Source organism: Mus musculus, chromosome 6 (genome assembly GCF_000001635.26).
Source record: "Mus musculus strain C57BL/6J chromosome 6, GRCm38.p6 C57BL/6J".
Lineage (NCBI taxonomy): Eukaryota > Metazoa > Chordata > Mammalia > Rodentia > Muridae > Mus > Mus musculus.
Window position 1 is genome coordinate 5,455,524 of NC_000072.6, and position 72,089 is coordinate 5,527,612.

At 40.9% G+C, this 72,089-nt stretch overlaps 1 protein-coding gene across 1 annotated transcript; it reads right to left on the reverse strand.

Moving 5' to 3' along the window:
* Positions 1-27,827: 27,827 nt before the first annotated feature.
* Pdk4 (pyruvate dehydrogenase kinase, isoenzyme 4) lies at positions 27,828-40,755 on the reverse strand. The gene is made up of 11 exons (NM_013743.2): positions 40,510-40,755; positions 39,367-39,508; positions 37,183-37,254; positions 36,307-36,491; positions 36,068-36,154; positions 35,547-35,624; positions 33,612-33,688; positions 31,856-31,954; positions 31,541-31,651; positions 31,155-31,268; positions 27,828-30,069 (listed from the first exon to the last, which is right to left on the reverse strand). The coding sequence occupies exons 1-11, from the start codon at positions 40,637-40,639 to the stop codon at positions 29,926-29,928; spliced, it is 1,239 nt and encodes a 412-aa protein (NP_038771.1). The 5' UTR covers positions 40,640-40,755; the 3' UTR covers positions 27,828-29,925.
* Positions 40,756-72,089: the final 31,334 nt, after the last annotated feature.

The window sequence follows — 72,089 nt, forward strand, 5'->3', positions numbered from 1 at the left end:
ACAAACAAAAACAAAGAAATGGAGTGAAGGGAACACATGGAGAGGCCCAGGACGAACATCCATTATGTGCTGGACATAAAGTGGGGGTCTAGAACACAAAGTACTCAACCCTGAAAGAACAACAACTACGCAGTTAGAAATGTGGGAAGAGGAGAGGAGTGGAAAGTCCCCCAGCAGAGACAGGCATGCTGTGGGTCAGACACAAACAGAGTGGCCGAGCCACTAAGCATCAAAAACTGCAATTAAAATCACAATGAGAGATCACACCATAAAACAGACAACAGTCGCCACAAGGATGTAGACAATTGTATAAATGCAGTAGGTCAAACTATAAATTAGGAAAACCATTATGAAAAACAACATAGAAGTTCTTTCAAAAAAATCGAACACAGAACTATCACATGATCTAGCAATTCCAAAGGAATTTGTCAAAGGAAATGAAGTTGGTGTGTTGAGGAGACATTTGTTCTTGCCCTTGCATTCCAAATTTAGCCACAGAGCCAAATTATGGAATTTACTGGCATATGATCAGTGGATAACTGGAAGAAAATACAATGTGGACATGCTACAGAACACTGTTCATCTGTTAAAATGATGGAACGTCTATATTTCTGCAACAATATGGACAAACAGCACACTATGCAAAGTGGGGAAAGCCAAGCACAAATTGCATAGCTAGCATACATTGCACAGCACGTGTGGAATCTGAAGCAGGTGAACTCAGGGTAACAGCCAGTAGAATGGTGAGGTCTCAGGGAGGGACAGGGCAGAGGAAGGGGAGATGTTGTGTAGACAACGAGGCTTTCTTTGGGCAGGGGAAGTTCTGGCATTCGTCTACGCGGCCCGGAAACTCTTTATAATCATGTGTTGCATGCCTGGTAAGAACTAAGAGGACAGTTTTTAAATGTTCTCTCCACCAGACAGAGTAAGTGTGTTAGATAACAGATGTGTTGATTTTGTTATTTCAAATTGTGTATATGTATATACATATATGCATGTATACATACATATATGCATGTATGTAAACCTCAATTATTTGTCAATTAAAGTAAAAACAGTAAAACCTAAATTTATAACCCAACATTCCCTAAAACTCAGTCTCTTCTTTATAGCACATGGTTGTGAATCACCTAAACTCAAATTGGACCACCACAGACTTAGCAAAAATGCTTTTGGAAAATGCAGTTCTATTTTCTAATAAGCTGCCTCTGTATTCCACCTAAAGTCAAACAATTATTTTTGGGGGTGTGGTGGAAGGATAACCCTTTGACATCATGGTTCAGAACTATGTGTGCAGTGATTTACCGTGATGATATACTCATTTGTGTATCACCTCTGTTAGGGACTAAAACTCCTTGGGAAGATAATCCAGAGAGAAGTCCCTGGCCTCCTGGGGAACGATTTCAAGTCATTCCACCATCTTCATGGAGGAACATGGGTTCCTCTAACCTCAAAGGTTTTGGTTTTTTTACTCTCACTCTTTTGCCTTCTGGGGAAACAATGGTCCTCAGTTTCTCCATGCTAAAAAGTAAGTCACAAAAATGGAAATGGGTTTTAAGCAATCAGCCGAAAATAGATGGCATTCAGTTTTTATATGGAAGTCCCAAAATACCATGTAGCTCAGATTAAAATGACTGAGGAGAGGGGGGGGGAGAGAGAGGAGTGAGACAGAGACAGACAGACAGACAGAGGCAGAGAAAGAGAGAGAAGGGGGGAGGCATACTCTGTTTTACTGATCACACCAGCATGCTTTTGCAGAGCTGTGCAACTGCCTGCTTCCTCTCCACACTCTCATGAACATAAATATATTTCTAATTTTTCTAAAATCCTCTTTGGGTCGTTCAGCTCCTCTGGCATTGGCACAGGACAAGGCATCGTATACAGAAATGCCTTTCCACCAGCCTGCTCTCTATCCTACAGACTTCTTCCGCAAACCTCTCCTTGCAAACTCTGTTGTGAGAAATCCTGGATCCCTGAATGTCCCCAGTTGCTGTCAGTGGTGGGGACTGAGCCGACCAGGCTTGCCAGCAGCCAACGCAGCCGTCCTGCGTGTGGACCAACAAGAGAAGACAAAGCAATCTTAATCTCTACTTTCCAACTCCCAAGCCTAACCCTTAGGAGGCTCATCCCCAGGCAGTGATGGGAATGACAGCATCAATCTCTAACTCCTGTTTCCACCAGCCGTCCTCCATGCGTGGCTGTCCATCATCCCGGACAACCTCCAAAGTGTCACCCTCCCTGACAAGGATCTTCTTTTTCCATCCTTTTTAAGTCCCTCTCTGTTTGGGGAAACTCAATGTACAAACGGAACATTTCTTTACTTGATAACATTAACAGAAATTGGGCTACCTTCAAATCTCTTCTGAAGGTGTCTCATATCTTTCATACAAACAAAAGCAAGCAAGCAAGCAAGCAAGCAACCAACCAACCAACCAACCAGCCAACCAACCAACCAACTAACCAACTAACCAAACAGTAACTGTGCAGCTTTATTCTAATCTCTCCTCATTTTGCTCTCAACTCTAAACCTTTCTGAGAAGAAGAAAGATTTGCTCTTCATCTGTCATTGCTTTGGAAAAACATGCGCACTGGCTCTGCACCTAAAAAAAAAACAAAAAACAAAAAACAAAAAATCTCCTCAAACAGTGCTGAATGAAACCCCTGATTTTTAAAGAAAAGCCTCCCAGATTCACAATTGAGTAGGAGTCAGTGCCTCTTTCTTTTCTCAGAGGGACCACAGCCAGTCGCCTTTAAGTTCTTTTAAAAGGTTCTTTTGGATGCAGGGGAACATTGGGACATACACTAGAAATGTAGTTAATCTTTTAAGAAAATGAATTGTTTTTGTCTAAACGTTTGTGCTTTCCCACCATTAGTAGATGATTTTCTGTTGTCTTACTTCCAAGCTAATAAGTGGTAGAGACACATTTAAGATGTTTTGTTATTCTAAAAGTAGTGAAACTTCATATATTCAGTTGACAACCTCCCTGTGAGTGATATGTTTAAAAAATTTTTCATTGGAGTACTTGTTATTGGCATAAGGAACCAAAAATAATTTGCCTAACCCCTCTTCATTATTGCATGGTATGATTTCTCTTTTAAGACCTGGGGAGTGTTTCATGTGTGTGTGTGTGTAAATCCTTTATCAGATATATACTATATAATTATTTCTAGTAGCTCTTATTGATACTCTTATTGTTTTAATGTTATTTTGAAGAGAAGAAGCTTATAATTTTTTTCTGGTCCTATGTGCATGAACAACAGGCCACAGTTTTGTGGTATGCTTAAGAAATCTTCCCTAATCTAAAGACAAAGTTTTCTTCCATGTTGTCTTCTAGAAGCTTTATCATCTGGGCTTAGGCTAGGCCCTTGATTTAATTTCTGTATTCCTGTGATTGAGGCTCACTCCTTTGTACGTGTAAGTCCAATTATACTGGCTCATTTTCCAAAGCCACTATTCTTCCTCTGTTTGATTTCTTTGGCACCTTTGTCAAAAATCAATTGTCCATATAGATGTGGGCTTATTTCTGAACTCTCCATTCTCACCAATTGATTTTTTGTCTTTTTGGTCTCTTCTGACTCCACATGTTCCTGATTACTGGAGCTTCATTATAAGTGTTGAAGACGCACAATCACCTTTTGCGTCTTCCCTTCTCAAGTTTATTTTGGTTCTTCCAGCTCAATCCCATTCCTGTAAGAGCTGTAGAATGAGTTGGCCAATTACTGGTGAAAAACCTACTGAGATTCTGATTAGGATTGAAATGAATCTAAACAACAACTTGAAGTTCACAGGAGTGACTTCTTAAAAATAATGAGTCTTTTGATCTGTAAGCATCCATTTTGTAGATAGATTTGTCTCTCCATGTAGTCACATCATCTCTATTTTCTCTGAGAGTTGTTCTTAGTTTTCACTACATGTGTCATGTTGACTTTCCATCAATTCGATATAGTTATGTGGCTGTCTTTTTATCTTCTTGCTTATATATATGTGTGTGTGTAAATGTGTGTGTATGTGTGCATGTAGAAGCCAGAGACACAGCTCAAGTGGCTTCCTCTGTCTCTTTTCACCTTAATACATTTTCCATTTTTTATTGAAAATACATTTTTCATACAACATATTGTGATTATAGTTACCCCTCCCCCAACAAAGGCAGTTTATGTTGGAAATGAAGAAGTCAAAGCACCTTTACTTGCAGATGATATGATAGCATACATAAGTGAACTTAAAAATTTCATCGGGGAACATCTCCAGTAAAAATAATAAGCACTTTCAGCAAAGAAGGTGGATACAAAAATTAATTCACAAAAATTAACAGCCCTCCTAATATACAAATGACAAATTAAGAAAGAAATCAGGGAACTAACACCTTTTACAACATCATCAAATAATATTAAATATGTTGGAGTAATTCTAACTAAGCAAGGAAAAAACTTCTGTGATAAAAACATGACAGTGAAGACATTGAAGAGACTATCGGAAGATGATAAGATCTTCCATGCTCATGAATTGGTATTAGTGTAGTAAAAATGGCTCTCCAACCAAAAGCAATTGAGTCTACAGACTCAAAGCAATTCCCATCAAAATTCCAGTACAGTTCCTCACAGATCTTTGAAAGAAAATTTCCAGCTTCACGTAAACACACACATACACCAAAAACAAAAACAAAAACAAAAAGAAGATAGCTAAAACAATCCTGAATAATAGAAAAATCTTCTGGAGATGCCAATATCCCTGATTTCTGGTTGTACTACAGAGCTAGTAATAAAAATAGCATGGTACTGGCACAAAACCAGGCACATTGATCAATAGACTAGAATTGAAGACTCAGACATAAATGCACATATCTATGGGCACTCAGTAAATAAACACTGAATAAACGACAGCATCGTCAACAAATGGTGTTGGTCAAACTAGCTGTCCATATGTAGAAGAATTCAAATAGATATATATTTATCACCCTGCACAAAACTCAACTCCAAATGGATCAAAGACATAAATATAAAACCAAATACACTTAATCTGATCAAAAAGAAAGTAGAGACTAGCTTTGAACTCACCAGTACAGGAAGAGAACTTCTGAAAAGCATATTGTTGCCCCAGGCACTAGAAACAACACTTGGTAAATGGGACCTCATGGAACAGAGAAGCTTCTGCTAGTGAAAGGACACCATCATTTGAAAAAGCAGAAGCCTAAGGAATGGGAAAAGATTATTATGTACTACACACATTACACACATTTGATAGAGGGCTAATATCCTATCCAATCTATATAAAGATACAAAATAAGATAAAACAAGCCAGAACAGAAAAAGCCAACCAAAAAAAACCCCAAAAAACAAAAAAAAAAACAAAAAGCAAACAAACAGAACTATCAAAGGAAAAAAAAAAACAACAACAAGAAATACATAAAGATGCAGAGATACCTATGTTTGCACGCACAGAAATCCCACAAAAGCACAAAACCAAAAAACCAATATTTACATTTGTGTGTGTGTGTGTGTGTGTGTGTGTGTGTGTGTGTGTGTGTGTGTGTGTATGCACAATGATTCTCTAAGGGAGAAAATGAAGAAAACCCTGTTAAAGCTTTATGAGACAAAAAGCCACAAGATATGTTATTGCTTCTGTCTTCTGTCTTCTGTTTGCCATCTGGGTCTGTCCTTTATTGCTTTTGTCCATGTCAGCTTTTGCAATAGATTTTCTAACTGCACCTGGAGCTAATATATTCATGTAGCCTGGCTAACCAACAAGCCCTGAGGATCCAAGGATCCTCCTCCTGTCTCCATTTCTCCAGTGCTGTGTGTTTTATGCATGTGTGGCCACATCTGGCTTCATGTGTTTGCTGGGGATCTGAACTCATCTTCATTGCTTCTCTGCGAGCACATTCCTCACTGAGCCATATTCTAAGCCCCTTGCCTTTTCATGACTTAGTACATGTCATAATTCTAATAAAGCCCTGCCTATCAACTCTGCTTTCTTGGGTCATACTTCTAGAATTAATGGCATGTTTTATATAATACTACCTGGCCATGGCATTGCTTTTTATTGTTTCAGTCTTAATTTATGTCATTGCTTCCTAGGTCCTGAAGGCTATGGAGGGATACATTTTGCATGTTTTGATTACTATTGCATCCCAGAGTCTAACTTTATATTCAGCACTTAGTAGATACTTAACCAACATTAACTGATCTACTGCTAAGTAGTGAGTGATTTTTGGCTTCACTATTCAGTGGATTCTGTGTCTCAATTACAGTATTCACAACAGTCTGAACATCTAGCTTAGCAGGAAGCTCTACATTCACAAATGTCTGAAACCATGATGGATTTCCTTGCTTGCACAAGATCACAGGTCAGCAAATGAGATCCTCATCAGGGGTAGGCAAGAGTAGTTTTTATATTTTTTTCAAAGGTTGTTAAAATAGCCAAGAAAAAGCAATAAAACATATACAGGTCTACAGGATCAGCAATCGATCTGACTTGCATCAGGTCACCTATTTTCAGCCTCACATCTATAGTCTGGTGACTTACTTTTGGGGTATCAGCTGATCCCATCCTTGGGGATATATAAGATATCAAAGAAATGTCAGCCCTGCATATGCCACTTTAGCATAAAGATTATTTTGACCTCAAAGATGTCTTATATGACAATGAAACCATCCTAGATCTTTCCTTGACTAAGAGTAGAAATCAGAAAACATAGCATCTCATATGCTATCTATCCAGAGGTTTTATGGCCATGGAAAAAATGAAAAGTCTGTGATGAAGTTGATTAGCACATCCAAGCTTTGGTCTGTTAGTTCTGGTGTGTTATTACCCTTGATATAGTTTGGTGTCCTAGGAAGGCCAAAATCTTCTGTCCCCTTCCTTCCTTCCTTCCTTCCTTCCTTCCTTCCTTCCTTCCTTCCTTCCTTCCTTCCTTCCCTCCTTCCTCCCTCCCTCCCCCCCTCTCTCCTTTCTTCCCTCCCTCCCTCCCTCCTTCCTCCCTCCCTCCCCCCCTCTCTCCTTTCTTCCCTCCCTCCCTCCCTCCCTTCCTTCCTTCCTTTCTTTTTTCTTTTCTCCCTCCCTCCCTCCCTTCTTTCCTCCCTCCCTCCTTTCCTTTCCTTCCTTCCTTCCTTCCTTCCTTCCTTCCCTTTTTCCTTCCATCTTTCCTTCCTTCTCTCCCTCATTTTCTTAACTACCTTCTCATCATTTCCTAATATTTTTTTCTCTAAAGATGATATTTAAGCTCAAGTCCTGAGCATCTATTTAATGATTTGTCACTGGGGATGTGTGTGCACATGTTAAGAAATTCCTTACACATTAGTTTGCCTTCGGTTAGTCTACCTGACTCTAGCCAGTGAGCCCATTACGATACAAGGAAAGTTTTTTTCCCCCTATTTTTGTCTACCCCTTCCATGTACATCCACATTGGTTGATTTTGAAAATGACATATGAACAAAATTGGGTTTGTTCCTGACTGCAAGAAAATGTGCAGTTTTTTTCTTCCATTAAGGAACTCACTGAGAAAACAAAAGGCTGGACGGAGGTGAAGAAGAAGGGCTATTTCACAGTATTTTAAGTATGATTCTACTATAACCCAGGCTAAAGGACAGATTGGTAACTTAAAAGAGAATGGAATGGATGCCATGAAACTGGACTCCCAAAAGGTATATATGTTTATATTTTAAGAATTGATAATCACCCTGGATGGAGAGACACTCCATCAGTTGTAAATTCAGAGGCCTTGGGCTTCTATCTAACCTGCAGTAATTTATTTAATTCCATTGTGAGAAATGTAGAATTCTTTTTTTCTCTCAAGAGACAGCTGTGTGCATTAGAGAGTATAAAATTCCTCTCCATAAAGAAGTAATTTGACAACACCATCTCTTCCTCATGAACTCTTAGATTCTCCTGGGCTTCTTTGCCTATAACCTCAGTCTAACAAGTGCTAGGTATTACTCATTGGCTGCCTCACTGTAGAAGGGGAAAGAGCAGGGGAGGGGAGTCAATGCAGCCATTGCTATAGGTAACCACAAGCAGATGGTCCTAAGCTTAGAAATCTTATGTCCAGTCTCAGGATAACAAAAATGAAGATAAAGCTCAAAGCATCAATATTTACAGCATTGATTTCTATGTTCAGAAGCAAGCCATAAGATCTCATGGCATGAGAGTCTGTGTTTTATCATGGTCTCCTCAGTCCCTGGCATAAACTGGGCAAAAGAAATCTTTGATAATTGCTTGGTGAATAATAAGCATATTGTCCCGCGCCCTGAAGAAGTGAGGGCTGGTCTGAGAATCCTGAAGTTGTGATGGCTCAGCACATAGGTGGTGCTTTCCTGAGATATCTGAAGTAATTTAGAGATTTGTAGCTGATGGAATCAGCTTAGTGATGATTAAGCATTGCCAGTATTCTCCGTAGGTCATTTTTAGGCTGACCTTGGACATTACTCTAATTTGGTGCTATCTCAGGTACTTTCCTTGGGGGACTATTTATACAGAGTGAAGGTTTTGTTCCCAGTGTTAGCTTCACCTTACCTAACAACTCTGTAGCTTTCCTATCTGTAATATGAAGAGGATAATACTACAGTTATTGTAAGGATAAAAGGAATCAATTTATAGAAGGGAGTTAATATAACAAGGGCTTGTGATGATAAATTAATTAATTAATATGAAGTGTTCAGTGTTACAAGTTCAATAAATTTGGGGGCCACTTATTGTTGATTGTTTTAGGTACTTGTTTAACCTAAAAAGAATGAAGAGATAAAATAAAATCTAGTAGGACTAATTTCTAGTCTAATGCATGAGATAGACATTTATGGCCATTGAAAAATATAGTTGTGACATCCAAATCAATTGTATAGTCTCAAATTAAAAAATTGTTTCTACAAATTCAATAGCTAATTTCATCCGTATAGTAAACACACTCAAACTAATTCATAGTAAAAGGATATTCTAACTGGAACTATTCATACTACTGAATACAGAGATTGCAAGATATGTACAGTCAATCACCATGAAATATTTTAAGAACATGAGTTAAAACAATGATCTCTGCTTTCAAACAGATCAAAGTACTGTTTCCCAAGGCTTTAAAAAAGCTTGTATTTGTTATCAATTGGAGGCATGCTTTCACAAGGTGAAATTATGATATTTAGGAAACTAGGTTGCCCAGGAAACAAATGAAGTGTAGCCTCCCCCAGCCTGAAGCAGGCTGGTGCAGACCTTGTCACCACTGAGGTGGGGCCACCTGTGGTGCAGCTTTCCAACTTGGCTGGCTTCTTTTGATGTGTCAACTGCCCTGCTCTTCTCTGAGATCCTGCTGCCTGCTGAGACACCTTTGAGCAGCATCTTCGGGCTGGCTCCAGGCACCAAGAATGGATTGGCGGGGGATGGGCCTTCCCCCTTTATAAGCACAGTCTCTTAGTAAACTTGAGGGCCTTGATCAGAGAAAATTTGACTTGGCTTCATACTTTTCTCGCCCTCTAGTCTCTCTTTCAGCCCCAGCCTGCCTTTCAGGAGTACCCAGTTCATGTAGGCCTCGATAGGCTTACAACTACAGATTGGCGCCTGAACCAGGGCCCTAAAAACGACGGGATACACTGAGGGACCACTGTCTTATGTGGAGCTCCATGAGAAGGGAAGAATAAAAAGTCATATCGGGCACAGTAAGCAACAGGTATTTATGCTGGTTTTAAACTTCATTTTTTAAAGTGTTGCTGGAGGTACGATAGGATACAGGCTAAGTTGGAACAGTGCTGACCCGGCGCTGGTTCCACTTAGGGTTTGGCAGCGAAATATGGGACTAGAAACTCCTAAACAGGCGGTTGTCCACAGCTTTCAAGAGCTGCTTCGGGCAAGAGGAGTAGGGTTTGAAGAACAATTGTTAGAAAATTTTTCAGATAAGACAGATTCTTGTTGCCCGTGTTTCAGGGAAGAAAAAACTTTAGATAACAGAACCTGGGAGAGAGTTGGAGAAGCTTTGAAAAACACCCAGGCAGATAATTTCACCCTTTGCTTCTGGGCGCTTGTAAAAGATGCTATTGAAAAGGAGATCTCGAAGGGGTCAGATAGTACCCAGGCAGATCTTGAAGAATTTCAGGAAGAGTGCCTGACAGAGAGGACTTTCTCAGAAAGGGGCCCTCTCAATCCTAAATTTGATAGATATAGAGACTCTGATGATGAGCTAACTTTAGACAAGGAAGGTCATTCAGAAAGAGGAGCCACCAAATATTTTGATGAGGATTGGCCTCCTCGCAAGTCTCCTGCTCCACCTATGGCCTCCAATATAGGAGATGCTACTCAAATGGACATGCAACTAAGTAAATTAGAGTTTGAAATTAAGTTGCAGAAATTGACTAATGAGCTTCCGGAGCTAAAAAGGGTGTTAGGTTATTAAGGATAGGTTATTAATAGCGGCTAGTAGGATTCTTGGAAATTCTGACAAGAGAAGTCCTTTCATTATGCAATTGGCTTATGAGAATGCTAATGCAATGTGTCGTGCTGTTATCCAACCGCACAAAGGACAGACGGATCTAGCGAGATATATCCATCTTTGTGCAGAGATTGGGCCGTCATCTAATCACGGTTTGGCTCTCACCACAGCTTTGCAAGGAACCACCGTACAAGCAATGCTTTCACAGAAACAAGGGAATAATGAATGTTTTAAGTGTGGAAGTTTGGGTCATTTTAAAAGTGATTGTCCTAAGAATAAAGGTGCCAGGAGTGGGCAAGCCGGCTGTGTTCCAGGAGTTTGTCCTAGATGCAGGAAGGGCAACCATTGGGCTAGGGTGTGTAAATCCAAGTCAGACATTCCGGGCTGTCCGTTGCTGGGAAATGAGAGGAAGGGCCAGCTCCAGGCCCTGAAATACCCACAGCAAGCAGCTTATGGGGCCATGAAGCTGTTGCCCAGCCAAAGAAATCTGTTTTTGAACTTGTCAGGGCAACCCCAGGAAGTGCAGGATTGGACCTCTGTTCCACCACCCACAAAGTATTAACTCCAGAAATGGGAGTTCGAATTCTGCCTACAGGAGTTTTTGGACCTCTACCTGCAGAAACTTGTGGATTTCTTTTAGGACGAAGCGGTTCTATTGTAAAAGGTCTGCAGATTTATCCAGGTGTTATAGATAATGACTATGAGGGAGAAATTAAATTCATGACTGCTTCCCCTCATGGTGTTATAACTGTACCAGCCCACCAGAGAATTGCTCAACTTGTCTTAGCTCCTTTACATCTGCTACCATCCAGATTTGTTGAAAATGAGAGAAGATAAGGTGGCTTTGACTCCTCTGGTGTGCATTGGGTTCAATCTATTACTAATCAGAGACCTAACCTTAATTGACATTTGATAGAAAAAGCTTTGAAGGATTAATAGATACTGGAGCTGATGTAACAATTATTAGAGGACAAGACTGGCCTTCAGCTTGGCCTTTGTCTGATATGCTTACTCACCTTAATGGAATTGGTTATGCCAATAACCCAAAACGAAGCTCCAAATTGCTAACCCGGAGAGATGAGGAATGCAAATTCAGCCATATGTTATGTCAAATTTGCCTGTTACCCTATGGGGAAGAGATCTCTTGTCACAGATGGGCATTATAATGTGCAGTCCTAATGAGGCGATGACCAAGCAGATGCTCAGACAAGGATTTTTGCCTGGTCATGGGCTAGGAAAGAAAGGACGAGGTATTAAGACTTTTGAAGCTCCTCAACCTCACTCTAACACAAGAGGTTTGGGGTATTTTCAGTAATGGTCACTATCTTGCCTGCATCCCATGCTGATAAAATTCAGTGGCTTAATGATATTCCGGTGTGGGTTGATCAGTGGTCTTTACCTAAAGAGAAAATAGAAGCCGCCTCTTCACTAGTGCAGGAGCAATTAGAGGCAGGGCATTTAGTAGAATCTCAGTCTCCTTGGAATACTCCAATTTTTGTTATCAAGAAAAAAATCTGGTAAATGGAGATTGTTTCAAGATCTAAGAAAGGTTAATGAAACCATGACACCTATGAGAGCTTTACAACCTGGGCTTCTGTCTCCGGTAGCCATTCCTAAAGGATATTATAAAATTGTGGTAGATCTGAAGGATTGTTTCTTTACTATTCCTTTACATCCTGAAGATTGTGAAAGATTTGCTTTTAGTATTCCTTCTATAAATTTTAAAGAACCTGTGAAGAGATATCAACGGGCAGTTCTCCCACAGGATATGGCTAATAGTCCTACCTTATGTCAAAATTTGTGGCAGAAGCCATTCAGCCTGTGAGACAACAATGGCCTATGATTTACATCATTCATCACACAGATGATGTCTTGGTGGTGGGAAAAGACCCCCAGGATTTGCTTTTGTGTTATAGAGATTTACAAAAGGCCTTAGCTGATAAAGGACTACTGCTCCTGAGAAGATGCAAACTCAGGATCCTTATAATTATTTGGGTTTTAGACTTAAAAATCAAGCTGTTTTCCCCCAGAAGATAGTTATTCGCAGGGACAACTTAAAAACTTTAAATGATTTTCAAAAATTGTTAGGTGATATTAATTGGCTTCACCACTATTTAAAGCTTACTACAGGGGAATTGAAACCTTTATTTGATATTCTTAAAGGGAGTTCCGATCCTACCTCCCCTAGATCTTTAACCTCAGAAGGATTTCTGGCCTTACAACAAGTGGAAAGAGCTATTGAAGAACAATTTGTCACTTATATAGAGTACTCTTTGCCTTTACATCTGTTAATTTTTAATACGATTCATATGCCTACAGGATTGTTGTGGCAAAAGGCTCCTTTAATGTGGTTACATTTGAGGATTTCTCGTAAATGTAATATCCTGCCATATTATGAAGCAGTAGCTCAGATGATCATACTTGGAAGGAAGCAGGCACTAACTTATTTTGGCCAAGAGCCAGATATCATTGTTCAGTCTTATAGCATAGATCAAGATACTTGGCTGAAGCAGCACAGTACAGATTAGTTGCTTGCTCAAATAGGATTTATAGGAACTATAGATAATCATTATCCTCAAGATAGGTTGATAAAATTTTTAAATGTACATGAGGTGATATTTCCTACTATGACTTCCTTACAGTCTTTATATAGTGCTATATTGATTTTTACTGATGGCTCCTCTAAAGAGTGAACTGGATATTTTATGAATAATCAACAAGTAGTCAGAGACTCCTGGCCTCTCAGCTCAGTTAGCAGAACTGACAGCAGTACTGAATGTTTTTCAGTCTGTAAATGATGTGTTTAATATTTTTACTGATAGTTTATATGTTGCACAATCAATTCCCTTATTGAAGACTTGTGGTACATTTAACTTTAATACACCAGCAGGATCTCTGTTTTCACAATGGCAAAGCATCATTCTTGCCCGAAAACATCTGTTTTATATTGGTCATATACGAGCTCATTCTGGTCTTCCTGGACCTTTAGCTGCAGGCAATGATTGCATCGACAGAGCTCTAATAGAAGAGGCCTTAATTTCAGATCCTGTTGCTTTGGCTAGATGTGATCATGATAAGTTTCATCTCTCTAGCCGTACCTTAAGGCTCCAACACAAGATCACTAAAGAACAGGCAAAAATGATTGTAAAACAATGTTCTAAATGTACTACATTATCTCCAGTGCCACATTTAGGAGTTAATCCAGGAGGTCTTATGCCTAATCATATTTGGGAAATGGATGTAACTCATTATGCAGAATTTGGAAAATTAAAATATATACATGTTTGTATTGACACTTGTTCAGGGTTTCTTTTTGCTTCTCTACATACGGGAGAGGCCTCTAGAAATGTAATTGATCATTGTTTACAAGCCTTTAATGCTATGGGATTGCCTAACCTCATTAAGACAGATAATGGGCTATCCTATACTGGCAACAATTTTACTTCATTTTGTAAGAAATTTAGTATCAAACATAAAACTGAAATTCCTTATAAATAACCCCATGGGACAAGGAATTGTTGAACATGCTCATCCTACTCTGAAAAGTTGGCTTTTAAAAACAAAACAGGGGCAGTTATACCCCTCAAGGTCACCAAAAGCACATCTTGCTTTTGTCTTGTTTGTTTTAAATTTCTTGCAAACTGATGTTAAAGGTCAGTCTGCAGCAAATCATCACTGGCGTCCAGTTACTTCCAGTTCTTATGCCATGGTTAAATGGTGGGACCCATTAACTAATTTGTGGAATGGTCCAGACCCCATTTTAATCTGGGGAAGAGATTCTGTCTGTGTTTTTTCACAAAAAGAAGATGGAGCGCGATGGCTGCCTGAAAGACTGGTTTGTCAAGTGGACACAGATCCTGAATCTTCTAGTAAGTATGATTTTAACCTCGTTGGAAAAAAAAATCCTTTTTGGTCGGAAAAAGTTAATTTGGAGCACAGCTTCCACTCTCAGAGAATTTTAGGCCTTTCTGCTAATTCTCAAAGTCACCTCCCCCACACCGGGAGGTCAGAGTCTGAGCTTGATTGTTGCTAATTTGCAACTGAATAAAGTACCTGGACATCCCCAAAGAAGCTTTTATCCTGTTGTTTTTTCAACTATCTCGACTTTGTTTTTCAAGCAGGTCAGTCTCTCCTTACAGCCTGATTTCAGCAAGTGTGCAGCCTCACCTCCAGCAAGTGTAGGTGGCAGAAATTCATCAATATGAAGAAGCATTTTAAGTATATATTGTGGCTTTGGTCTGATTTGGGAACAAGGTGTGCTGTGAGGGCCAGTCAGCCAATGACGGGCAACCAGATTTTGGAACTATATCAATCTAAGACAGAGGTATATGCCAAGAGGCTGTGGTTTGTTAATAATACACCACAGAGTCATGTTTGTGTAAAATAAACACAAACAAGCTGCATATATACTTCCATGGATAAGAATAGTTCAGGAAAATCTGAGTCCCCAATCCAGGCGTGGCCACCAACAACCATAACTCCCAGGCAGGACTATGGAGCATAAATAAATTTTATGTCTCAGTCCAGCTATTTTTATTATATAATCAGGGAGGAATTGTAGCCTCCCCCAGCCTGAAGCAGGCTGGTGCAGACCTTGTCACCACTGAGGTGGGGCCACCTACGGTGCAGCTTTCCAACTTGGCTGGCTTCTTTTGATGTGTCAACTGCCCTGCTCTTCTCTGAGATCCTGCTGCCTGCTGATCTCATTGAGCACCGTCTTAGGGCTGGCTCCAGGCACCAAGAATGGATTGGCGGGGGATGGGCTTTCCCCCTTTATAAGCACAGTCTCTTAGTAAACTTGAGGGCCTTGATCAGAGAAAATTTGTCTTGGCTTCATTCTTTTCTCGTCCTCTAGTCTCTCTTTCATCCCCAGCCTGCCTTTCAGGAGTACTCGGTTCATGTAGGCCGCGGGTGGCTTACAACTACACTGTAGCCTAATTGTTAATTGAGCCCATTTTTATCCATTCAGCAAAGAGTTACTGAATGTGTACTGTGGGCACAGTGCTGTGGTAGGCTTCTGTGTGTGTGTTTAGAATGTGTAGTGAGGTAACTGGCTTCTCTGTAGTCATGGAAGTACAGTCTTATGTTCCTAAGGATGTTGTCAGGCCTCATGGGATAATACATGGCACCACCAACAACTAAGCTCTTGATTGGACAGATTTTAAAATAGGCCAAAGTCTGGGTCAGATTCCCATCTTTCCAGCACTGTTGGATCACAGACCAAACTTTCAGCCAGAGATGTAGTTCAGGGGTCACAATTGAGCAACGGGTTTCAATAGAGCAGATTTGTTGCTGTAACTGACACATGCGAAGCTAACGTTGCATGACTTCAAATCTGAAAGACTATATTTATTACTGTAGGAATTTACCATAAGGTATAATATCCATAATCAATATCTTTGATAAATGAATGCTATTTATATGAAGTGTTGCATGTGTCAAACACTAGTAATATATTTTAATATATGTGTTAACGTCTTTCATTTTCAGATATTCTGTAAGAAAAGTTTATAACAGCAACTCAGTTTCACAGACCAGAAAGCCAAGGTGTCAGAACTGGGAAGAAAATCTAGGCAGCTGGTGTAAGAGTCTACAAGACTCACAGCTGTGACATGTGGGTGGGATCTACTGTTTCCATTCACCAATCAGCACATGCAAGATTACCTAACTATTAAGTTAAATCTCAGTGTTAGTATATTTTAATGATTACTGCATCAGATTTTGACTGTAAAATATGTAATGTTGAGATTTTAGTTAATAGTTCCATTTTCTTTTCTGTCTTAGTGAGTGTCTTGTTGGTACCTTGGGAACCATATCCAGACTTTTAAAGTATCTCTGTATGAGTATCCACACACCTTTGCAACATTCCCAGATACTTTCTTCAATGATCCTTCCACCTCCCCACAGAAATGCCCCTATATATATGAGACACACTAGCCTGAAATTACTTCCATTCTGGAAATTTTCACATTAATTAATACTAATATATTTTCATGAGTTTATTAGGGATTAATGTATCTCCTGAATTATTAATTTAAACTGCTGTTAAAACTATTTAAAATTTCATAAACTCAGTTTTTGACTTTTCAAGTTTTCATTGGGACTCTAAGCCCCTTGAGAGCCAAGAGCAAGTAGTGATTGTGTAATAAACTGCTTGAGTTAGTTGTGTGTGGATATGATAGCTACAGCCCACAGTAAATACAGATTATTTCTAAGATTCACAAAACATATTAAGATAAGGGGTAACAAGATGGCCCTTAGGGTAAGAGTACTGATTGTTCAGTCCTGAAGATCTAAGATTAAAAACCTGGAAGCCAAGGTAAAAGAAGAAAGCAAGTTCTCAAATGTTATTCTCCGAAGTTATTCTCTGATTTCCCTCCTATGCTTGATGCCCCATACATGAGCCTCTTTACACAATAGAGAGAGGCCTGGGAGGATTGCTCAGTGGTTAAAGCATTTGCTGTATAAGCATGTAGACTAGAGTTCGGATCCCCAGATCCCACATAAATGTAGAGAAGGCTTGGAGGCCGACCTGTAATTCTAGTGTTTAGAAGGTAGAGACAAGAGGTGACCAAAACAATCTGGCTTCTTAGCCTATCTGTACTGGTGAGCTTTGTATTCAAGTAAAAGACTGCCTCAATTAATAGTGTAGACAATCACTAAGAAAGACCCCAGCTATAATTTTATTGTATATTTACCTATAGCCTTTAACTAATAACCTTGGGAATTATGTGATAAGTACTAAAATGGTCCCAGCCATTTGAGTTTAGCAGATGCTGGAATGCCCAGTCAATGGGGTTGGGATTTAAGGTGGGTCTAGGAATTTGAATTGTATGAAGACAAAAGAGAAGAGAGAAAAGTATTTAAGACTGAGAGAAATGTATGTGTTCAGAAGAAAGTTTATGAAACAGATAGAAATTGCAAGACCGCTCTGCTTGGCTGGATTGTACAGAACCACAAACATTGCATAAACGCCAGCTTCTTAGGCATTAGGAAATCACTACAGGAGTTCTTGCTTACAGTGATACTGTGAGGCTGACTTAAAGGAGTTAACTTGGAAGTTGTGTGAGAGTAGTAGGGTTATTCTGTAATAGGAAATATAGATTCTAAAAGTTTTAAATTTGTAACCTCTCTCTTAAATTTTAACCCAAAACAAAGTTATTATTCTTGGAAATAAATTTAAGGGGAAAATACTAAAGGGAGTGTAATTTTACCAAAGGCCAAGGTATATTTAGTGGCCAGAACGAGCCAGGAAGGCATAGCTTTGTGAAACAAATCAGACCTCTGGATTTCCACTCAACAAACAACCTTAGGTATTAAAGCAGTTATTTACATTTATGAAAGTCAATATCCTAATAAATATTTTCTAGCTTTGCTGCATTGTTTGATATCACTCCTATGTTACCAACATGGTATTAAATGGAAATAGTAGAATACAGTAATATCTTATATTTATTGATGAACTCTCTGTGCTTTGTTATGGATTTGTCATTATGTGGGCTTATATCATTTTCACATCATCTAATAGATTTGACATATTATCAAGATTGTTGAAATTTCTGTTTTGAGTGGATTTTAATTTTAGCTTACACATGGAGAAAAACTAAATATGCTCATTTCTAACAGGGGCTATCATATTTGGAGAAAAATAGGTTTCATCAGAGCTCAAGTAAGCAAGAAAGAATACTCATGAAATCTGAAAGAACTAGACCCCATGCTCAAGAAAGTGCATCAGAAAATTTATTTTCTATAACTTTTAATTTCTTGTGGAATATATGGTAATTTTCAAAGGCTAGAGGTGCTCAATGAATGTAGTATCAAAGAAAAGACAGCTGTGAACTAACTAGTTTGGAAGCAGATTCTGGAATCTCTGACTATAATTTTAAGTACAAATCCTATGCAATGTATGCATTGCTATTTGTCACAGAATTCCAATCTGCTCTAATAGCAAGGATTGGTTCCAGGACCAGCAGTTGAAAAATATGTTCATTTATGCATTTCTTGAGTGACATTATTCATTGAGAATAATTGAGTGACTATTCATTGAGAGCCTAAATTTCAGGCTGTAAACAATAAAATTGAGCCATGTAGCATGAAGGAGAACTTTGAGACTAGAAAGGTGACAAGGGTCAGAATGTTTCATTTTAAGTGTTTGTGGTCCTTGACTTTTTATACAGGGTCCAGTTGAAGAATAGTAGTCCCTAATCTCTTCTGCCCACAGGCCAGATCAAAGTATACAGAAGATGCCAACACATAATTTGCAGTGTGAGTACATGGCCAAATGAAACTGAGCCCTTCAAAGTGCAGTAGGAGATCAAAGCAATTGTCAAAGTTCACGACCTGCTTCTGGTTTCAATGATCTCTGTTTGGGTAACAGTAGCTGAGATCAAATAATCTTACCATGTATAACTAAGTTTGAAATGTGGGAGAAATGGTCTAGAGATAGACTGCACAAATATCTGGCTCCTTTGTTGTTTAAAGGAAATAGCTTCTTATGTGGGGGCACACATTGACTTGAGTAAAAAAGGTAACATTTTGGGATGTGAAGATAAGACAATGGGCCGAGTATTTCTTGCACAAGTATCAGGATAGGAGTTCCACCCAACGAAATCCATGGAAAAAGCCAGGCGTTGTGATGTGCACCTGTAACCACAGGTCTGTCTCAAAAATGAGAGGCTAAGTGCTCCTGAGGTGCAATACCCCAGGTTGAACTCTGGTCTCCATGCACACATACATGCATATATACTTGCACACATGCATGAACATGCAGACATATCTGCTCACATACACAAAGATACATGGGTGAAAGCTTTGAGCATTTACAGTGTGTTTTATACCTGTTAAGCAGCCTGAATCAAGGAAATTGTACAGTCCCCCTTCTGTATGTGTATGTGTATATGGAAGAGAGAGACAGAGACAAGGGATAAATGGATGAATGGACACATGGACGGATAGATGGATGGATAGATAGATGTACATGTTTTCTTTAGAAAATACTGTGCCCTTCATTAGAAAGAAGAAAATGTATTTGGGGAAAAAAAAGAAAGCATCATTGGTGAAGAGCCTCTGTGAAGGTTTTTTAAGTTGGTAGTATTTTTGCTTTAAATATAGTCTTTCAAAATTTAGTTAACCCATTCCACTAATCTCATTAACTTAATTTCTCTTTCTCCTTCTCTTCCTTTCCTATTTTCCTTTTACAGAGACTTGCCCTGTGTGGTAGTTTCAATGAGAATAGTCCCTATGGGCTCATATGTTTGAATATGTGATTCCAGTTGGTCAAAGCCTTTGGGAAGGCTTAGGTGTGACATTGTTGGTAACAGTGTGTAACACTGATGGGCTCTGAGGTTAAATCTTTCCAACTATTGCCTTGGTCATGAGGCTTTATCACAGCAATAAAAAGTAAATAATACAGAAGTTGGTAGCAGACAGTGGGCTATTTCTGTGATAGACATGACCATGCTGGTTTCTGGTGGGGAATACAGAGGTTTGAGGAGTTTGTACTAGAGAAGCAACACTATAAACTGAACCAAATGAACCATACTATCAGGAGCTTAGAAAACAAAAGTGACCAAGCCAGCTCAGCCAGTCAACAAGGTCTTCAGGGAAGGAGCAAGAATTGAAAAGAAAAAAGACAATTAGACAACACTGTAATATGACCCCAGACAGTTCTGAAGCTGAGTTGGGTTTATTTCTTTCCAATCTGCTTTTATATCATTCTAGGTACATACAAAGAATATGGTCAGTCCTAAGGCATAAACAAAGTAGTCAAGGAACAAACAAGTCAATAAACAAAATCCCGTGATCACTTTGTCTAGGGGTTTATCATGATGACCAAGATACAAGGAATACAATACATTACTTGGCTGTATTTACCTTGAGCCTACTTTGTTGTCCTAGTACAATGTCAAATCCCTTCCAAATTCATAAAAGCATTCCCAAAAGCTCTCCACACAAAAATTCTGAGAACAATGTGGACTACTGAGGTCTAACTCACGAGGTTTCAGAGGGGAGCTAAGGATCTGCTTTTATGGCTTTTTGGCAAAGGGTGTGGCTGATTTCTACCATCATCCTTAGAACTTGCCTGACACCAAGTAAAAAAGTAATGGTAATTTATCTGGTAGAAGAGATTTCAAGACAGCCTAATACTGACTCTACTCTGAGGTGATTAGTCACCACTGTTGTACAGGTATACAATGAAAAAAGAGTGAGTGAAACTCAAAGAAATTCATGGTGGGCACTGAGAGAAAAGCACCAGAAACTTTACTGTTAGAGCCAAGGTTTGTTCTAAAACAGACAAGGAGATTAAGAAGACTCCCAATCTACACTGGAATTAACTGAGGATGCCTTCATGGAGCCAAGCTTCCAAATTAGGAAAGGAAAAGACCCCAGGAAGTTTACACTTCTAAGAAACAAAACAAAAGCTGCTGAAACTGGTTTCAAGGGGTAGATGGGGTCAGTATTGTAGGCCTGTGGTTCTGGTTTCAGCGTTATGGCAGATAAATGAGTGAAGAGAATGTAGGCACGCCCTCAAAAGTTATGGAGACTCATTGATGTCAGGCCGGTGGCCAGGGAGTCTCTGTATTGAGGCCCTGAGAGGCCTGCGTATGAAGCTCTGAAAATTGTGGGAAGCCACATGTGCCGTTGCAGAGTGGCACTGACTACTGCTGGCCACCACGCATAAGTTTGGACAAACAACCAATGTGTACATATGCAGTAAAGTTTTTTGCAAAGACACTGCCTGGCCCAGGCATGATAATGAGGCTTTGAGAGTATAACCAATCAGATGTGAGACATGCAAATGAGGTATGATAATGAGGCTCTGTGAGGTACAGAGAGAGTAGCCAATCAGATGAGGAACATGCAAATGAGGCGTAGTGCATAACCAATCCGGGTGTGAGACACGCCTCTCCTAGGCCTATAAAAGCAGCACCAGTTCTGGGCTCAGGGTCTCTTCGCCTCTACAATCAAGCTCTCCCAATAAATGTGTGCAGAAGGATCCTGTTGCAGCGTCGTTCTTCCTGGCCAGTCGAGCGTGCGCAAGAAGGTACCAATGGCGGGTATTACCCCAAGGAATGGCAAATAGCCCTACAATATGTCAATTATATGTAAGAAAAGCTTTGCATCCGGTTAGGGATGGTTTCCCCTCCTTAAAAATTTGTCATTATATGGACGATATAGTGATTTGTGGACCTGAAGAAGAAAGTATACAGCAAGCTTATGGCTTGCTTAATGAAACTTTAAAAAATAATGGCTTGATTATTGCACCAGAAAAAGTACAGCAGTCTAATGTTAGTCATTTTTTAGGAGCCACTATTACTTTATGATGTGTCACCCCACAAAAGATTAGTATAAGAAAAGATCATCTAAAGACGTTAAATGATTTTCAAAAATTATTAGGAGATATAAATTGGATTAGACCTTATTTAAGGATCCCTACTTCAAAATTAAAACCTTTATTTCAAATGTTAGAAGGAGAATCACATATTACCTCATTGAGACAATTAACACCTGAGGCTTCTGATGTTCTTAGGAAGGTGGAAAGAGCTATCCAAAAAGCACAGTTAAATCATATAAATGAGCAAGAACCTTTGTACCTATGCATATTAAGAACCATAAATTTGCCAACTGCTGTGTTATGGCAAGATGGTCCTTTAGTATGGATACATCCACATATATCCCCTAATAGGACTATAGAGCATTATCCCACCATGGTAGCAAACATGGCACACAAAGGGATAAAAACTTCAATTACTCACTTTGGAAAAATGCCTGATAGCATAATTGTCCCTTATACTGTCGCACAAATGCAAATACTGTGTGCTACTATAGATGAATGGGCCATTCTTAGATGCAGTTATTCTGGTTTAATTGATAATCATTATCCTAAACATCCGTTATTACATTTTATGTTATCACATCCAGTAATATTTCCAAAGGTAATGGCTAATACCCCTATAAAGGGAGCCATTGATATTTATACAAATGGATCAAAAACAGGAATTGGAAGTTATGTAATCAATGAAAAGGCTGTAAGGTTGCAATTTACACCAGGAGCCCCTCAATTGGTAGAATGTTTGGTGGTTTTAGAAGTTTTTAAAAGATTTCCTATGCCCATAAATATTATCTCTGATTCTGTTTATGTAGTTAATGCGGTTCTAGCATTAGAGACTGCCGGAAATTTTAAGCAGTCTAGTCCAGTATCTGAAATTTTGAGGAAAATACAAAATTGTATTTTGATGCATGAGCATCCCTTTTATATTCAACATATTAGAGCACATACATCATTACCTGGACCTATGGTTAAGGGAAATGCAATTGCTGATTCAGCCACCAGAGATATGGTTTTCCTATCACAAAGCTCTATAGACAGTGCTAAGAATTTTCATCAGCTTTATCATGTCCCTGCTTCTACATTACGACAAAAATTTAAACTCACACGAACCGAAGCCCGAAATATTGTCCTACAGTGTGATAAATGTGTAGAATTTATTAATGCACCTTCTGTGGGTGTTAATCTTCACGGATTGTGACCCCTAGATGTTTGGCAAATGGACGTCACGCATATCCCATCTTTTGGGAAATTACAATATGTATATGTATCCATTGATACCAGTTCTGGTGTCCTACATGCCTCTCCCTTGACAGGGGAAAAAGCAGTTCATGTCATATCTCACTGCTTAGAGGCTTGGGCTGCATGGGGCAAGCCCCTAGTGTTAAAGACAGATAATGGTCCTGCATATACTTCTTCTAAATTTAGCCAATTTTGCAAACAAATGCAAGTAAAACATATTACTGGATTGCCCTATAATCCACAGGGCCAAGGCATCATTAAGAGAATGAAACAATATTTGCAAAAACAGAAAGGGGGAATAGAGGCTATAACGCCAAAGATGGCTGTATCCCTTACAATATTTACTCTTAATTTTTAAAAATTGGATGATGCTGGAAGATCACCAGCTGAAAGGCACGGACAATGGCCTCAATCGCCCAATGAAATGGTCAAATGGAAAAATGTCCTTGATAATAAATGGTATGGCCCGGATCCTATCTTAATCAGATCCCGGGGAGCTATTTGTGTTTTTCCACAGGGTGAAGAAAATCCACTTTGGGTCCTGACGTGACTGACAAGGAACGTGAAAGAGCAAGATGAACCCCAAGATGATTCTCCTGCTCCTGATGATTGAAACCAGGATAAGTATACCTTTATGGGCCATAGTAAGATCATGGCCAGTACCTTTACCGGTACATTCCAATTCTTCTACCTAGCCTTTGTTTTTTGCAAAGGAATGTTTTTTTGGATGTGCCTTATGCACGACAAACTCCTCAAGAGCCACGGGTGTATAAGAGTACTAGTATTCATTTAAATTATACATTATGCTTTGTGCATAATGTGGATAAACCTTTTACACCCTGTATATTTTTTAAGAAAAAGATTATTTCTAATTGGGCAGATCAAATTAATACTGCTGACACTATAAGTCAGATAGCAGAAAAAACGTCTGAGGCATTGCTTACCTTGCAAAGGGTGGATTCTCATATCGCTTCAGGGTTAATGTTAATGAATCAGAGTGGATATTTTACAACATGACATGGAACAGATGATGGATGTCATACGAATGAGTTGAGTTGTGTGGCATCCACTTTGCATGTGTGCATCACTCCCAATAGGTACATTAATAATTCTTTTATTAAAAGTACAGACCTATCGAATTACCTAAAGGGGAACTGGTCGCAGGAGCTGGAAAGGTTGCAGACGAGGCTGCAGATACAGATCCTGAACCTTAATGGGACCAGAGTGGAACCAGTGACCCTCGGAGACTTTACCTCTTGGCTTACCTCTGCTTTTTCTTACTTTAAGGAATGGGTGGGAGTGATTTTGTTTGGTGCTGCCATATGCTGTGTACTGGTGTTCACGCTCTGGTTGGTATGCAAATTCAGAACCCAACAAAAAACGTGACAAGGTGATTATAACTCAGGCACTTTTAGCTATTGAAAACGGCTCCTCCCCTGAAATTTGGTTATCTATGCTCAAGAATTAGTCAGCATCTGAGTTCTCTGCTCTTGCACTCCACAGCACTGAGATGAGAGAGACTCAACGATCATTGATCAGCCCTTGCATATCACTAAGGTTTCCTCATTGCAAGCGATAGAGTGATCATGATTTCACCACTAATTGATTTTTTGGCTGGCCTCTTTTGCAGAGTTCGCCCTAGGTCATTTAGCAGTTATTGTCACACAGCACTGCGGTATCCAGAGACGGGCAACTTTCCTCATGCACAGTCCAACCTAAGACATGGGGCCCGGTGGCGATAGGGTTACCCTATGACGGGTAAGGCTGTGACATTATAGGAACGACCTAAAACAGGAGCCATGGCGGATGGGCATAATTGCACAGGCCTAGTCCAGCCTCATTTTATTAAAACAAACAGGGGGAGATGTGGGAAGCCACATGTGCCGTTGCAGAGTGGCACTGACTACTGCTGGCCACCACGCATAAGTTTGGACAAACAACCAATGTGTACATATGCAGTAAAGTTTTTTGCAAAGACACTGCCTGGCCCAGGCATGATAATGAGGCTTTGAGAGTATAACCAATCAGATGTGAGACATGCAAATGAGGTATGATAATGAGGCTCTGTGAGGTACAGAGAGAGAGAGTAGCCAATCAGATGAGGAACATGCAAATGAGGCGTAGTGCATAACCAATCCGGGTGTGAGACACGCCTCTCCTAGGCCTATAAAAGCAGCACCAGTTCTGGGCTCAGGGTCTCTTCGCCTCTACAATCAAGCTCTCCCAATAAACGTGTGCAGAAGGATCCTGTTGCAGCGTCGTTCTTCCTGGCCAGTCGAGCGCGCGCAAGAGAAAATGATGCCTGGATTGTGTTGGATACTTCAAGATGTTGGAGATGTCAGGGCCATGACAGGGAGCAGAACCTGTAGTACAACCAATTGTAGCCTATCTACTACTAGCTTTCAAATAAATGAGACTCCGAATATGGCTACTTTGTTTGGCTTTGACAATTACTGAGGGGGTAACTCCTAATTTTCTCTTCTAACTGCTGGCCTGGCTGCCTCACCAGAGGTGTACCCCAGATACTTGCTGTTTCTCCTGGCCTGTGCTCATGGTTCCTCTCCCCTCATGGCAGCTTCTTTTTCTATCCCTTCTTCCTCCTCCTCATTCCCTACTACCCCTTCCCAACCCACTCCAAACTCATCTACCTCCTATCCCTCCAGTAGTTGGCTGGCTCCCATTTTATTTAAACAAGTTTTAAATCAACGATCAAGGTTTGCACAACAAAAGGTTGTAAACAGAAGGCCTGTGCCTTCTGGTATAGAATTTATCATTACAATGCATAGCAACAGACCAAACCTCATCAAAAAGCAGCCCAAGAGAGCAAAGCCAGAAGGGTGAAGTCATCTAAGTCCTTTGACACTGGACTTGGAGCTTCAGGGATTTAGAGTTTGCCCTGCTGAGTTTGGTCTTGCTTTGATCTAGTATTTCCTCAGTATGTCAGCATTTCTCCTTTTTGGAACGATAATATGTATTCAGTGTCATTATATATTGGGAGTGTGTGATTTGGAATTTGATTTTCCAAGAGGCTGCAATTAAGAGACTGCCTTGAATTCAGAAGATACTCTGAACTCTTCTGTGTTGGAGACTTTTGGAGTTAGACTAAATCTATTTTGCATTCTATGGGCACAAAGGGGTCAGAGAGTGCAATATGGTGGTTTGGATGAGAAGAGCCCCACATTGGCTTTTATGTTTGCTTATTTTGTATACAGATGGAGGTTCTGTTCAGGAAGGATTAGAAGGTGTTGTCTTGTTGGAGGAGATGTGTTGTGGGCTTCAAAAGCTTCCAGTAATTCCCAGTAAAGTCGATTTCCTATTTGTGAATTGGAGTGTAAGGTCTCAACTACTGCTCCAGAGCCATGAATGTCTGCCTGCTGCTGTGTTCCCTACCATTATGGTGACAGTTCCTTATCCCCCGGGAACTGTAAGCTCCAAATAAACCCTTCCATTTATATTGCCTTGATCACTGTATTTTTATCACAGCAATAGAAAAATAACTAATACACCATGTAAAAGACTCTATGATGGGAGCAAAGTTGGTCATCTAAAGGCAGAGAAGGATTGCGTTAAAATTCAGGGACAAAAATGGAGCAGAGACTGAAGAAAGGGCCATCCAGTGACTGCCCCACTTGGGATCCATCCCAAGTACAGGCACCAAACCCTGAAACTATTACTGATGCTATGTTGTGCTGGCAGACAGGAGCCCTAAAATGGCTGTCTGTAGCTGCCCGCAGCTACACGAACCGGGTTCCTGAATGGGATGCTGGGGAAACTGCGGGAGAAATAATGAGACCAGGACAAGATCCTGATCAAGGCCCCAGAGATTACTAAGAGTCTGAGCTTATAAAGGGGGAAGGTCCATCCCCCACCATTTCAGGCTCTTGATGCTTTGTCGCCAGGCTGTTGTTCATTCAGGAATGTCTCAGGAAGACAGGTGCAGCCTCTCAGCCGGTAGCAGAGTCTTGGAGAAAAGTGCAGAGGTGGCAGAACAATAGACCTATCTAGGTCAGAAGACTCCACCCTAGGTGGTCTCATTCACAGTAGCAGAACAGGTCTGAGCCAGTCTGCTTAAGGCTGGGAGAGGCTACAGCTGTCCTCTGAGAGGCTCAACCAGCAGCTGAGACAAATGCAGATGCAGATGCTCACAGCCAACCATTGGACTGAGGTCAGGGACTCCTATGGAAGAGTTTGGGGAAGAGCTGAAGGAGCTAAAGGGGATTGCAACCCCATAGAAAGAACAACAGTATCAACTAATACAGATCCTCAGAGCTATCAGAGACTAAGCCACCAACCAAAGAGCATACATGGGCTGGTCCATGGCCCCCTCTACATATGTAGCAGATGACTGCCTTGTCTGGCCTCAGTGGGAAAGGATGCTTTTAATCTTGTAAAAACTTAATGCCTCAGGGAAGGGGGATGCTGGTGCGGTGAGGAGCAAAGGGGAGGGAAATGGGGTGAAAACCTGATGGAGGTGTGACCAGGACAGGGGCAATATTCGGAATGTCAATAAATAAAATAATTAATAAAAAAGAAATAAAAAGGAAGATGAGAATTCTAGGAAACGTGCATTGCCAAGCAGTTACTGAATAAATACTTGTAGGTAAACATGTTTAGTTCTATTTGTTCATGGAGCATATACAAACAAGAAAAAGACAACCACAATTTCTGTACTACTCTAAAACACTTTTGTTTTAAAAATAGGATGTTAAAGTTGCTTTTAATACTTTTCAAAGCCTATGCCAAATGTGTAGATGAGTTATATCTAAAGAAAAATATGAGGACCGCCTTTAGTTGATATCGTTCATTATACTTTGAGATTATTCAAGAAAAGAATTTTATAAGACCACATTACTATTATAATAAAAATATTTATTATAAAATTATCACAATTCTTTGCATATAAACTAAAAACATAAATGTAATTCACACATTAATAAGTTAAGTGGGCCTGGGCATTTAGCATCTATCTACAAGAGTTTAAAGTCTCCCATGGGTTCATAAATAATAGGGAAGGCTATTTTGATTTGATTTACACAGGTGACACTATTGAGACCCTAAAGCTTTTCTCTATTACTTTACGCACAGTTCAGGATATTTGGGTTAAGTAACCAAATGCCTTAGACCTTTGGTAAACACAAGTAAGTATTCATGTGCACAAACTCAGAGCTGAAATTTCAATGGAAACATCAGCAACAAAACAACTATACATCAGATTACCCAAATGCTGACAGTTTTGTGTGATCAACCAATGTGGGAGTCAAAGTCCTGCTGTGAAAGTCACTGCCCTGATCTTTTAAGGACAACATCTACAATGCAAAAAAAGAAAAAGAAACAGAAAAAAGAAAAGAAGAGAAGAGAAAAGAAAAGGAAAGGAAGAAGGAAGGAAGGAAGGAAGGAAGGAAGGAAGGAAGGAAGGAAGGAAAGAAAGAAAGAAAGAAAGAAAGAAAGAAAGAAAGAAAGAAAGAAAGAACGAAAGAAAGAAAGAAAATACTTGTGGCTCCTATTGCCACAACCGGGAGCACCTTAGCTCTAGGTCACTGTGAAATTAAATACAAATTTCAAACTCAACTGCGACTCAGGCCTCATAATATTACAATGCAGGAAAAAAATTTCACATTAATTTGACACGAATTATCATTTCACCTTGTCTAGTAAGAGGGAGACCCACAGAAGAAGCCATACTGCTTTCAAATCTACCAGTTCATCCCCTTCCCTCCCCAGGAAAGGCACAGAGCATCCCTTGGGTTAGCCTGTGGGAAATAGGATGATGCCAGCCTTCTGGTTCCTTTCTTGCTTCCCTCTCTCCATTGCTTCCCTCGCTCCTCGTTTTAATTCTCTCTCCTACATGGATGGCCTCCCGCTGATCCTTACCCTTCAGCCTCCCAAGCCTCACGCACATCACTAGTTCATGATGTCCCCATGCTTCACAAATGACATCCTCCTGATATGAGAACGTTTTACTTCCATACTACTCTCACGAAAGATACTTCAAGAAGGATTTAAATTTTCACACTCTGAAGACAATTGGCAACTAGACAAATTTGAATAGATATGTTAATGTTAGAGTGTAGAGAATGTAGTTAAAATATACAACGCACATCTTTTTTAAGATGACCTTGAAATTTCCACTACTTCTAGGTAGAGAAAGTTTACCACCATTTCTTCATAGGAAAGTTCTAAGTATGAGAATCCTTTCTCTCATATGGGTTTCCCAACATGCACAATCCTTGGATCACTTTGGCAATTTTATCTCCCTTTTGAACTCGACTTTCTGAGGTCAGTGCATATTTAACATTTCACCCAAGCCTCGGCACCAGCCAGAAGGCACTGGCTTTTTGAGTGCAAACATAAAAAGCTGCATGATACTGGAGCTGTCTTGACAGAGATACTTTTCCTCTGGGTTTGCACATAGGCTGCAATGCTCAGCCACAAGCTCGATAAAGTGCTTTGATTCCTTCCATCCTGTCCTTTCTAGAGCACACTAATACCTATACAATGTACATTTACACACATTTCTCCCAAGGCGCCAAGCTTTGCATGGCGGGGAAACACTGAAAATGTTCACTAAACACCAATTTATTTGGCTGGCAGCAAGAACCACCAAACATCCAGCTGTTGCAACTGCAAGCCTCAAACTCTGTACTTGTTGAGAAAGAGCTGTAACTCAGAGGCAGACTTCTTTTCAGTATTTGGAACAGTCAGGAGTCATTTTGCATTGCCAAAGGAGAAGCAGGACACCTGTTATCCCCTGGAGCCCTGCCCTGACTTCTCCCGGGTCATCCAACCAAGCTCTGTCCCTCATCAGGTCAAGGTTTGTACTCGTGTTTGTGTTTTGCTTGCTTGGTTTTGTGTTGCGTTGTTTTGCGGAAACTAGAGTCCACACACATTCACGAAGCAGCAATGCCACAGACCCACTTTGATCCCGTAAAATGTCAGGCGTCATCCGCTTCACACTGCCAGCTTCTCCTTCGCCAGGTTCTTCGGTTCCCTGCTTGGGATACACCAGTCATCAGCTTCGGAGCTCATCTGATAATGTTTGAAGGCTGACTTGTTAAAGACTGGGAGCTTTTCTACAGACTCAGAAGATAAAGCCTAAAAGGAGAGTAGAGAAAAAGAACAACTTAAAGAAATGACGCATGGCTGTACTGCATTATTCAAAATACATTCAGAGGTATGATTTAATATTCAAGTTCTCTCATTTAATTGATTTTGTGGGAAAAATGTACCAAACCCAGGGTGTTCTAGATATTTCACAAAACATGACTAAAATACTATTATCTTTATTCAATAAAAGCTTAAATTATAGGTGTGGGATTGTAGATACTTGGGTACAGATTTTGTGTTCAGTAATGACCGTTGGAGACCTCTGATATAATGGAGTTGAAAAGAAAAGAAATTCTTTTCAGAAAGGAACCTGGGTTTCTGTGATGGAGACCTGAGACGATACTACTCATCGGTCATAGGCTTGTTTCCCTACAGTTTGAACACTTTTGCCCCTTTCAGAAATGAATAAGTGCACCAAGTATTTGAGAAAGTCAAGGGTACGTGAGTATTTAAGTCCAACGGACAAAACGGAAGAAGCCTAGAAGCAACTGAGGTTGCAGGTCTTACCAGCTCTAAAAAAAATTTTTTTTTGTTGAAAACAGAGTTGGGAAGGTGATCCTAACCAACAAATTTAAGCTTTATCTGAGATAGGAAACTATGTAATCAGTTTTAAATTTCAGACAGGAAATACCTGGCACCCACTGATGGCTTGTGAGTAATCTTTCCCCTGGGTTTTAAATAGAGCCAGCTTAAGGTCACAAAGGTCTTGGGTTTTGATGTTTTAGTCTGAACCTTCCTCAGCACTATATAGCCCACAAGGCTGAGTAAAAAAGAACTCTGGCTATCCTCAGAGATGCCAAAGAGAAGCTGTCTGAGAAAGATCCCCATCAGGATGCTGCCTCTCTGGGGCTCAGGCTGTGTCTGGGTCAGCACTGGGTCAGGGAGCACACCTTAGCTTTCTCTTGGGCAAGCTGTGTGTGATAAGTATGGTGTGCACACATCCAAACAGGAACGTTAATAGCTGGCTGTTAGACTACCTCCATTTGAAGAGTTCACAGAGGACCAGAGAGCACAGAGGTGTAAACCAATCCGTGGCTTTGAAAAGATGGCTTTTGACTGAGTTTCAGGCGTACCTTTAAGTAGATGATAGCGTCTGTCCCATAACCTGACATAGAGTAGAGATTCAGATCTCCTTGAAAATACTTGGCGTAGAGACGAGAAATTGGCAAGCCATAACCAAAACCAGCCTGGAGGTAGAAGGTCAAGGGTTAGTGAAAATGCAAACATGATCACTGGAATGCCAAATATGGAAAGGCGTTAGGAGCCTCACTGATACCTCCTCCTAGTCAGAGTTCTTAGGATCTTCATTCTAATCTTAGCTAGCTTGGTCATATTTCTCATAGGCCTGCGTGCCTACTTAGCTAAGTCTATTATCTAGCTTAAAGACTTCTTTATAAGTCTCAGCCTACGTTACAATGAGGTGGTTTTGAGATAAGTTGAGCTGTATCATTGGCCTTACCAAAGGGGCATTCCGGGAATTGTCCATCACAGGTGTTGGAGCAGTGGAGTACGTGTAACTAAAGAGGCGGTCAGTAATCCTCAGAGGAACACCGCCTCCTCGGTCAGAAATCTGAAACAGGCAAACAAATAGGTCAGCACTACACTTTCCCAACAATGGGCACCTGTCTACAGAAAGAGGCCTTTCCTCTCTTCAAAGTCACAGGGCACATGTCTCGTGGCTTTGAGATTTGCCCCACGAGATGCCCCATGTCATTATCGACCCTTTAACCCCTCTCTCTAGATAGAACCTCCAACAAAAGCAGGGAGCAGTCACCTTGATTGTAAGGTCTTCTTTTCCCAAGACGACAGTGGCCTCTACTGGGGTCAAGGAAGGACGGTTTTCTTGATGCTCGACCGTGGCCCTCATGGCATTCTAAACACAACAAAACCATAAGGAATCAAAAGGAGGAAGAATAAATGATGAAGCCAATAAATAACCGGTTTTATGTTTAAACTAAAAGCAGCAGAGGATAATTCAATGTTCCTATTTCTTAAGTGAGTGATAAAACATCTCTGTAAACATAGCCGTTTATGAATGTGTCATGTAGAATGTATAATTCAAAATCTTCATTTACCATGTAACATAGCTCCTGGGAGTAATGTCTAATGGAAAAACAATTCTGCTGGCTGTCAAGTTCTTATTTGTAAGCTTAATTTAAATGTAGAAATTGGTTTTTATAGTCCATTTCCTAGTGCTCCATTTTTCTGTCTTTCCATTACATTTTATATCCAAACACCAAAGACTATTACATAAGGAATGAACAGTGAATCATTGAACCAATTTATTGGCTTTTATAAAACTTGCTGGGGAAAAATAAGGTTGCTACTATTTAAAAGGACAGTCAATAATTCTAAATTAAATTTCTATTTGCATTTGAATATGATCTTAACTTTCACCAGGGATGGGAGAGTAACTCTGTGAGTTAGAACTTTCAATTAAAATAAAACTAAATTGATGAGAAAGTCTCATGTCTTCTTCAGCATCAAGTAAACTCAAATGCGTCTTGAGCTCACAGAGGAAATGCCCTAGGGTGATGCCTCATTTCATCAGTCTATTTCTCACTATCCTTTGGTGTCTAGGTATGATTCCAGATATTAATGGAAGTGAAATAAAATAGATCAGGTATTTGGAGTTTAATCAATACCTCATTGCCAAACATTAGGATGCATTGGAAAACAGTATATTCTGGCTTTATGCCAGTATTAGAGGCAGATTTTACTTTGAAAAAGACTTCCTTCCTCCAGTCAGTCTATGAAATCGTCTTAGAGAGCATCACAAACTTCAAGCAACTCTTACTTCCTGGCTCAAGTTCAGAGCATGAGTCCTATCTCAGAATCCATAGAAGGATATGCTCTCAGTATTTAGATACCCAGACCAGAATGCTAGAGGTGCAATTCTCAGATCCAGGGAACCTCACTACCTCCATGCATCTCTCTTTCATCAAGAAAGATGGTGGATGGTTGTGACATATACCATCTGAGAACCAGGGGTCTGTAGGCTGGTTAGAAAGGGTGGACTGTGGATAACCATCATGTCCTTGAAAATTAAGAATCCTGAACGCCACTCCTGACCTGCATAGGAGTTTACATTTTAACACACTCCACATGTGAATTGTGTTCATGTGATGAGACTGGCTGTTCTAGATTCCCAATATGGCCACCCCACCTATAGGACCTCTGCCTTCAAGTCTGCCGTGGTAGAGTCTGTAGAATGGAGGTTGCAAGACTTCATTCACAAAGACCCTGTGACCTCTTCTAAAGAATAAAGTACTAGAGCTTTGTTACATCTGAAGAAATGATGGAAACACAGTCTCCACCCTACATTACTGAGCGATAACAAACCATGTTGTATATTCTCAAGTACATTGTTTTACTGTGATCTCTATGTCCTTTCCCAAACACTGGCTACATAGCTTCGTTATATAAACATATTCTTAAGATAATGAATAGAGGGTCTTATTTAATGAAGAATGATAAAAACTAAGCACGAAACTATGTAGAGACAAACCCATGATGGCTGGGAAATATACCTTGAAGAGTTCGAAGAGCATGTGGTGAAGGTGTGAAGGAACGTACACAATGTGGATTGGTTGGCCTGGAAATTTTCCTAGAAAAAAAATTAAACTCGTTAGCATTGGGGAAACAATTATTTTGCTGAAATGAACATCAGAGTCTTTTGGATCAATGTTTTAGTTCTAAACAAGATTGGGAGAGCTGTCATTTTCCTCACTTGAAAATTGTGACTTAGAACATTCCCTTTTAAACAGTAAAGACAGCCGGCTTATGTATCCAGTGTGGTTCCAGCTGTTCCTTAGTATTCAAGGTTAAGGTTTGCATTTCCCTGTCAATGTATGTAGTTGACTGAAGTGTGAGGTTGTGGGATAAATCGTTACATAAGTGGGTCTATTTTCAACATGTTTAAAGTATACAATTTCACTAGTAATACTAAATGCATTTGAAGATAGGAGAAATAAGTATGCTTAGGATAGTAGTAGCTGTAATTTTCATATTTTAATACATATTATAGGACATGCTTTTTAAAAAATCACCAGAACATTAAATCTTAGAAGGTAAATGTGTCTAAGCTTCCCCAACAGGATAAAGAAAACAGAAACATAAGCTGCTTGAAAACAAAAATAAAAGTATTCTCTGATGCCCCAGACCTTGGGAGACTTTGAATAAACACCAGGAGGGCCTGGCACAGTCCTTCCTCTGCGTTGTCCAGCCGTTTGAGCAGTTTATCCCCAAGTGTCACACAATTCTGCTTACTCTGGGTTCGTTATTGTCAGCCTTCCTGCTTCAATTTTAGTGTTCCCTTCCATTCCCTTGCCCTCTGTCTACGAGTTAGTCTATTTAAATCAAACAACTATTAATCTCGCCCTAGTAAATATCACTGTATATACATACTACTTGGAAAAAGAGCTTATACTCAGAATGGAAAGGAATGGTCATTCCAACTTAAACATGCTTTGACCTGAGAAGCCACTCTCTTCTGGAATAGAAGAGAATAAGATAAAAATTGTCTCTTGCATTGACCATATAATCACTTTGACGTGTGAAGACCCTGTCTCAGCAGACAACATAGAGTTCAAGTTTTGAAGTATGTTCCATTTCCAAATAGCACTATATATTTTCAGGACATCTTTAAAATTTGTAGTAACAATATTCAAATAAGTATAAGCATACTTTAAAAATTCTTCAGTGTATAGTTCAGTACTGGTAACTATGCCGTGCACCAAATCTCTAGAACTTATTCTTACACAACTGAATTTTTATAGTTATTCAAAAACAATTGCTTATCTCTTCCCCTTGAGCCTTTGGCAAGTACTGTTGTAATTTTCACTTATGTGATTATGAATAACTTGGATATATGTCTCACATGACCAGAATCATGCAACATCTATCATTCTGTGTGTATCTTATTCCTTATAGGGCAATTTGTGAAGTATTTTTGTCCTCTAGTCCCATGGATAACATTGTGAGAAGGTTACTGCCATTCACAACTGCTTTCTGTACTTCGGATATCCTTCTTCGTCGTATTCTAGCTGTGACTATTCTCCTTGGGGGACAGAGTCTTAGATACATTAGCTGGCCTGGGGGTTGAAGGACATGTAGGAAGAACTTGAGCTGCTCCATCTCCTAAGTTCTAGGGTTGCAGGCACCACGCCTGGAGATGATCTTACACATTCTATAGTAAACAGTCTTCCCTTGATCTAAGATATCGGAGCCTGGGTACGTCATAGTTCAAAAGAATCATAGTAAGCAAGTGGTATACACAATTGAGGCTTTTCAGTTGAGGCAAATAGCGAGAAGTTTGTCTTAAAAAAACAAAGCAAAACTAAGCTTTTACAAGTTCTAAGCAAGCTCAGGAGAATAAAAAGAACACAAAAGCTGCCTTGTATTTGCAAAGACCCACAGTACTACATTTTAATAGGTTTTCTTATGTCTTGCTGCTGCTAGCTTACCATTGACTTGTGTGAGGTTTAATTCTGGCGATGTTAGATAATACTGGTCGCAGAGCATCTTTGCACACTCAAAGGCATCTGGAATAGAAATTTTTTCATAACACTGAAATAAATTTATTCCAAGTACAGTTGTCAAGCGGTACCCAATATGTTTACTACACTTATCTAAAATTCTAATCACTGGAGAATTGGCTTATGTGTGTGAAAGATGTCTCTTTAATATTTTATTAACACATAATATTTTATTGAAATTGTAGTAATAGGAATACATACACTTTTAGATCAAATACATTATATAATAATATGGCACATGGACCACTTATGTTTAAATTTTTTATAATACTATAAATGAGTGTTTATACTCCTGACAATTTAAAGCAAGGGAGTTTGATAGCAGAATTCATAAAGCACAAACAGAACACAGTGAACCCAAATTCATTTACGGAATCACCTAGATTATAGACTTGCCAACCATGTATTATACATTTTCAATAAGAGAAATTCAGAGGTCTTGAAATTACCTTGGACTACTGCTACCACATCACAGTTTGGGTCGATACTTCCAATGTGGCTTGGGTTTCCCGTCTTTGAGTCACTGAATATGAGGACTGTTGAAAAATGAAAACAAAAGCATGTTATAAAACTCAGGGTGGTGACTAGAGCTACCACAAACCACGTGAGTGCCCAGTCTCGGGCCCTGCGTCAGCGTAGCTTGTGCTCAGTACCCATGCCTGGGCCATGCATGGAGAGGTTCACTTACTGTGCTGATTCATGAGCATCCGAGTAGAAATGCGGTTCATGTAAAACCGGTCTAAAAAATACTGAAGATTTTGATTGGTAACGGGGTCCACTGTGCAGGTGTCTTTATACTCCAGGATGCCTTGAGCCATTGTAGGGACCACATTATGATGTCTGTTTCGAACTTTGACCAGCGTGTCTACAAACCTAAGCCAGACATTCATAGTTAGTGCACATTAAAGAAGTTTCCCAAATGTCTGTTGCTTATGTTACTTCAGAGAAAACTAAAGCTCTTTTTGCAGGACCAACCTAAGCACAGTCAATTACAAAATTCTGGGTGAAACTTCTTTTGGACTCGCACTCTACTCACGTTCTTCTACAGTAGCAGAAGAGGCAGCTTCATGGAAGGGTTTGTATTTCCACTCACGCTATGACTGCTGCCTTTATCAAAAATGTTCATTAAGTCTGCTTGTTAAAGACTATTGAAAATCAAAGATGATTCTAGCAAGCCACTGTGGAAAATAACCACAGGTTTTTTTTTGTTTTTTGTTTTTTTAAAGATTGCTATTTAGCTAGATAGAAATTGTCACATGGGAAAGAAGTATGCAATCACTAATGACCCAGGAGTCCATTAAAATTATGTTATGGCAAACTCCCTTGCAAATATAATCTTTGGACTAAATTTAAAGTAAGCCTGACATTCATTGGGAAGCAAAACTCCAAGTTCTCTGCATTGGCTCACTCCGGGCATTCATTCCAGCCCTCCATTTCTCCACTTCTAGTTTATAAGGGGTAGCAATTTAGAGGCTACAGCTCTGTAAGCTTCAAAAAAAGATCTGGGAGACGTGTGCAGAAGAATCCAGATTTCTAAGCATGTATTTGCGAGAAGAAAACTTACTCTGACAGGGCTTTCTGGTCTTCTGGGCTCTTCTCATGGAACTCCACCAAATCCATCAGGCTCTGGATATACCTGTGAAGACAGACGTTTTGCAATCAATGTCAGATGCAATGAAAATACCTTTAGGAATGACCAGAAAGGGGAAGGGGACCACTATGTTTCAAATTGAAACTTTTCTTCAAAATGTTTGGAAAATAATAGCTTAACATATTTTTAAAGCTGCAATTTTCCCACCCCTCTATTTTCCTGACCACTTTGGTTGGCAGATGTTTTCATTTCTTTTACTAAAATCACTCAGAATCAACATTTAAGAAAGCTTGAGAGACTCTTAGGACTCAAAGGGAGGGACCTTAGATGAAATGTCCTACAGTGGGGAGAGGGAACTTGTAGAGTCCACCTCCAGCAGAAAGACAAGGCATCAAGTGGAGGGATGGGCTTGCCATCCTACAGTCAAAAACTCTGACCCAGAATTGTTGCTGTCTGAAAGAACCTCAGGAACAAAACTGAAGAAGATCCTGAGGAAAAGGAGGTCCAGCAACAGGCCCAAATTGGGATTCAGCTGAGGGGGAGGACCCAAGGCCTGACACCATTATGATGCTATGGTGTACTTACAGACAGGGGACTATCATGACTGCCCTCAAGACCCAACAAGCAGTTGAAAGTCAGATGCAGATATTTGCACCCAACCGATGGATAGAAGCTGCTGACCCCTGTGGTTGAATTAGGGAGAAGCTGGAAGAAGCTGAGGAGGAGGGCGACCCTATAGGAAGACCAACAGTCTCAACTAACCTGGACCCCTGGGATCTCTCAGACACCGAACCACTAACGAGGCAGCACACACTGAGCTGATATGAGGCACCCAACTCATATAGAGCAGAGGACTGTCTGGTCTGGACTCAGTCAGAGAAGATGCACCTAACTCTCAAGACACTTGGGGCCCCAGGGAGTGGGGAGATCTGGTGGGGTGGGGTGGGGTGGGTACGGACATCCTTTTGGAGATTGGGGGAGGACGTGTGGGATGTGGAACAGTCAGAGGGTGGACTGGGAGGAGGATAAAGTCTGGACTGTAAAAAAAAAAAAAAGATTAAAGAATAAATAAAAAAGAGAAGAAAAACCTAAATCATTCTGTTTTCTTTTTCCTGACTGTACGTCTTGCAGGAGAGCTAAAGTCTTGACAGTTGCAATGGGTACCACAGCCTGCACGTAATATTTCAGATTGGAATAATTCTTTTGGCATACCATATTTCTTCCAATCACTGGTATGCTGCACAGTCAGTCAGTCAATGGACTAGAGTAGGACTCTTTTTCTACTACAGTTTATAGCATGGATCTGCCCTCCAAACATCTGCTTGCTAGGCATCTCTTAGTTTAAAGAAAACAGTCAAAGTAACCGAGGTTGAATGTTGGCCACGTGCTTGCTTTGTCTGTCTAAGAAATAAATTACTCCCTTTAATTATACGCAGCATCTCTTGTAACAATAGGCGGGCAGGGAGGGGTTCAGGCACTTGCTAAGATGCTAAGGGAGATGCCAAGGCAGAATTTGAACCCAAGGATCACTTTGCTAGTTGCTGATAAGGAACAAAACGTAGACCCTCTCCGAACAGCAGACATCTACATCAATTTCTAGGCAAAGGATTGTTTGTACAATTTCAGATTCCATCCTTTGTTATGTAAAGGACAAAAATTAAAAAAAATCCATTATGCCAATTATTCTTCAAACTTATCCCATACATCCAAATTATATTGTAATGGAAGTTGGGTATGGTAGTACATGGTTATAATCCCAGGAACTAAGAGGTGAAGATAAGTAGAAAGGATGTCAAGGTCATCCTAGGAGTTCCAGGAAGCCTGTGATTCACCAGAGCCGGTCTTAAGAGCCAAATAACAACAAGGAACAAAGGAAAAGGAAAAGGAAAAGGAAAAGAAAAGCAAAAACAGAAGCCACACACCTCCAAAGTGAAGGGGAACGATTTTTTTCTTTTTTAGGATATTAACAAACATCTATTTGTAGATTTATAACAATCCTAATGATAACCTGCCCTAAGTTAATACAAACTTACTTACAACTTTCAAAACTATTTTCTCTTAAGACCGCCTGTTATCCAAGCACGCTGTTAATATGGTCTAAGAAGTGGTGCTCAGGTAACTTTTAAAGCCAGAGACTTCAAAACCGTGTGTCCTCACCAGCTCTTCACCAGCTGCACCGAAGGAGTGTTCACTAAGCGGTCAGGCAGGATGTCAATCTCCTTCAGGATATTGGCCAGGCGGACGGGCAGCTCTTGCCGCAGAAAAGCAAAGGACGTTCTTTCACAGGCATTTTCTGAACCTGTAGTGGGTGAAGCGTGTTCAGTTTGGGGGAAAATTTGAGACTAAATAGCAAATACAAAGGATGTTGTAAAATAATATCTTAACTACAGTTAGCTTAGTGCTTATAGACACTTTAAAGCTAGATCTTTAGTGCCTTTTTCTTTCTGTCCAATTTCACCCCCTTTTCACTTTTTAAGAGTGACCAATATAGGTGAAATACTGTTTATTTTCTTTATGAAAAGAAAAAAATAAGCCCACGGTGGAGAAATCAGACCACTCTCCAGTTATTTCTATGCGTGAGTCCAGGGCCTGTACCACAAACTCAATAACACACCCTTAATGAGTATGAACCTGAAAGGGTCTGGGTAGAAGGAGACAGAGGCCTTTCCAGACTAGCAACAAACAATACCACATTGACATCTTGAAATGTTCCATATGCCACCGCGGAAGAAAAGGAGTAACTGTCTTTTTTTTTTTTTTTTTGTAGTAGTAGTAGTAATGTAAATACTTGTAAAACAATAAAGGAGAAATAGTAAAGATGCCTGCTAGGCATGCCAAGAGATCAGCGGGGTGTGTGTGGAGGCGGGGAGTATGAGTTTAAATCTGTATCTATCAATCTAAGGTAAGTTTGTGTTATTAGGAAATTGGGAAGAAAGGAGTTAGTTTAGCTTCTAGTCCATTATTAAAATGGTGGCTGAAAGGATATATATATATATATATATATATATATATATATATATATATATATATATATATACACACTCAAATGATCTAGACAGTGAGAAGAGAAAAGTAGATTCGAAGTTGAGCATCAGTATGGTTACAAGTGACTTAGCCTTTCTGGTACAAACTGTCAGAAAGTAACCAAACTAGGAAAACAGGTGCACAGCCTTTTGAGAATCCCGAGTTCTTCGGTCAAAGAGACCTCAGTCGTCCTAGCCCTGAACTCAGCCCTTCCCATCCTGGGGCCTCCCCAGCCTCAGCGCCACCCTCCTGGGCCCTGCGTCGCCCGCCTCTCACCAAAGTCCAGCAGCTGCTTCATGGACAGCGGGGACGGGCTGTAGCGGGAGAACAGCTCGACCTCCCTGGGGACCAGGCTGGCGCTGCTCAGCGAGCTGGCGCTGCGCATCACGAAGCGGGCTGCCTTCATCCTGACGCCCACCTAGGCTGGCGGTGGTTAGGATCCGTAGGGTTGGCGAGGGCTGCGGGTCAGGAGCGCGGTCGAGAGGGAGCAAGTGCGTTGTGGTCCCAGGGTCCCGGGTGCTCGAGCCTGGGTGAAGGGTTGACACTTGGGTCTTCCCACCACCCGATGTCTTGCCTTTTATCTACCTCCACGCCCTCTCCACAACTCCAGCCAGGAGGAGGCTCTGGGACTCTGAACTTGGGGCCACACCAATCAGCTCAGAGAAAGAACTTTGGGCTCCTCCCTTTGGCCGCGGTCACTAGAAAGGCCTGGCACAGTGATCCCGACACGGTTTCCATGGCCTGCAAGGGGCAAAGGGTGAGAGGGAGGAGGGTTGGGGTGGGATAGGGGGAGCAGCCACAGCAGGCATCCGGGATGACGTGGGCCCCCTTGGGATAGATCCCAGGTCGCTAGGACTTCAGGCCCGCCCAGACTTGTCCTTGTTTACAACTCCAGAGCCATCTCAATGTCACGCATTCCTAGCCAGAAACTGTTTCCAAGAATCTCACCGCGGAGCGTGCATTGGTGTTCGCTCAGAGCGGGACTTTTACAGTAGCCAATCATCTGCTTACTAAAGTATGGGCTTCTTTGCCATTGGACCTCGAAAGCAAGGACCACCCTACAGTTTTATCCACTTTCTTCTTAGCGAACAGCTCAAGTTTAGAAACTGCCTAAATAGGCTTATTATTAATGTGGTGGAAAATCCCAGTTCACTTCTCTCCTGTAACACTTTCTACCTGTTAATTAAATGCAAACTAAAGAGCGATTTGCTGAGGGTTTGGCTGGCCCTGTAGTCCCCCTTCCCTGTCATTCCCCTCTTTCTCTAAGGCCTTCTAGTTTGCTCTTGACCGCCCTCCACTCCCCAGTCTGCTCCAAAAGCTCTTTCTTCATTGCGGCTGCCCTCCTTCCAAAAAGCAGCCTTTGTCACTAGCAGGCACCAGTAGCATATTTTAGTTATTTGGGCTCTTTCATTTCCCAGAGGCTCAGTGCATCCTACCCTACTTTGTTACTGCCCAATATTGACCTCCCTAATGACTGCTGTTGAAACATGCTAGCGGGTCATAACACTCTCATCCTAACCTCTCTCGTCCTCCCGTTCACTCTAAATGGACTGTAGAATGAAGCCAGTGTTTAGGGACGCTGTAACGACTTGGTTGCAAATGCAATGTAATGGGAACTACTAATAGTAATAAACTGCAAGGGCAGTTTGTTATCCAAGGCACCCTTAGCCTTCGACCCTTGCATATGAGGAGACTGGGGTGTTATGAAAGTCATAGATGACGGTGGGTGCACTCTTTGCATTTTCCCCCATGAGAGCTCACCCAGTCACAGGACTGATGTCTGATTTCTGCCTCTAGTTCAAACTCTGCCCCAGATTCCAGTGCTCTGCTGTTTAGTGGACTTGTGCAGGCACAGGTCTAGCATCAAAGTTCCTCCTCTTAAACCTACCACCAATACTGGGGGTCTGCCTAATGTTGTGTCCACTTGTGTGACTTGCTTAGAAATAACACGTTGGCTTTCTGTCCATCCCACCACCTCTGTCTAGTGGTCACATATAAGTTCTAGCATTTATGCCTGCCATTGTGTCCAAGCATTTTGCTCAGACCTATGGGGGAAAAAATCCAATGGAGACCTTCAACAGTCACGGTTTTCTGGTAATGAGCATCTGGTGCAGGTTCTTAAAGACACCGAGAAATAACCCAGAGGTGGATGACCAGACATCAGCAACTGACTCTTGAGAGAAAAGAGGAAGAAAAGTGGGCAAAGTAAATGCAATTCATAGCACTGTGGCTCCAGCACTGAAGCTAAAGGAGCTTAGACAGCACCGCTGGCTGCACACAGACACTGCCAGAACCCATAATTCAGGCTTGGAATCACAAAAGCTCAGGGAAGCAAAGAACTGTCCAGGAGATTATAAAAACAAAAACAAAAACAAAAAGAAGCAAGGCTCTCTCTCTCTCTCTCTCTCTCTCTCTCTCGTCAGTCACTATATATCTTCTTTGTTTTCTGTTCAGTTGTAACACATTATATGACTTGGACAATACATGCACTCGCAGTACTGGGTTTTATGGACTGGGAGCTTATACAACACTCATGTCACCATCTCACAAGCATGTAGGAAATGATCATGTTTTCTTGGGACTGTATTTTCTTTTTTTAATGCTAACAATTTTACTCTTAAATTAATATAAATTATGATTAATTAATTGTAAGTTTTGCTTGCAAGAAAGTCAGTCCCATTGATATGTTTCACATGTGGATGCTTGAGTGGCAGACTCTCTTTGATGAAGCAAGTAGAAAGTAGACATTCCCCTTTTACCCTGGACACACAATCACAATCCTATTTCCTTTCAGGCATCATCCGATGCCACAAAGAATGATATTCTTATCTAGAGAGGGAAGGAAAGAAACTGTAGGATACAATACGTAGGTTTCATATAGAAAGTCCCATTTTCTCAAGCCTATTGTGTGCTCAGCAATACCTTATGGTGTTGTGTGGTGACTAAGGATCAGGTGGTGTCATATGATGCTCACAGAAATGACTAAAGGTTAAGTGTGAACCGAGGTCACCAAAATTTTGTTGCCGAGTTATCCTGTCCAATAATATTTACAGCGTTGCTCTCAACACACGGCATTCCTCTATGCCATTTCTGGGTGATGGTGGCTGTTGTTGTTACTGGCAGCACTGATGGTAGCTAAGCCGCAATGACCAGGTCAGGTTTTCTTTTTACCTAGTTGGCAAATGTTCCATGTGGCACCGTGACTAGAGAATGGCCTGGGATCTCTATCCTCAGACGGGTCACACATCCTGGAAGGGATTCAGTTGAGACAAAGGTGAAGCACAAGGTTTGTCTGGGAATCACGGGTGCGACCCGATCCACAAGTTCATCTGAGTGATTACAAAACACGAGAAGTCTCCTCCCTGACTCAGTGCTGGGAAGTGGGATCAGCTGGAAGCATGGGATTCTTTATGTTTTCATCTGTACTTCCACTTTAAATTGTTCCCATCATTTGTCTGGTGAAAACGTCATAATATAACGCTGTTAGGGGAGCTTTGAAAATGTAAGCCACAGTTTGGCCAGTGTGTGAGTGCATGGAGGGGTGGGCTCAGATTGACAAAATGGATCAAAACCCAGAAAGAGAACTATTACTAGTCTTTTCCTCACTCTAGGGGCAGAGTCCAAGGAAGCCATGGAAAAGTGCGCATAGCAAAAACTCCAAAGCCATGATGGAAAAGCTAGCAGATTTGACCATAGAGTACTTATGGTTAAAGGAGGACCAGAAAATTTGGAGAAAATGCTTACAAAATATGTCACAGATAAATGGTTATTTCGGAAATGGCTGTTCGAGTAGGATCAAAGCAGTCATGGTTTGTTCCCTCTTGGAGACTCTGGACTTGGGGTAGGAAATAGTTATTGCTAAAGCAGATGGACACTGAACCTATACATTAACTCAGGTAAAGAGCTACAAAGAACATGTCCATGAAGAATGTAGGAACTGGAGGAACCTTGGACATGGTGGTCAGAGATAGTCTCCTGGAGAGAATGACCATGAAAGGAGATGGAACAGCTTTCTGTTGGGCATGGCAGACAATGATAGTGAAAGCAGATTGCCGTAGATAATTGGGTAGATCTGAGCCTAACACTTCTTCCAATTGCTGATCACTTTGAATACAGTAGGCCCAGGAGCTGAATTAGGGGTCTTGCTGGATACAAGGCCATCTCCTCTGAATTACCTCAGACTCACAGTGGATGACAGAAAACAATGGTCTTTTATTTTTATACTTATGAGACTTTCATTTAATAGACAGCATAAAAGTTATAACTGAAGACATTAAGACAATAGTCCACAAGAAAGACTTAATCAATGTCTCATAGGCTCTGCTGACAGTGATAATGCCAGACAGCAGCAATGCTATTGAGGCAAAGGGGCACTGGGAGGGAGAGATAGGTCAGTGATCAGGGACTTCTGTCTCTGAGAACTGCTATTTAGGACCAGCTTGGGAAGGATGAGTAAGATTGGCAAATGACTAGTAGGAAGGATACTTGTGTCTTGATTGGCTACAGATATTCTGAGCTGCAGACCCAAAAAAGAATTAGTGGCTAGTTGAATCTGCCTATTACCTACAACATCCTGAGAGAAGAGGAAATGGGAGGCTGTCCTACTTGCTCAAATGTATTAGCAGCAATTGAATTCTACTAAACTTTAATGAGGACTTATTATATAACAGGTACCATGACCGATGCTAGGACCATAAAGGTAAAAATGGGACAGTTACTGACTTAAAAGGTGGTAGAAAGACAAAAAAGCTATATGTGTCATCTGTTATGTGAGAGTGGAGCAAGCAGTCAAGGAACCACGTGTGTTTTAAAGGTGGAAGAGACCCTCATATGCAGGCAAGGGAAGGGCACTGAAATAGAGAGGGGAAGAGCTAAGAGGAAGTCACTGTGTTTGAAGGATCTCTGGGTTTTGTCAAACACCAGGATGAAATTGACTTAGTTACCTTTTGAAGTTTTTGAAGTAGATGATTTCATCAGTGAAAGCAAAACTATTGGGAGAGTCAGGCAGGTGGACTGGGCTGACTAGTGGACAGATCATGTGATGAGCTGGTCTGAGAATGCGTTTGTTAACAAGAATCCGTGGGAGGAAGAGTCTCAACTACCAGTGAAGGGAAGGCAAGAACCCAGAGGTCACCTAGTCACTGCTGAAAGGTGACACGGATGTGGCTTCTGTTCCCAGAATCTTCACTCAAAGGTCTCTTTGTCTAGCCTCCAGCTATGGCTCTCTTCCTCTAGATAGTAGTCCTTCTGGAACAGGCTTTTGTCTCAATCCCAGCTTTCTTTCTTTCTTTCTTCTTCTTTTTTTTTTTAAACTCTTTTTTAATTATATATTAATCTCAGCTTTCTGACACACATCAGGGCCTCAATGCTTCAAAACACAGAAAGTCAACTCAGCCCTGGTGACTCCAGACCAACCAGAAAAATGAAGGAGGGGTAAGGGAACAAGGGAGGGAGAAAGGGAAGAAGAAAAAATGGGAGGGAGTGGGAGGGAAGAATGGAGGAAGGAAGAGAGGAAGAAAGGGAGAGATGGAGGGATGAAGAAAGGGAAGAAGGAATGAAAAGAAAACAAACGAATAATTCTGAAGCTCTTAAAATTTTTGCAGGCAGACAAGGATGTTTGTCTCGTGATAACTTATAATTGATCTTTCTCCTAAGAATTTTTCCAATTACATTTGATGTTTGCTTTTATGAAACAAGGAGGCAAGGTGAGCCCTGGAACTGAGAAATTACTCACAGAGGAAAGATAGATGTGTAATAAGCAAACAGAAGCAGGCCCAAAGTAATGATGAGTATGAAGATAAATGTAAGATAGTAAAGCATTATTATCTGCCATCAGATGGGCAAATTTTTAAAAAGCCGATGGAATACACTGATAAAGCGTTAAGTCATGACAATCTTCAGTGTTCTTCGTGTTGGTGTAAAATGGCAATTGGCCGACGTGATGGAAATCTTAGTAATGGATATCCTGAATCTCAGTCCTTTTCATTCCAGAAATCTACCCTCCAGCTTTAAGCACAGAGAGCACGAAGATTTGTGTACAAGATAACCCATGGGAGCATTACCTGTAACAACAAAAAAGCGGAGAACCTGCCAATCTCAGAAATGAAGTGCAGCCCGTGGAATGCATAAGGTAGAGCTTCGCAGCAGCCTTGGAGGTCTGCCATTCAAATCTTGTTTGAAGCAAAGGTCGCTGTTAGTTTTGGGGAATGGAATTAGCTGATAGTTCTGGGCTATAACACCTTAAGGACTGTTACAAGATTTAAATTGAACACCTTGATGGACAGCCCATATGGCCATTCCAGGTCATCTGAGGCTCATCAAAGTCTATCCTACTCAGTTCTGCTTGCCATGTCTCGTTTTCTGTTTCAGGAATCAGGTATCCACCATACTTAGAAACTTCCTTACTCTCCTCTAATTCCTCCTTAAGAGAAAATGAGATCAGAATGGCTTTCACCCAGGTAGGGACTGGAGCAAACAGATCCTGCAGGAGTCCCACACTGGGCAGGGAGAGGTTGTTTCCCAGATCTGCAAATGTGTATATTTAACATGGATTTGCATACGAGGCAGGCAGAGTTTGAAATAATTCCATACTGGAACATTGGTCTATGGAGCTAGAGCTGTTAAAACAGGAAAGGCCAAGTTTAAACCCTTCGCTTGGAGTTTGTAGTGTCACCCATACTTAGGAATGCTGGCAACACGTTTTCATGCATATGGATTCTTTTGTGGTACCTGGGTGGCCCTTTGTGGAAAAACTGTACATGACCACAAACCTTTGCAGTAACAACCCTAACTACTCCTGCAGAGAAGCCAAAGTTCCTATACTGGACACAGTGTTCTAGTTAGAGCATAATAACTGGCAACTGCCATTATGGAAAACAGTATGCAGATTCCTTAAAAACGTTAACATCAGTCTGATTGAAGTAGGTATGGCTTCAGACAAGAAGTGATTGTTAGTACGTGAGAGACAGCCTCACTCCCAGGTTTATTCTAGCACTTCTCGTAAGAGGCAAGAAATGGAAACACTTAGGTGGCCAGTAAATGCAGTAGATGGTGACTAGATAAAGAGAATATGTCACACATGCACAATGGAAGAGTGTTCAAACTTAAAACATAAGAAATTCCTGTCATAACTCTATGTGATCTTGCTTGTGTGTTCACCCCATCAAAACTTACCAATGAGCAGCCATTATCAGAGAACAAAGTTGCTGGCAACCTAAGCCTGCACTTTCTAGCTCCCAGAGCTTGGCGTCTGAGAAGATATTGTTCAAAACCACAAAATTCCAGTATTACAACATCAAATGAATTTCATATGCAGCATGGTGGCTATTGTAAATAATAAGGTGTACATATACTTGAAAATTGCTGAGTAGACTTTGTGTTCTAACCACATAACAATTGTATGCAAATATGTTAATTTGTTCCACTCAGCTGTTCCACAATATGTATATTCACAACATTGAGTGTACACTGTACACCATAGATTTATAGAATTCTTGAAAATTAAAGTGTTTAGAAAGGAATAGATTCAGTGTTGAATATGAGAAGTTATGGCTCCATGTTCAGAGTCTTAAGGCCCTAACTTGGGTGAGCGCATGCTGTTCCTTCTATTCAGCTGCTTCCTTTAAAGTCTGACACGCTCTCGGCTTTGCGTACCAAGAACGGAGGTGGACTCATTGCACACACATGCTCGAGCTTAGGAAAAACAAGCTTATTTCAAACTGGCGTATATGACATATAAATAATGTATTCTCATTCTAAAGAAGAGAAAGAGAGAGAAAGAAAGAGAGAGGCAGACAGACAGAGAGAGATTCATGTATATGCATAGGAATTAATCTGAGGCCAGTGTCTCGGGAACCACAGTAAACAAGCCAAGCGCTACAGATGCATGGTAGCAGGACTTTTCACTCCTTAGTCTACAAGTCTTTCCTTTATTCTCCATGGTGCTTACCTCAGGGCATCGCACACTAAACCCATCAATAATCTTTAAATGAACACTGTGTAAGCAGACTGATCTAGGATTTGGTTTTCTCAGGATCTTGCAGGATCCACCAACAGTGACTTGGGGCAACCAGGCATGTGACATCTGCTAGTAGCCCCTGCTTGTTCTAGTGTTCCTCTGTGACTTCCGTTATACAAAAGGTTGGGTAGATAAGAAGAATATCATTTCTAGAAATAAATTTCAGACCGTTGGGTGATGATGGTCCAGACATATGGCATGCTGACTCAATGCCAGTGTGCTTAATGACAGAACTGGGGGCTCTAGAAAGAAATATAAACCTACAAGATGTCAAAGTCAAATATCCAACCCTGTAGTCATCGCTTTTCTAACAATTTAATCCCAGTAACTTGGACCCAACTCTGCATCTCCATCAACCATTTCCATGGCGCATCACACTTGCCATGCCAACTGTTATGGTAGGAATGTGCTCCTTCAAAATGTCGTGGTGAAAACCACAAAAGTGGCATGCAGAGGAGGAGTCTTTCGGAAGCTATTACATCACTGAGGCTCTGCTCCCTCTAATGAGTGATTTACTCATATACAAGGTGGGGAGATTAGCTTAAGCTTTTGCTGTTCTTTAGCTCTTACACCATGTGAGGTCCGGACTTCTTTTTTCCACCAGATAACTCAGCAGCACATCCTCTTGAAAGCAATGAGCAGCCATTATCAGAGAACAAAGTTGCTGGCAACCTAAGCCTGCACTTTCTAGCTCCAAGATTGCAGGAGATCAATTTTCATTCTTCATAAATTGTCCGGTTTCACCTGTCTTGTTACGGCTGTAGAAGTGGGCTGTGATCTGTAGTTTTCAGGTAGAATTGCTTCGTATCTAAAAACAGGGAATTCCCTGTCTTTTGGGTCCCCACCATTCTTCTTCCATTTTCTTTATTTGTTCACTCTCTAATCTTGCTCAGGCATCCTTCCATTAAGATCTTTTGATCCTAACCCATCCTTTTTTTTAAAAAAATAACCCATCCTTTTTATTTACAGAGTGCCCTTCATCTTGTTTTGCATCCCCACCCCCACCTCTAGACTATAACCCGTCTCCATCACTTCTTTCAGTCAAAACTTTATTTCCTTCTTGTCCTTCTTGCTTTCTGGCTAATAACCATTATCTTCTCAGTGATGTTTCCTACCCCCTCACCAGTCTACCAAGGTATAGCATGACAGTAGATGAATGGCCAGGCTTTTGCTAAACTTTTTGTACATTGAGGAATCCCCCTTGTAGTGCATATAGACTTTGAGTGAACAGTGGCCTTTGGTTCCAGTGATACAGCCGATGACAATATTTATGTTGCATTCACTGATCATCAGAGCTTGCCTGCATTTGCCTACATCATGCCTAAAGTGCTGATTTAACTGAAGATCCTCTGGACACACACTCTCTCTATTTCATCCACATTTGACTCGTCACTCCTCTTAGTTTCTCTGTGTGTACTCTACTGTGACATAGTTCTCAGTCCCTCTGACTTTTCTTCCAAATACCCCTCCTCCCCCAAGCTCAGAGACTGTTTCAATCTCCCCACACCCTCAGTTTCTTCTCTGAATCTTCTCTTTGTTTTCTTACTGTCATCTGAGTACATCCCATTTCATGCGAGTCTCAGTACAGATAACTTTTCTCAGCATAGGGCACTTGGTCTGAGGGTGAAGTCACTGCCCTTCTCCTCCATCTCAGCTGCTACTTCTGCCTCCACCCACTTCACATCAGTTCTTGAGCACCACAGAATCAATAAAGGCATCAGGTAATACTGACCACGACCTTTTGTTGCTGGCATTTATAGTACCTGCCTCTGTCTTCTTTGCCAGTGTGGTTCCTGTCATCATTGTGGTTGAGAGCAACACTTCTGTGAACAATCCAGGTACATTGGTTGCCTAGTTAACCAATCTCTTCATCTTACCCCCTCCTCAGAACCCAACTCGAGTCTCCATTTCCACGATCATGCTCTTACTGTCTTCACAACAGACACCATCATGTCCAAATAATCTACTGGCTGTGCCCTATCCCCTGAAATCTGCTTTCCATACTTTGAACATTTATGTCACTCCTTCTCTCAAGTACAATATCTCAGGAATATAGAGACTCTTTTTCTTGCGCGCGCTCGACTGGCCAGGAAGAACGACGCTGCAACAGGATCCTTCTGCACACGTTTATTGGGAGAGCTTGATTGTAGAGGCGAAAAGACCCCGAGCCCAGAACTGGTGCTGCTTTTATAGGCCTAGGAGAGGCGTGTCTCACACCCGGATTGGTTATGCACTACGCCTCATTTGCATGTTCCTCATCTGATTGGCTACTCTCTCTCTGTACCTCACAGAGCCTCATTATCATACCTCATTTGCATGTCTCACATCTGATTGGTTACTCTTTCTCAGTACCTTACAGAACCTCATTATTATACCTCATTTGCATGTCTCACATCTGATTGGTTATACTCTCAGTACCTTACAGAACCTCATTATCATGCCCGGGCCAGGCAGTGTCTTTGCAAAAAACTTTACTGCATATGTACACATTGGTTGGTTGTCCAAACTTATGCGTGGTGGCCAGCAGTAGTCAGTGCCACTCTGCAACGGCACATGTGGCTTCCCACATCTTTTCACTTCCCTTTATCCCTTGTAAGTCTCCACCTTGCTCTTAGCCAACCATACCTTCAGGGTCCAGCACTATGATTTTATCCTGGAGAAAGTGTTAACTGCCTCTTGATGTTTCACTGCTTGCCAAACTAAACCTTGTTAAACCACTCCAAATATAGAGTGTGGGTACAGACGTCTGCCTATAAACATGATTTCTGTTGTGAGGCCCTTGAATGAATGTAAGATTTTACTCTTCCTTGTTGCCAGGGATGCATTTATATTCCCAGGAGCATATAAACATCCAAATGTCAGGGCAATGAACATTTAGGATGGTAGTGTCCACTGAAATGCTTCTTATCAAATCTGGTCCTAGGTTGTTATTGATCCAACATGTGTATTCCCATCCAAAAGACCAGTTTGTGCCTGGTAAACCCTCTCTGGGTTTCTAGTCTCTGGGAAGTATTTTATTCTGCTGCTCCTGAAGCATACTGGCACATAAGCTTACACTCATTCACCCCAGTGCCTCACTGGGCTGACACAAAATTTACAAGGCTGATCCACACTTGTGTATCTGTAGTTCCCATGCAAATAGTCCTGTTCCTGCTGACTTCTGAGTATCTTGGTGTCAGCGTGAGTTCTAAAAGTTTAAAAATTGAAACAATCTATGGCACTGTGAATCTACAATAAATCACATAAAGATTCCAACAATTACCACCTCCTCCCAGCTATGAAATATTCTTTTTGCATAGAGGGGATAAAAGTTGGAGAAGAAATGACAACAGATTCAGTTGACCCATAAAAGGAGATAGTGTATAGAAAATAAAAACCATGATTTGGTTTTGTGGGTTTGAGAACAAAGGCAAATCAATATTTTAATTTCCTCAGTAAAGTTAACCTTACATTTCTATTAAGTATTTTTGGCTTCTTCTGAGTGCTGCCTTATCTTCCCATATGGGACAAAGTGTCATGGAATCATAAGAAATATTTCCAAAAACCCACGTGATTGATATTTTGAAAACTTAAGCACAGATGTACTCACTATGAAGACTGCCAGGATGTCCATAGTGCTTAGATGTTGGTGGTGTTTATCTTTGCTCCGTAAATGCGTCTCTGATGTTAAACAATGAAATGATAGTTTTTAATTGTAAGCAAGTAAATATTTCAAAAGTTAAAATGGTGATATATGGAGCAAGAGAACTGAAGAATTTGGCAAATACATTCTCTTAAGTAGTTTTTAAAAATAATTAATCAGAATAAATAAATAAATAAATAAATAAGCAAGGTACATTCTCTTAAGAAGGTTTGAAAAAATTAATCAGAATAAATAAACAAACAAACAAATAAATAAGGTAATAGAAATGGGCTAGCATCTCTCTTGTCTTCTTTTCAATCCCCTTGCCATGAAGCACGAGCTAGGTCCCAAGGAGCTGGTGTCCTGCTCTGCTCTCCATTTTCACTTGGACCCAGTGTCTTCTGAGAGCTGCTGCTGGGGTACGGCAAGCTGAAATTCCACAACCTTCCAAGGCTTCTGCCTTTCCTCTGCTTACTGACCATTGCCTACGTTTCCTAAGATCATCACCAAACAAGGTATTCTTCTGTGTAGTCCTGGCACTCACGGAATCCATGTAGAAGTCTCTTACTTAGAAAACTCCAGTGCTTGTCCTAGCCTGCCCTTGGTTCATGTGCTGTGACAGCCTTTGGTAACCTTTCTGACTTTCCACACAGTCAAGCACTCACAGCCAAGTCCTGGGTCATCTGGAAGACACGCATATTCTCTAGAGGAAATCGTTTTGTGGCTGTTTTTATTTTCTCTAACTCAGAGTAGTGTTAAGACAGAAGTTATGTCAACATTACCCTGAGTAAGTCACTTCTTGACGGTCAAAGGACAGAGGCCCAAATGTTACCCGTAAACTGAAAATACTATTTAAATCAAACGTATGGTTTAAAATTGGAAGTTATTCCTTCCCCATACCACTGGGTCTGCTTCACAAGAAGGTAGATTGTTACCTCTCTTTCTGTTTGGTCTAACTTGCCTTGCTGCTCAGCCCTCCAGGCGTGGTGGAGTCAGTGGCCAGCTTGGAGAGGCTCCATGCTTCTGTCTCCTGGTCTAAGGGTCCACCTGGGCTATGAGCAGCAGCATCTGGCCTGACTCCTTTAATGATACAGAAGGACAGTCCTTAGCATGACTATAGGAGGCAAAAAATTAGAATCCATGTATTATCCTACTCTCCTCACTTGCAAAAGAGGGCAGAGAGAGCTAGCAGGAAGCATGGATGTGCTAACCCTCAGTTTGAATAGAAACCTCTGCCTCACTTGCCTGGGGTTCATAAGTTCTACTTAGAAAAAAAAAAGTAAATGTTAAAAAAAACTTTTACATTAGTCTTTTTGATATCTGATTATTAAGAATGTCTGTTTACTTAACAAAGAAAACAGGCAACAGTGTTAACTGAGTTTGAAATACACCAGTTACTGTCTACTCTGTAATTTTGTGTTTTGAGGGTACTGATGTTTTCTTACATGTAAAGACTGGGTCAGATTTGTCTGAGATAAACTAGAATATCTTTGTAACCATCCTGGCAAGACTGAAAATATTCTAGAGACACTGGTCCCCTCCTTTTGACTCTCAGACGATTGAAACCATGATCCCCAAGGAATTGGGATTTCTGCTGGAATCGGTTGGGACAAAAAAGAAGCTGAACTCCAGTGCCAGCCATAGGGATATATCTCCCAGAAAGAGATTTCGCACAGTTCTGAAGAGGTTTTTGGACCACCTGGCAGGCAAGACAGGGGCTGGCTCAAAATGAGGACCCACCCAAACTTGATTATGCTCTTATTTCTGTTTATACCCAGAGATAGACTTGGGAGGGGGTACTAGACTGCTTGACAATGTGGGCAATGGAATACGTCTTCCTCTGTTTTTCTTGTCTCTGTAATTACCCTGTTGAGGATTGTGGAGGAGCCTGGTTTGTTAGGGCTTCCAGGGCCCAGGCTCTGACCCTAACAACTCTTCTAACATCTTCAATTTTAATATCACCACACAGACATACAGTTCTTTCCTCTGCTCTAAAAATAAATTAGAGGAGCCGAAGTGCTGAGTTCAGAAAACATGTTTATAATCTTGAGTGACAAATAGGGTCTGGCTGGATTTCAACAGCCAGTGCTGGGGCCAAAGAGGACCCAGGCAGAGTACGAAAGGTCGGGGCTCTCCTGTTGCATCCTTTCTTCTGCCCTTCACACACTGGGCAGCACTATCTTGTATTTTAATGTCCAGACTCCTGAATGCATGCTGATTCGAGCATTCTTTACTTTAACAACGTGCTATTTCAAGCACAGGGATTATTTTACTTTGCCAGGGCAGCAGTAACTTGTTTCTTGTTTGAAAATAAAGGGACTTCCTGTCCCCACAGTTTTATCTGGGTTGTTTGAGAAGAAGAAAAAAAAAAAAAAGCTCGTCTTACAGAAGCCAGGCAGGTACCACCTTGCTTTCCCAAGGCAGATGAAGTAGGTGAAAGGTTAGTCGCACACCCACTCCAACAGCCCAGCCGGAACTGCCTGGCAGCTCAGTCAACATGGGGAAGTTTAGTAGGTGAAGGGTCACTCTTGTGCAGTAATAACCTTCCATGCATCAACGCCCAGGCATCTAGTTTCTGTTCGTGGAAATAGAGTTCTCTGGGGGAAAGGTTACACCAACCCTAGAATAGCCCATGACTATTCCAACAGCATCCAAGTAGGAGTCTAATGTGCCTTTTCTAAATTCTGTTGCCCAAGTGGAAAAACAGGTTGTGAAGTGCAGTAGGGGCCACCCAGTACTGACTGAGAGGAACTGAATGTCTTGCAGGCTCATATATTTATACTAGATAAATAGAATACATAACAGAAAGGGGAGAGATTCTTTTAAAAAATCTATTACTATAAAAAGAACCTGTGAGTTTTCTTACTACTAGTTCTAGACTAGAGCAGTAGCCCATCTTCAGGCCAGGCTACTAAAGACACTTCAAAACATGCTATAAACTCCCGACTTAGCAAACACTATAGCCCGTGTTCCACATTGTGAGCTGTATGGAGCAAGTGGGCCATGGTGTCTGTTTTCTAGGTCATGTATGGTGGGAAAATAAACAAGAGCAAAGTGGGAAATCATGCCTGTGATGCTGAGATTCTTAAAATTAATACTTTTCTTGCAGCTCTATGTAGACTGGTATAAAATCTCTATTCAAGAAACTAGAACAAAAGCTGTGGCCTCGAGCCCCCTCCCTTGCTTCTTGCCCTAAGACTCTGGCTATGCCGGGCGTGGTGGTGCACACTTTTAATCCCAGCACTCAGGAGGTAGAAGCAGGCAGATTTCTGAGTTCGAGCCCAGCCTGGCCTACAAAGTGAGTTCCAGGACAGCCTGTCTCGAAAAACCACAAAAAAACACACACACAAAAAAAGAGTTTGGCTATTAGATTTTTGCTTGTTTGTTTGTTGTTCACTTTGTTGTTGTTTTAATAGGCTCTAGATTTTATAGGGCAGGGAGGACTGTGTTTGGGAGGCTACCATGGCATAGTTTTGAGAGAGACCTTGCAAACAAGGTTCCATGGTTCCCAGAGTTAGATAAATTCGATCCTGCCACCCCTGAGAGATGCAGAATAGAAGGAATGAGCATGAACAACATCTCAAGATGAATATATACAAAAGACAGAGAGCTGGCTTACTCACAGCACAGACGAAACTTGCCCAATGTCAACTCCATGGAAAGAGAACAGGGTGAACTTAGATAGGTTCATGTTTGCCCGTCTTATCTGAAATCATTGGGTGGTAGACGAAATGTTCTTGACGGTGTCAAGGAGCAGGCAGCTGGATAGACTGTTATTCTGAGAGGAAAGGGTGCGAATGCTGACTGTGAAGGAGAAAACCTAGAAAAGGAGAGCAAGGTAATGGGGGGGGGGGTCCTCTATGCTTTCACCTGAGCCCTCTCCTCCTTTCCTCCATTTCTTACTGCTCCCTCTTATTTTTCTCTTGGTCTTCTTTTAAAGACTGATTCTGAGTTATTCATACCCTTTCATGACTGTTAGTGGATATTACATTCCATGGCACTTTCCAAGAATCTATACCAACTTGATAGCCAATAGGAGGCCACTCTTACTAGACATACTTTTGAGATCTCCAAATGACTGGAGTTCCAAATTCCTTCATATTTTAACCTAACCTCTAATGGAACTCTTAGTTTCTTCTGACTCTGCACTGAAGAACTATTAGGATACAATCTGTCCTTCAGAGAAATGTTTCTAATAGTCTGATCTACCTATTTTAATATTTTAAATTATAAAATCTTTCCAAGCCAGTAAATTGCTACTTCACTGTTTGCCATTTCTCAAGAAGGGAAGATTTGTATGTTGTGGCAACCAAAGAGAAAATTAAGGTAATTTCTCCATAGATCTGGAAAAAGTGGCAATAACTAATGGGTCTGTCCTTTACGAAACATTCTAAGTGAACAGCACATTGGCTACAGAGCCATTTAATGTAGCCATTGGCAGTTTTTCTCATTTAGACCATGGTTAAATTGTTGCATCTGAGTATTGTAGGAGACATATCAGATAAACACTGGCAAGAATTGGTGAGGTATTGATTTTTCTTCAGTCTAAAAGTTTGCTAAGTAAATGAAAAGTAATTTGCCTTCGCTGTAACATTTTCCTGAGGCCTCCCTGAAAGCCAACGCAGGCTTTTCCTTTAGTACCTGAAGTTTAATTACCAGAAAAGCCAAGGACCTGTTAGTCAATCAGACCTCATATGAGAACATTACAATCATTTAGGTGTGAATACATTTTTCCACCCTTACCTTTGATATCCTTCTCCCTGCCCCCTTCAGATCACACCCCTGTGTTCACAGTAACTCTGAAAACACCAAAGGGTAGCTATGGGGTCTTCAGTACACTTTGTGTGCACATCCCAAACTGCACTCATTTGAAATAACAGATGCTGTGTTTTGCAACAGGGAAGGACAGGATGAGAATAAACAGATCACAGGCTCTTCATTTCTTTCTCTTTTTTTTTTTCCATTAAAGATTTTCTGAAAGTAAATATAATCACCCAGTCTCCCCTCCATCCCCGCCCCTTCTCCTTTAAACACCTACTCACTGAGAGAGAATCTTTGGGAGAGAAAAGTCATCCATTTATCTAGGACTCAGTTTCCACTGTAGTAAAAGTCAAATGTTGCACAGATGAGCTCTGGGGTGTAGTTTGGCTTTACTATCTTGCTGTTCACTCATTTCCCCACAGGGTGAGTCTAATCTTTATTGCAGTTCTTTTGATTCATGTTCATCAAGCATAAGCCACTTCTCCAAGGAGGAACTCTGTACAGCATCGGTGGTGGTTTGAATATGCTTGACCCAGGGAGTGGTATTATTAGGAGGTGTGGCCTTGTTGGAGGAAGTGTGTTACTATGGGTATGGGCTCTAAGACCCTCATCTTAGCTGCCTGGAAGGCAGTCTTCTCTAGCTGCCTTCAGATGAAGATATAAAACTCTCAGCTCCATCTGCATGTCCCGACCTGTTTTTATCTTGTGGAGACTCAGAACTCCACAATCTCTCCACCCAGCTTGCTAGGTTACCCTCCCTCTAACATTTGTGGTGCTCCTCAGACAAACACATGCTTTGCTGCCATACCTTTCTCTCTTGAACCTGGAAAAGCCATCACATGAAAGAAAATACAATATAAACTTAGTTCAGAAATGATGATAACTCAATAACTGGGTGCAGCATTAAAATCCTAATCTTATAAGCCTTATTAAGTCTAAATTCTCTGGTGGTGAATCCTGACAGATCCGCCACTGAAGCTAGGACACACTCGTAGCTACATCTTGTCCTCCTGCTATCCCCATCACCAGAAAAAAACAAAACGTGACTAACACTCTTGTAGTGTCTTCACCAAGCATTTAGTAAATGATTGGCCTGACTTACAGCTGAATGTCAGGTAACACCCTGGGTTCCTCTTGGAGAATATTTCCATTTTGTTTTGTCCTGAAAGTTTGCCTCCCCAGGAAGGAAGCTGGGATCTGAATCAGACTCCTGGATCATTCCTTAATGTAGCTTATAAAAACCTAAGCATTTTCAGTGACATATATGGAAGTAAATACAGTGGGTGAGTATCAATGGAGTCTGAGCTGTGAAGATCAAATAGCTCTCGGCCATGGACCCACTAAGCTTCAGCAATCTCTACTCCTAAACTCTTGACATCTTTATTGAAACTGATCTTAGCACTTAGAGATTTTTGTGGATACAGGTGAGAGGCATTGACTCTTCCTGAAGATGCCATCAGGAGTATCTGTAGGCCACATGACATAGATGCTGGGAACTGAACTTGGATTTTCTAAAAGAGTGAAAGCCATTTCTCCAAAACCTCTCATATAGTCTTGAATCTCATGTGAGCAATGCAGTTGTGCGAATGCTGACAGGTGCTGATCAGTCTATTATCAATGGAGGCAGAGCTGTGAGTACCAAAGAGCTCTCAGGCATAGACTTCAGAAATCCCTACTCCAGAACTCTCAGACATATTTATTGAACCTGATCCTCTTACCACTTAGAAACTGTGTAAATAACTTTTCTTTTTGGTTCAAATAGTACAAGTCAGGGGCAACTACATATTTGTAATCTAGATCTACAAGCTGTTAATCAACACACCAGTAGGAGATCCTATGGAATTTTCTCATGCATATGTAGATCAATACATTCATACTTATACATTACTTTCCTAAGACTTGCCTCTGACCATCCCCAGCCCTTCTCCATCTCATAGACTTACAGTCATACTTAGTTGTAATGTCTCTCTTATTCTTTTACTCTTCTCTTGACAGTATTGACAAGGATTGAAATAGTTTACGAGGTACCAGTATCTTGCTGTTTGTTGAGCTTACTGGTGGTCAAAACTCCCATACCTAGTCTACACAAACACAGGCACTTAACTACTTGCTGCTTCAACCACAATAAGTTTGGTTTGTTTTTTACCTGTCCAAAACTCAGTCCATCCAAACGCCTTATGTTGTTTATCTCTTAAAAAAAATTGTATCACCTAAAGTTTGACAACCCCAATCTTGTCATTGAACTAAAGATGTTGATAAGGAGGGGGTCAAAGCCTAAACTCTTTTTTTTTTCTCGATACAGGGTTTCTCTGTATAGCCCTGGCTGTCCTGGAGCTCACTTTGTAGACCAGGCTGGCCTCGAACTCAGAAATCCGCCTGCCTCTGCCTCCCGAGTGCTGGGATTAAAGGCATGCGCCACCACTGCCTGGCTAAGCCTAAACTCTTTATGTGATTTCTAGAAACTGTTTCTGAAAGAAAACAGAATAGAAAACCAGTTTTCCAAGATGCAATTGAGGGAAGACTATCTGTCCCAAATGCAAATGGGAAATGCTGTATTATTAAATTGTCCTTTGGTGGATCTGAAATACATATGTATGCATGGTTGTAAATCTAAAAGGACTTCAGTTGATCTTCCAACTGTAGCCTGGGCTGTGCATGAAATGCAACTGAGCCACCAGTGGAAGCAATCCAGTAAACAGCACTTCTTCCTCCTTCTCCATGGCTTCTGCTTCAGTTTTTGCCTCCATGTTCCTGCTCGAACTTTTCCTTAAGCATCATCCTCAATGGATGATGGACTGTAGCCTGAAGGCCCCAAACCCCATCCTCTCCAAGTGGCTTTTGGTCATGTTGTTTATCACAGCAAACTATGACAATATTCTTTACCTAAATATGATGAAATAAGCTGGCAAAAGTAAACTTTTAAGTTATGATTGACACACAACATACACAATGTGAAATATGTAGAAAAGCTATTTAGCTTCTATTCGATCTACTGAGCAACAGAGACTTCCTTTATGAAGCATCTTTTGCTACTATGTGAACTCAGCCGTCAAGTTTTTTCACAAAGACTCTTTCAAGATTGATACGGTCAGTTTGGTGGAGATATCTCAGGGGATATTTTGGGGCTGTGGCTGTTCCACCAGCCCCATATCTCCAAAGTGTCCTACCTGATTTCATGTACTTGGTTTCATTGATGACACACTTATATCAATAATGAAGAAGCATTAAGACTACTACTTCTTGAAGAAACCAGATTTCAAAAACCAACTTTATTTGGTTGAGTTCTACTTTATTTTATTTATACATTTTGTTGAGTCTCACATTTCCCAGGCTGATCTTGAATTCATCATGTAGCTGAGGATGACCTTGATCTTCCGATGGTTCTGCCTCCACCTTGTAAATGCTGTCATCACAGGCATGCAAGTCATACTCAGTTTAGATGGTGCTGAAGTCTGAACCTTTGCTGCAATGCATGCTAAGCAAATACTCTGCAAATACAGCTACACATACAACCCCAGACCCACCAAAAGCATCTCTTTTAGGCATTATATGCTAGTAAAACCTTGAAAATATGACAAGTTTAAAAATGTGTTATTGCATCACCTACCAGATATCCTAGCTTAAGTGTAGCAAAGGAATGCACAATATTGCTTCCTTTGATTGCATAGATGTTGTCCTCTTGAGATTGTAGCTGACTGGGGGGTTAGGACTGGCCTCTGCTATACAGTATAGAGAGAATCTTATACTATATATTGCTACCCTGAGGCAGTGGAGATCAGTAATGAAGCAGTTCTAATAAATGTTTATCACTTTTGTATGACAAATTCAATCACTTTTAGAGTATGGTGTCCTAAGTAAGGTGGTGGGGTAGATGTATGTGTACATGCGCGCGCGCGCGCGCGCACACACACACACACACACACACACGGTACTTTAGTATATAGTACACATTTTCTTGTTTATGCTCTAAATTTCATTTCTTAAACAGTTCCTGTGATGGAAGCTTATAATTTTGAAATCTAATTATTTCTTTAATGTCCTCGTTTTTATTAGCATTGAGCCTTTCTAAGGACTCTTTGCCCACCACATGGTCACTAAGGCAGAAGTGCATCTTGGAAGTTTGTGGTGATTCGTCTCAGCCTTTGTATTAAGACTGTCTCTTTCTCCCTTTCCTGTCCCCTTCCTGTCCCTTCCCATAGACAGCTCATTACCTGTCTGAAGAAGCCTCTAGGCATTGGGAATCTACATTGTCTATTAAGATAGATCAATAACTCTGCTCAAGTTTGAAAGATCAGAGAGAATTATGGTTCCTAAACATTTAAAACTGCAAGAATGTTTGAAAGGCCTTCCTTAAACTGCACAGGTACATAGGCACATCAGGATAGTCGTCATCAGATCGCATTGGAGACTTTATTCAAGCACAATTATTATTATTTTTTAACCATTGCTTGTTTACCAGTTTTCCACCTGACTATTACATCTGCATTAGATTGTATATATTTTATATAAATTCCATCAGTGATGACTGACTGACTGACAGACCGACTGACTGACAGACAGACTGACTGACTGTCTAACTGACTGACTGAATGAATGAAACAATAAGGTCCAAGTTACTGTGTGGCTGGCTATAATGACATCAGTTTGGGATTTCTCTTTCCTAATATTTCACACTGGAAGCCTTCCCTGTAACTTTTGCCCACCACTGTACTCCATATCTATTAAGTTACTCTGTGGGGTAAAGAAAGACTTTGTATGGAATTGCAAAGTCCTTTCCTTTAAAAGGAGGCCAGCCCTCTCTTACTCCATTTGAATGAAAATTAGTATCTCTGACACTTCAGGTGCTCACCTTTCTTGAGTAAGGGAGGATTCGGGAGAGGGCTAATGGAGGAATTATTGTGAAGATTGCTTTTTTTTTTCAGTAATTTCCTCTCTAGCCTTTTAGATGGGTAATTAACAACAGAATATTGGTTTTCGTAGATTGTTGCCTGGTAGCGTAAGCTTGGTTAAAGCAAACCTGCTGGCATTCTAGGAAGGATATCATTTACTGGTGTTTATCATTCAGATGCTGTAGTTCACACTAGGTGAAAATTGGTTCGTGACAGCTCTCAGCTCAGTTGCAACTTAGAGGAAAACAGAGCCTGCTTTGCTTAAATTGTTTTCGATTGACTGGGTAAGAATAAATTAAAGGTCCTAGTAGGTAATAGCTTCTGAATTCAATTAAAAATATCATCAGGCAGCTGCTTTCTTTTTTCCTCCTGAAAGTACAGAAATGATATTGAGCGATCTAATTGGATTTTTCTTATGAAGTTTTTTTTTTTTGACTGACAGGTTGAACCAAATTCTTCCTCTGCATTTTTCCCTCACACAAATATAGGGGCACAGCATGGGAACCGGGAGAAAAGTGTAATTGCCCCACTATGGGAAGAATCTGTTAAAATCTTAAAGCCCTCAATTTGTCCACCCATTTACACACTGATTTATTGAACAAACATGCACCTTGTGACTTGGCAAAGTTTTGCTGGACAAGCACTTAATGCCTCCTCCTCTGGGACTTCTTGTTTACAGATCTCTCCAGTTTAGTAGTCTCTAATATTAAAGCCATCAGGCCCAGGACTGGCAGATAGGTAAGTTCTCAGAATGGTTGACAATGTATATGGTACTTTAGATGAGATTTAAATGGAAGGAAGGAAGAGATGGAGGGAGGGAAGGAGGGAACAAGAAGATAGCAAAGCCAGAGGATAGAAGACACCATGATGCTATCTTCATTTTGAAAATCATGGGATGTTGAGCAGGAAGTGTGCATATCCATCAATTATACCTTTCCTTTTCTCTTTTTAGGAAGGGCAAAGGGAGCATCTTTCTAAGGATGTCTTTTATCACTATTGCTGTGATGAAGCACCATAATCAAAAGCATCTTTGGGCAGAAAGGGTTTATTTCACTCACAGTTCCATATAACAGTTCATTATCAAAAGCAGTGATGGCAGGAACTCAATCTAGATAGGACCCTAGAGCCAGGAGTTGACGCAGAGTCCATGGAGGAGTGCGACTTATGGGCTTTATTTCGTTCTATCACTTGCTTAGCCTGCTTTCTCATAGAACCGGTTGCAACTACAATGGCCTGGGCCTTCCTATGCAGATCACCAATTAAGAAAATACCCTACAGAATTCCCTATAGCCTAATCTTATGGATATATTTTCTCAACTGACACTCCTTCCTCTCTAATGACTCCGGTTTTTGCCAAGATGACATAAAACTTTCCAGCATAGGGAGACACCACAAGAGGTTTTTTTCACCTCAAGTCTTCTCTTAGTTACATTTCAATTATTGTGATAAAACACCATTACTAAGGAAACTTATAAAAAGAAACATTATGTAAGTTTTGAGGCTTATGGTTTCAGAGGACTAGAATCCATGATGGCCAGACTTGGCAGAAGTAAGAGCTGAAAGCTCACATCTTGATACCAAAGTAGGAGGCAAATATAGACACTCAGTGGCCATCCCCCAGTCGCATACTTCAACCAAGGCCACACCTTCCAATCCTTCCCCCAAAGTTCCACTAACTAGAGATCAAATATTCAAACCCAAGAGCTTATGGGAAGCAGTCTTGTTCAAACTACCACATTCTACTCCCTGGCTGCCACAGGTTTGTAGCCATATCTAATGCAAAGTGCATTTAATCCAACCCCAAAGTTGCATAGTCTTTCACTTTCTCAACACAGTATAAAAAACACGCAACATCCAAATCTCTTCTGAGACTCAAGGCAATTTTTTTTAATAATAATATATTTTTATTTATTTAACAAAGAACACAGCCCCAAAACATTATACAGCAAAAGGTGAGAGAAGTCCAGTCGTTATAGGCTCGCATTTATAATCTTGTCACTTGAGAGACTGTGGCAGGAGGATCACAATGAATTCAAAGCCAGCCTGAGCTACAGAGAAAATTCCAGTCCAAGCCATTCTGGGTTATGAGTATGACCCATCTTAGAAAAAAAAAAGAAGTCAAAATCTAAGTGTGAGTCAAAATTAGTGTCTCCATCTCTCCACTGGGAGTCTTGTCTATCTACTGGAGGTGGGCTTTTCAGATTCCATCTCCCCACTGTTGAGCATTTCAGCTAAGGTCATTCCCATTAGGTCCTGGAAGCCTTTCACATCCTGAGACTCTGAGACTTTTTAGAGGTTCTCTACCCACTCCCAGCTGCTTCCTATTTCCATTCATTTTCCTGACCCTCTGAGCCTCTCTCCTCTCTCCACCCATGCCCGATCCTGCCCACTTTCCCCCTCCCCCTCCTCTCTCCCACCCAGGTCCCTCCTTTCTGCTACCTCCAGTGATTACTTTGTTCCCTCTTCTAAGTGGAATTGGACCTTCCTCTTTTTTTTTTTTTTAATTTTTTATTAGGTATTTAGCTCAATTACATTTCCAATGCTATACCAAAAGTCCCCCATACCCACCCACCCCAACTCCCCTACCCACCCACTCCCCCTTTTTGGCCCTGGCGTTCCCCTGTACTGGGGCATATAAATTTTGCGTGTCCAATGGGCCTCTCTTTCCAGTGATGGCCGACTAGGCCATCTTTTGATACATATGCAGCTAGAGTCAAGAGCTCCGGGGTACTGGTTAGTTCATAATGTTGTTCCACCTATAGGGTTGCAGTTCCCTTTAGCTCCTTGGGTACTTTCTCTAGCTCCTCCATTGGGAGCCCTGTGATCCATCCATTAGCTGACTGTGGGCATCCACTTCTGTGTTTGCTAGGCCCCGGCATAGTCTCACAAGAGACAGCTACATCTGGGTCCTTTCGATAAAATCTTGCTAGTGTATGCAATGGTGTCAGCGTTTGGATGCTGATTATGGGGTGGATCCCTGGATATGGCAGTCTCTACATGGTCCATCCTTTCATCTCAGCTCCAAACTTTGTCTCTGTAACTGCTTCCAAGGGTGTTTTGTTCCCACTTCTAAGGAGGGGCATAGTGTCCACACTTCAGTCTTCATTTTTCTTGAGTTTCATGTGTTTAGGAAATTGTATCTTATATCTTGGGTATCCTAGGTTTTGGGCTAATATCCACTTATCAGTGAGTACATATTGTGTGAGTTCCTTTGTGAATGTGTTACCTCACTCAGGATGATGCCCTCCAGGTCCATCCATTTGGCTAGGAATTTCATAAATTCATTCTTTTTAAATAGCTGAGTAGTACTCCATTGTGTAGATGTACCACATTTTCTTTATCCATTCCTCTGTTGAGGGGCATCTGGGTTCTTTCCAGCTTCTGGCTATTATAAATAAGGCTGCTATGAACATAGTGGAGCATGTGTCCTTCTTACCAGTTGGGGCATCTTCTGGATATATGCCCAGGAGAGGTATTGCTGGATCCTCCGGTAGTACTATGTCCAATTTTCTGAGGAACCGCCAGACTGATTTCCAGAGTGGTTGTACAAGCCTGCAATCCCACCAACAATGGAGGAGTGTTCCTATTTCTCCACATCCACGCCAGCATCTGCTGTCACCTGAATTTTTGATCTTAGCCATTCTGACTGGTGTGAGGTGGAATCTCAGGGTTGTTTTGATTTGAATTTCCCTGATGATTAAGGATGTTGAACATTTTTTCAGGTGCTTCTCTGCCATTCGATATTTCTCAGGTGAGAATTCTTTGTTCAGTTCTGAGCCCCATTTTTTAATGGGGTTATTTGATTTTCTGAAGTCCACCTTCTTGAGTTCTTTATATATGTTGGATATTAGTCCCCTATCTGATTTAGGATAGGTAAAGATCCTTTCCCAATCTGTTGGTGGTCTTTTTGTCTTATTGACGGTGTCTTTTGCCTTGCAGAAACTTTGGAGTTTCATTAGGTCCCATTTGTCAATTCTCGATCTTACAGCACAAGCCATTGCTATTCTGTTCAGGAATTTTTCCCCTGTGCCCATATCTTCAAGGCTTTTCCCCACTTTCTCCTCTATAAGTTTCAGTGTCTCTGGTTTTAAGTGAAGTTCCTTGATCCACTTAGATTTGACCTTAGTACAAGGAGATAAGTATGGATTGATTCGCATTCTTCTACATGATAACAACCAGTTGTGCCAGCACCAATTGTTGAAAATGCTGTCTTTCTTCCACTGGATGGTTTTAGCTCCCTTGTCGAAGATCAAGTGACCATAGGTGTGTGGGTTCATTTCTGGGTCTTCAATTCTATTCCATTGGTCTACTTGTCTGTCTCTATACCAGTACCATGCAGTTTTTATCACAATTGCTCTGTAGTAAAGCTTTAGGTCAGGCATGGTGATTCCACCAGAGGTTCTTTTATCCTTGAGAAGAGTTTTTGCTATCCTAGGTTTTTTGTTATTCCAGATGAATTTGCAAATTGCTCCTTCTAATTCGTTGAAGAATTGAGTTGGAATTTTGATGGGGATTGCATTGAATCTGTAGATTGCTTTTGGCAAGATAGCCATTTTTACAATGTTGATCCTGCCAATCCATGAGCATGGGAGATCCTTCCATCTTCTGAGATCTTCTTTAATTTCTTTCTTCAGAGACTTGAAGTTTTTATCATACAGATCTTTCACTTCCTTAGTTAGAGTCACGCCGAGATATTTTATATTATTTGTGACTATTGAGAAGGGTGTTGTTTCCCTAATTTCTTTCTCAGCCTGTTTATTCTTTGTATAGAGAAAGGCCATTGACTTGTTTGAGTTTATTTTATATCCAGCTACTTCACCGAAGCTGTTTATCAGGTTTAGGAGTTCTCTGGTGGAATTTTTGGGGTCACTTATATATACTATCATATCATCTGCAAAAAGTGATATTTTGACTTCCTCTTTTCCAATTTGTATCCCCTTGATCTCCTTTTGTTGTCGAATTGCTCTGGCTAATACTTCAAGTACTATGTTGAAAAGGTAGGGAGAAAGTGGGCAGCCTTGTCTACTCCCTGATTTTAGTGGGATTGCTTCCAGCTTCTCTCCATTTACTTTGATGTTGGCTACTGGTTTGCTGTAGATTGCTTTTATCATGTTTAGGTATGGGCCTTGAATTCCTGATCTTTCCAGAACTTTTATCATGAATGGGTGTTGGATCTTGTCAAATGCTTTTTCTGCATTTAACGAAATGATCATGTGGTTTTTGTCTTTGAGTTTGATTATATAATGGATTACATTGATGGATTTTCGTATATTAAACCATCCCTGCATCCCTGGAATAAAACCTACTTGGTCAGGATGGATGATTGCTTTAATGTGTTCTTGGATTCGGTTAGCGAGAATTTTATTAAGGATTTTTGCATCGATATTCATAAGAGAAATTGGTCTGAAGTTCTCTATCTTTGTTGGATCTTTCTGTGGTTTAGGTATCAGAGTAATAGTGGCTTCATAAAATGAGTTGGGTAGAGTACCTTCTACTTCTATCTTGTGAAAAAGTTTGTGCAGAACTGGAATTAGATCTTCTTTGAAGGTCTGATAGAACTCTGCACTAAACCCATCTGGTCCTGGGCTTTTTTTGGCTGGGAGACTATTTATAACTGTTTCTATTTCTTTAGGGGATATGGGACTGTTTAGAAGGTCAACTTGATCCTGATTCAACTTTGGTACCTGGTATCTGTCCAGAAATTTGTCCATTTCGTCCAGGTTTTCCAGTTTTGTTGAGTATAGCCTTTTGTAGAAGGATCTGATGGTGTTTTGGATTTCTTCGGGATCTGTTGTTATGTCTCCCTTTTCAGTTCTGATTTTGTTAATTAGGATTTTGTCCCTGTGCCCTCTAGTGAGTCTAGCTAAGGGTTTATCTATCTTGTTGATTTTCTCAAAGAACCAACTCCTCATTTGGTTAATTCTTTGAATAGTTCTTCTTGTTTCCACTTGGTTGATTTCACCCCTGAGTTTGATTATTTCCTGCCGTCTACTCCTCTTGGGTGAATTTGCTTCCTTTTTTTCTAGAGCTTTTAGATGTGTTGTCAAGCTGCTAGTATGTGCTCTCTCCCGTTTCTTCTTGGAGGCACTCAGAGCTATGAGTTTCCCTCTTAGAAATGCTTTCATTGTGTCCCAAAGGTCTGGGTACGTTGTAGCTTCATTTTCATTAAACTCTAAAAAGTCTTTAATTTCTTTCTTTATTCCTTCCTTGACCAAGGTATCATTGAGAAGAGTGTTGTTCAGTTTCCACGTGAGTGTTGGCTTTCTATTATTTTTTTTTGTTATTGAAGATCAGCCTTAGTGCATGGTGATCTGATAGGATACATGGGACAATTTCAATATTTTTGAATCTTTTGAGGCCTGTTTTGTGACCTATTATGTGGTCAATTTTGGAGAAGGTACCATGAGGTGCTGAGAAGAAGGTATATCCTTTTGTTTTAGGATAAAATGTTCTGTAGATATCTGTCAGATCCATTTGTTTCATCACTTCTGTTAGTTTCAGTGTGTCCCTGTTTAGTTTCTGTTTCCATGATCTGTCCATTGGTGAAAGTGGTGTGTTGAAGTCTCCCACTATTATTGTGTGAGGTGTAATGTGTGCTTTGAGCTTTACTAAAGTTTCTTTAATGAATGTGGCTGCCCTTGTATTTGGAGCATAGATATTCAGAATTGAGAGTTCCTCTTGGAGGATTTTACCTTTGATGAGAACGAAGTGCCCCTCCTTGTCTTTTTTGATGACTTTGGGTTGGAAGTCAATCTTATCAGATATTAGGATGGCTACTCCAGCTTGTTTCTTCATACCATTTGCTTGGAAAATTGTTTTCCAGCCTTTCATTCTGAGGTAGTGTCTATCTTTTTCTCTGAGATGTGTTTCCTGTAAGCAGCAAAATGTTGGGTCTTGTTTGTGTAGCCAGTTTGTTAGTCTATGTCTTTTTATTGGGGAGTTGAGACCATTGATGTTAAGAGATATTAAGGAAAAGTAATTGTTGCTTCCTGTTATTTTTGTTGTTAAATTTGGCATTCTGTTCTTGTGGCTGTCTTCTTTTAGGTTTGTTGAGGGATTACCTTCCTGTTTTTTCTAGGGCGTTGTTCCCCTTCTTGTATTGGTTTTTTTCTGTTATTATCCTTTGAAGGGCTGGATTCGTGGAGAGATAATGGGTGAATTTAGTTTTTTCGTGGAATACTTTGGTTTCTCCATCTATGGTAATTGAGAGTTTGGCTAGGTATAGTAGCCTGGGCTGGAGTTTGTGTTCTCTTAGTGTCTGTATAACATCTGTCCAGGCTCTTCTGGCTTTCATAGTCTCTGGTGAAAAATCTGGTGTAATTCTGATAGGCTTGCCTTTATATGTTACTTGACCTTTTTCCCTTACTGCTTTTAGTATTCTATCTTTATTTAGTGCATTTGTTGTTCTGATTATTATGTGTCGGGAGGAATTTCTTTTCTGGTCCAGTCTATTTGGAGTTCTGTAGGCTTCTTGTATGTTCATAGGCATCTCTTTCTTTAGATTTGGGAAGTTTTCTTCAATAATTTTGTTGAAGATGTTTGCTGGTCCTTTGAGTTGAAAATCTTCATTCTCATCCACTCTTATTATCCGTAGGTTTGGTCTTCTCATTGTGTCCTGGATTTCCTGGAGTTAGGATCTTTTTGCATTTTCCATTTTCTTTGATTGTTGTGCCGATGTTCTCTATGGAATCTTCTGCACCTGAGATTCTCTCTTCCATCTCTTGTATTCTGTTGCTGATGCTCAAATCTATGGTTCCAGATTTCTTTCCTAGGGTTTCTATCTCCAGTGTTGCCTCACTTTGAGTTTTCTTTATTGTGTCTACTTCCCTTTTTAGGTCTAGTATGGTTTTGTTCATTTCCATCACCTGTTTGTATGTTTTTTCCTCTTTTTCTGTAAGGACTTCTACCTGTTTGATTGTGTTTTCCTGTTTTTCTTTAAGGACTTGTAACTCTTTAGCAGTGTTCTCCTGTATTTCTTTAAGTGATTTATTAAAGTCCTTCTTGATGTCCTCTACCATCATCATGAGATATGCTTTTAAATCTAGGTCTAGGTTTTCGAGTGTGTTGGGGTGTCCTGGACTGGACGAAGTGGGAGTTCTGGGTTCTGATGATGGTGAGTGGTCTTGGTTCCTGTTAGTAAGATTCCTACGTTTACCTTTCGCCATCTGGTAATCTCTGGAGTTAGTAGTTATAGTTGACTCTGTTTAGAGATTGTTCTTCTGGTGATTCTGTTACCGTCTATCAGCAGACCTGGGAGACAGATTCTCTCCTCTGAGTTTCAGTGCTCAGAGCACTCTCTGCTGGCAAGGTCTCTTACAGGGAAGGTGCGCAGATATCTTGTTTTTGGACCTCCTCCTGGCTGAAGAAGAAGGCCCAAAATAGGGCCTTTCTCAGAAGCTGTGTTGCTTTGGCAGTTCCCAGAAGCTGTCAGCTTCTGTGGTGCAGACTCTCACCTGTGCAGACTAAATTCCTAAGTTCCAGGGAGTCCCGGAACCAAGATGGCGACCGCTGCTGCTGAGGCTGAGGCCGCCTCCCAAGCCAGGCGGACACCTGTCCTCTGGTCCGGATGGTGGCCGGCTGTCTGCGGCCCGCCAAGGGTGCTGCCTCAGGTGCTCTGTGCTTCCGCCTGTCCCAGAAGCTGTCCGGTTCTCTGGCGCACCCTCTCACCTGTTCAGACTAATTTCCTAAGTTCTGCTGAGTCCCGGAACCAAGATGGCGACCGCTGCTGCTGAGGATGAGGCCGCCTCCCAAGCCAGGCGGACACCTGTCCTCTGGTCCGGACGGTGGCCGGCTATCTGCGGCCTGCCAAGGGTGCTGCCTCAGCGGCTCTGTGCTTCCGGACTCAAGGCAATCTTTTAGCCATAACCTATTACAAAAGCAAAAGCCAAAACAGAAATCAAACTTCATACCTTCAACACACAATGAAACAGAATATATATTACAATTTCAAAATGGAATAATTGGGACATAATGAGGGCATACTAGACCAAAGCAAAACCTAAACCTAGAAGGGCAATCTCCAAATTGTAGCTGATTGTTTGAAATCAAAGGACTTAGTTGTCTACATCTTTCTAGAGTTGCTGCCTATAACACAATTCTCTCCCTTGGGCTAGTTGCAGTCCCTGTGTGCACCTCTCCTTGACAAACGTCTCATGTCTTAGGTGCCTCCTATATTTTTGGGCTTCACTTTCACAGCATTGTGAAATGGCCCCTCAGGAATTCCAGAGAGGATTTCCTTGTCATATGCATGGCCTCTGAAGCTCTTCCTAACTGTAGGGGAAGATTACACAACCCTTTAAAATATGTCCTTTAGGACCCTACATCCAGAAATACATGGACAGCACTGACTGCTGCTTGGGAAGGAGTCTGGCTCCCCTTAAATTCCATACACATAAGCTTTCCTTTGCTGTTGCTTTTCAGGAGCAGAAAAGGCCTCAAGCCTTTCTGTTTTACAAGTTGGAAACTTATCTGGATGGGGGTTCTTCACTGAAGACACCCCTCCCTTCATAGGACCTCTCCTTATCTCTTTCAGTGCAAGCTTTGGCTTCAACATTAAATTTACTACTACCTATTTCACTTCAAATTATATATCTTGTATTTCTTTTTATTGTTTGCCCGTTTTCATTATGAACCTGAATAACAGTGATTACTAATAACCACATTATAGAATCAATATTAGACTGTCTTGATTTCTCCTCCACCAAGGAAATCAATTCAGTGTCTTTCAGTTAAGCCTCTGGAAGATTTTTAGGACAAGGGCAGAAAGCAGCCATATTCTTTGCCAAAATATCACAAAGCCACCTCTAGCTCAGTTTCTCATATTGTTCCCTTCTGAAAGCTCCTTGGGCTGGACGTCTGTAGTTCACATTGTTCTCTGCACTGTTGTCTTCTAAGCTCCTGCTTGACTTATGCAGAAAGCACTAAATTCAGTTGCTTTCCCAATCCAAAGACAGAATTTCTTTCATATCCCTCTAAAAAGCAGCACAATCAGATTTATCCCAGCAGAGACCCAAGTCCTGGTTATGTTCCTATTGCTGTGATAAAATACTGTGATCACGTAAACTCATAAAAGAGGTTTTCCTTTGGGGTTTAGGGTTTCAGAGGGTTAGAATTTGTGATGGTGGAAGAAACATATGATGATGGGAAAAGCTGAGAGCTTACATTTTGATACCCAAGTAGACAGCAGAGAGAGGGGGGGGAGACAGAGAGAGACAGAGAGAGACAGGGAGAGAGAGAGAGAGAGAGAGAGAGAGAGAGAGAGAGAGAGAGAGAGAGAGAGAGAGAGAGAGAGGAGATTGGGAATAAGTAATCTGGAATAATCTGGGTCTCTTGAACCATTAAAACCTGCCCCAGTGACACACCCCCACCAACAAGGCCACACTTCTTAATCCTTAACCAAAGAGTTCCAACTAGGGACTGAGTATTCAAAGAGATGAGCCTTTGAGAAGAATTCTGATTCAAACCACCATAGTTATGTATGCAGATTGTTTTGATTTTGTTTTTTGTTTTGTTTTGTTTTGTTTTCTGAACCAAAAGTAGACATTACTGGGTTTCATTAAATGCCATA

Bases quoted from the DNA above. Each gene is read 5' to 3' on its own strand.
- Pdk4 (NM_013743.2), bottom strand. From the start codon at position 40,639: ATGAAGGCAGCCCGCTTCGTGATGCGCAGCGCCAGCTCGCTGAGCAGC. The intron at 31,955-33,611 runs GTATATTTCCCA...TGTTGTGTTTAG, and splicing joins TGCTCTTCGAACTCTTCAAG to AATGCCATGAGGGCCACGGT. The intron at 30,070-31,154 runs GTACGCCTGAAA...CTCTCCTTTTAG, and splicing joins ACGCTATCATCTACTTAAAG to GCTTTATCTTCTGAGTCTGT.